We start from the raw sequence: 72,089 nt of genomic DNA, 5'->3' as shown, positions 1-72,089 counted from the left end.
AGTTAGTACTAGATTTAGTTGTTGTAGATGTTAATTTAGGGTTCATAGCTAGTACTAGATGTTGCTTAGTTAGTACTAGATTTTTAGTAGTAGTAGATGTTAATTACTAGTAGTGATGGTACTAGTTAAGTAGGCCAGTATGATTAATAGTTGTTGTAGTTGAACTACTTTAGTTGTAGTTGAACTAGTTTACTAAGTAAATTAATAAACTAGTTGAACTAGTTGAATTAATAGAACTAATGTATTTTTAGTAAGATAATTAATATAACTAGTTGAACTACTTTATTTTTAAAAAGAACTAGTTTTTCTCTATTTATAGTAAGTTTATATTTATTAAGAACTAGTTGTATTAATAAAACTAGTTGAACATCTCATATTTGTTGTTATTTTTTAGTTTAAGCAATTATTCGGGATGTATTAGTGATAACTTATATGGTTTCAGGTGACCACCGTCGTCCCCGTCACCGATCTCCTCCGACATCCCCGCCGTCGTCCCCGTCACCGACCCCCTCCGACATCCCCGCCGTCGTCCCAGTCACCGACCCCCTCCGACATCGAGGTGAGACCAGCCAAATATCCTTGTATATCTTGTGTTGTTGCTCAAATAGGATATGTGGTTGCCCAAGTGGCCGTTCATGTTCAGTTTACATCTCCGAGTGGCCTATGTTTTGCCGGAGTGTTGATTAATTTTCGTTCCGGCAAATTTCAGGCGCTCGATATGTCCTTTTTTAGCAAAGGTCATGCCGGATTTTTTCGTGAATTCTGGCATGACTTGTGCTAGAATATGTACAAGTTTAATCTTTGAATTATGAATGTAGGAAATGTCTCCCGGGGGAGTGTAGCTAGGGCCACGACGATCGAGGTATGTGCGACAGGTTTGTTCAGCTGGACGAAGATCGGCGCTTCAGGATTAAGCTCGAGGAGACCTTCGATTGTAAAACAGTACGCAACAACAACAAGTGTTTTTTTTGTAATTAAGCATGACTTCAACTATTTCAACGTCTAATTTTCATATTTTACAATTCGAATAGCCTATCCCATGCAATGCAAGACACTATGTCTTGGAGAGGATGGGTTTTGAAGACCATGAAAATTTCGAAACAAAGAAAATACACCTAAGGACCCATCATGATATGGATTTTGAAGTAAATTTGTGCAATGCTCAGAGCGTAACCCATTTTGGTTGCCAAAATTGGGAAGCACTTTGCAAAATGTATGGTTTTTATGAGGGTATGATTGTCACGATGGATCTTGGTGATCCTGACATCGAGCAAGACAATATGGACAATTGGTTCCTTGTTGATACGCTTCCGATTGTACCTCTATGTGAGTTTCTCAAACATAGTTATTAACTAATTTATATTGTTTATTTCAAAATAGTTGATAGCTTATTTCCATTGACAGCTTATTTTTATTCTTTAAAGACTGTGCGGAAGATGGTAGATAAAGCCCACTACACCGATGGCACCGAATTAACGTATAAGGAGAAAAATCATCTGATCGCATTTTGTACTCTTCTTGAGAATTACAATAACTATTATCGAACTCCTCCAAATTATGGTGAATACGTGCCACTAGTGCATGTGTTGAACCACGGTAACTTCTCTGGAGATACCCTGGTAAGATTTTTTACTATTACGACATCGGTGCATCTTTTGCATACTTCTAAAACTAGTACATCATTGCTAACTACGAAGTTATTATTATGTTTTTCAACAGAAACTCCCGATGGATTGTGTGCCTTATCTGATTTCTCTGAGTGGTCGCCTCTCAGTTCTGAACATACTGCCAGGTAAATCTAGGGAGCTCACCTGTGCATATCGGATTCCTAAAACCGGTGAACACATGATCATCAAAGAATGGAAGAAATGTATGGACATTTGCAAGGAGGTTCTCGGAAGTAACATTTAGCGAAAGGCAAGAATTGGAGACAGGCTAATCTCCATTCTCCATAATGGAGAGTCAGGGGCTATCTTGTTTTTTGCTATTTCACCTTAGAAAATGTAGTAGGTCTTAATCGAATGTAGTAGGTCCTATGAGGTACAATATGTTTATTATGTGGTAATGTGTTAGAGTTGATAATGAGGAGTACTTGTGATTACGACTAGTGACCAATTTGCTATGTGATGTCATTGATGAAAACGATGATCTTGAGGAGGTGTTATATGACAATGATGTATTATGATGATAAGTTGTTAATGATATGATGATGATGATGATATTATTATATCATTGGGTGAAAGAACCGCGGATTAGTTTCAAGTGGATGGACATCCACTTGAAACTAGTCCACGGTTCTTTCACCCCGTGATGTAATTACTCATTATGATGTAAAAACAATCTCTAAATTCCTGTTGTATGAAAACTTGTGTAAAGGTGTATGAATACAACATGGAACAAAAAAGAAACAAAATACTAAATAATAGTAGTAGCACGGGAAAGGAGAAGCGCTACTACTAATTACCAGTAGCGCTGTTCTGAAGAAGCGCTACTACTAAGTCAATTTAGCAGTAGCGTGGGTCCAGGCGCGCTATTGGTAAGCATTAGCTGTAGCGCCTTATCAGCAGCACTCCTGCCCGCGCTACTGATAGTCCTAAAACCCGCGCTGCTGCTAGGCTTTTCCCTAGTAGTGACGCTACGTACGCTTCGACCAGGTGGGTCCCGACTGTCAGGCACTTCCTTGCCTGCGAAGATGTAGCTGGTGGGTCCCAGCAGTCAGGGGGCGAATCGTTTTTTTGCCGGGACGCACTTCCTTGCGTGTGAAGATGTAGCTGGTGGGTCCCAGCAGTCAGGGGGGCGAATCGTTTTTTTGCCCGGACGCACTTCCTTGCGTGTGAAGGTGTCGCTGGTGGGTCCCAGCGGTCAGGGGGGCGAATCGTTTTGTTTTTTTGCCCGGACGCACTTCCTTGCGTGCGAAGATGTAGCTGGTGGGTCCCAGCAGTCAGGGGGAAACTTTTTTTCGTGAAATACAGTGGCCCGTCTGGTGGGTCCCAGCTGTCAGGTGGAGGAATCATTATTTTCCGCGTAATAAGGAGGCACTTCCTTGCTGCGGCCGTGGACCCAGCTGTCAGCCTCTCCACGTACAGTCCACGTCCGATGGAAGTCGTTCCTTGACCATGTTGACCACGTTGACCATGCCGCGCCAAGAGCACCAGGGCGATGGACGACGGCGAGGCCTAGGAAGGGGACGACGGGGAGCCGGGGAAGACGTGGTAGTGGAAGCCCGCGCGGAGAGGTGTACGAGGGTTCACTGGTTCGGCTGCGGTGTGAGGCTGCCGTCGCCGCAGGGCCTGGCCAGCGGTGGGAATAGTAGGGGGCGGTGAGGCCTCCGCAGCAGCACAACCGGCCACCGGAGACAGGAGCATGTAGCACGACCGGCGCTGCTTTGGGCGGCTGGAGAAAGAAGACCAGAGGTTGAAGAAGCACTACGGCCGTTGGATGGACATCGTACGGTCACTGGAGCTAGAATCGTTCATATGGACTAAAGTTGACAAAGGCCCCCATCCCAGTCAACTTAGTAGGCCCACAAGTCAGCCTCCCACCATGGTGGGTCCCAGGTAGCAGGGGGAGTATTCTTTTTTTTTGTGCGTAATAAGGAGGCACTTCCGGTGGGTCTGAGCTGACAGCGCGGGGAACGTTTTTTTCGCGAAATATGCTGGCTTGTCCAGTGGGTCCGAGCAGTCAGGGGGGAAATGTTTTTTTCGCAAAATAAGGTGGCCCGTCTGGTGGGTCCCTGCTGTCAGGTGGAGGAATAATTATTTTGCGAGTAATAAGGAGGCACTTCCTTGCGGCCGCCTGGACCCAGCTGTCAGCCTCTCCACGTGCAGTACTCTTCCGATGGAAGTCGGTCGTTGACCACATTGACAACACCGCGCCGAGAGCACCAGGGCGGTGGTCTGGATGACAGGGAGGCCTAGGAAGGGGACGACACGGAGCCGGGGAAGACGCAACAGTGGTAGACCGCGCAGAGAGGAGTACGAGGGTTCACTGGTGAGGCTGCGGTGTGAGGCTGCCGTCGCCGCAGAATAACAGGGGGTGTGGGTGAGTAGAGGGATGGCCTGGCCAGCGGTGGGAGTTGTACGGGGCGGTGAGGCCTCTGCGGCATCACAGCCGGCACGGGAGGCAGGAGCACGCGACACGACCGGCGCTGCTTTGGGCGGCAGGAGCAAGAAGACCAGAGGTTGAAGAAGCACTACGGCTGTTGGATGGACATCGTATGATCACTGCAGCTAGAATCGTTTATATTGAATAAGTTGACAAATCCCTTGGTAAGCGTCAACTTAGTAGGCCCACATCTCGGATTTGGCAGAGAACATATAGCCCATTTGCGATTCATAAGAATGTATAGCCCATTTTTCAATTCTAATGGAATTTACTACAGCCCATTCACAGTTTGTTAAAAGTACAACCCAACTTCTATCTAGGACAACGATTAATAATTTCAAACAACCGCTCAAAACAGAATTAAAAAAAAATTCTCACGTTTTGATGGTATCTGAAATATTTTTATCCGAAATTTCTAGTCAGGTTAAATATAATTTCAAAATAAAGTTGTATCACCTTAAAATCCAACGAAATATTGCGCGCGCAACAAGTAATGAAATTAAAATTTCCCAATTCCAAATATAATATATTTTTCAAACTAATTACATGTTTGGTGCATAGTAATTGCCTAGTTACTATAATTACATCCCATTTATTATTTCATAAAGTCCATTTTCTTGTTAAGCCTAATGCATACCTCATAGGAAAGTTGGCAGCCCAGCGGGGAGGATAACAAGTTGACCCGGATATTGTGTACAACTATCGGCCCAGTTGCATTGCTGATGTTGAAAAAAAAGGCCTGTGCAGTACAGTACAACCTAACATGGTTACTCATCCCACATTCAGCAACGGCGGAAAGGCCCAAACAAGGCTTCTGTACAACTTTTTGAAGTCACTGAGCTCAACTAATAACTTAAGAAAAAATTTAGATTATAGTGGAACCTAATTAAAAGCTGTCATGAGCAAATAAATAAATAACGGGACCCACTTGTGCATGTGTGAGCGCGCGCGCGTGTGTGTGTCTGTGTGTGTGTCTGTGTCTGTGTCTGTGTGTGTGTGTGTGAGAGAGATAGAGAGAGAGAGACCCATCGGTCGATGCTCGTAAATACATCTTTCAGCCATATGCATTGCTGATGCTCAGTAAAAACTTATATAGTTGACACAATCATATAGAACATCATAGCACACTGAACTTGCATACAAAAATTTCACGCAGGCCGCACAATCAGGATGGAAGCAGTGGATCGCTACGGGAAGGGTTATGTTGAAACCAACGAAGTCGTACATAATGGTTCATCGTCTTTATAAATGATGGGGAAATATCTTGAATGTTATGCAAAGAAAACAGACAGACAACACAATAAGTTCTGCTAGCACATTAAGTTGACGTACAACCCTTTCTAGAAAAAGTCCAGGTACAAAATTAGAACAGGGCACAATCAAATGTACTGGCATATCAGTGCTTCAGACCCATAGCTCGGATTTAACTAGTACTATCTGACAAGATTTAGTTGTTACATCAAATTAGAGCACATCTAGGCAGCCTGCCCTGCCTCTTCTCCTAAAGAAGCAGTGGCCTCCGCCGCACGATGGAGTAGGCCTTGTGCCATCCATCGTTCCGAGCAACACGGGGAAAGTCTGACGTTGACTCCTGTAATGGACGTCGTCGACGGACCCTGGTACCAGCGGCGGCGGCAGGAATTCGATTGATGGATTGACCACTTCTTTGACATGCACGAACACTCGATACAGGTACATCCCTAACGTGGTCCGCAGCGGCCTTGGTGGCGACGAATAGTACAACCCCGGTTCCTGCACCGGCATCTCAACCCCAATCACCTTCGGTATGGTGGACGACTTCTTCATCCATGCCATAACAGTCAGAGCCCAGCTGTCTGGAGGAACAAACATACTTAGGAGCTCACCTCCAAGGTCGTTGATAAGCTCGTTCATGGACTCGTTGTTCCAAGCACGTCGAGGCAAGCGGTGGAAGGTAAGCTTTGTTAATAACTCAAGCTCAGAGGGCATAGAGCCCCATCCTGGGTGCCACCGATCAAAGCTCACCAGCGCGCCATCGCAGAACAAACGCCGGGAAGATTCGAACACACGACTGCAGTCGAAAGTTGTCCGGAACGTGACAAAGAAATTAGCCGGTGGCGGACAGACTTCGATGAGCTAGTCACTTATTTGGATGCCGTGCGCAATGCCAAGAGCTTTGACAAGGTCATCCGTCGAGACGGGAGGCCGGTCGCCGTTGATGGTTACCATCAGCAGTTTGCCGGCAAACTGTTCGTCAAGCGCCGCCATGCCACTGTTGAGCGACAACACACAACGACCGAAGGCAGGACGGACCTCAGGATCTCCGGCTCGGAGGTCCGTGTTGACCGGCGACATGATAGTGCGCTTGAGTACATGGATTACAGGAGGGGGATTTGGGGGAACTGGATTAGGAATTGAGATTCCGGAGGTGGGGGAGGGGCGGGAGACAAGGGATGAAAAGGTAGCATGAATTTCGAGCACGCGCCAATATGCTCTCGGCGCGCAAGCGCACGAAAACACCGGTGGCGCCAATATGCCCGGCCTTTTTTTCAGGATCTTTTGAGAGCCTGGCCCGAGAGTCATAATTGACCTGTTTGGCATTGCGTTACTACTCGGCCCATATTCAACGACACCTCACTGGAGCAAGCAAGTGTACATCATCGAAAAGGCAGTGAGCTCAAATTATATAACTTGAAAAAAGGAGATATACTCTGAACACTAGAGAATGGTGATGCCCTCATTTAGCCCACCAGTAGTTCGAGACAATAAACAGTTCGAAACAATGATATATACAACATTCAAACACTGACTAGTGACTACTACTGACATAAACAGCAAGACATGATAGTTCATAAGAAGTCTTGCTACACCACCAAAACGTACCCATCTGCAGCGCTCAGACTCTCGTGATCCAGACGAGAATGACATTCTAAACAGAAGCAACTATTACATAGAAAGAGTGACATAGACGAGGATGACCAAATGACAAGGAATATGCATAACAAAAGAAAGAACTACCCATCTAGAACCAGCAGCAAAGACAACAAAGTCATTCGAAGAGATGATCCAACACCATCATAATTTGCAGCCGCGCTTCAGCGACCAGTGATCCGGAGACACCAGTACTCCACCCTTTCGATGCAACAGCCCGGTTACCTATCAACCTGAAGGCTTGAACCACATCACTGCCTATCGTAATTGAGACATCCAAGGATCAAAGTTAGTCCGGATGCCTTTGTCATTCTCACCTTCTTTTGGCTGCAGGCTATATCGTTGACAATCAGGGGAGTTTGCTCCCAAACTCCTAGGGCTCGCCGTGTAGACACAGTTTTCCATAGCAAACAGAGCCTCTCCGCCATCAAGGTCCTTGCCAACGGTGATCTCCTAGTTAATTGGATAATTGAGTCCAAGAAACAGAGAGTGTGAACCAAGGCTGTTTACCCGCCTCCAACTAAAAAATCCTAAAGGCCCCAACAAGTTGGTATCCTGCTCATAGACGTAACAACCATTGTCCATATACTCACGTATTACACGGTGCTTGTATACAGTGGAGGTTTTGCAATATAACTTTTCCAGCTCATGTGTCCGAATGATCATCAGTCTTTTGCCGTCGTCTGATCGAGCGAGTAACCAGTTGTGCTTCCCTGTTTTTGGCAAAGGTGGTGTAATTACAAAGGGCAGTAACTGTAGGGACACTGCATCATATCAAAAAGGACATGCGTTGTTAATGTAAGATCAGCATTGTTCAGAGTATGAGTTGGATAATGCAAGAAACAGCATTGATATGTCCTTGTTGGAACTCGGAGGAAAATACAGGGAAATGTATACTGGGTTCGAAAATATAGAAGTGCCATGCATGGTTATACTCATGTTATCTCGCAATCGATTCTTCACAGGAAACTACCATGTCATGCATGTTATGTAATCATGTTCTGTCCTCACAAACAAATTCTTCAAGGTAACTAACAGAACATGCATTGTTATATACTTGTGTTATGCGGGCAAAATAATTGTAGGGACATTATTCTAGGAATTGATTGCTGAAGGGCGAATATAGGTATGTACACATGGTAAGCATTGCAGGATTTCACTACTTCCAAATATAGAGTTCTCCATATGCACATTTACTTCCCTAATGTATGGTTAGATGAAACCAACAGTGTGGTGTGATACGTCTCCAACGTATCTATAATTTATGAAGTATTCATGCTATTATATTACCCATCTATGGTGTTTAATATGCATTTATATATCATTTTATATGAATTTTGGGACTAACCTATTGACCTAGAGCCTAGTGCCAATTTATGTTTTCTCCTTGTTTTTGTGTTTTACAGAAAAGGGATACCAAACGGAGTCCAAATGACGTGCCAATTTTTGCGGATTTTTTATGAACCAAAAGAAGACCACGGAGCATCGGAGTTGGGCCAGAAGAGCTCCGAGCTGCCCACGAGATAGGAGGACGCGCCCCTAGGGGGGGGGGCGCCCCCCTGTCTCGTGGGCGGCCCGGAGAACCCCCTGACGTGAAACCAACGCCAATAATTCCTATAAATACTGAAACTTTCGGGAATTAACCTAGATCAGAAGTTCCGCCGCCGCAAGCCTCTATAGCCACGAGAAATCAATCTAGGCCCTCTCTCGCACCCTGCCGGAGGGGTCCATCATCACCGGAGGCCATGGAGGAGGATCTCGGAGGGGCCGTCATCGCCATGAAGGCCAAGGACCAGAGGGGGAAAGCCATGGAGGAGGAAGCACAAGGGGGAGAACCTCTCCTCCTCTCTCTTGGTGGCACCGGTGTGCCATCGGGAGGGGAATCATCGCCGCGGCGATCGTCTTCATCAACATCACCATCATCATCACCATCCTCACCTCTTTTACGCGGTCCACTCTCCCGCACCCCGATGTAATCCCTACTTGAACATGGTGCTTTATGATACATATTATGATCCAATGATGTGTTGCCATCCTATGATGTTTTGAGTAGATATCTTTTGTCTTTTGGTTGATTGATGATCTAGATTGGTATGAGTTGTATGTTTCACTTTGATGTTGTCCTATGGTGCCCTCCGTGTCGCGCAAGCGTGAGGGATTCCCACTGTAGGGTGTTGCAATACGTTCATGATTCACTTATAGTGGGTTGGTGAGTGACGGAAACACAAACCCGAGTAAGAGGGGTTGTTGCGCATGGGAATAAAGAGGACTTGATGCGTTAATGCTATGGTTGGGTTTTACCTTAATGATCTTTAGTATTTGCGGACACTTGCTAGAGTTCGAATCATAAGTGCATATGATCCAAGTAGAGAAAGTATGTTAGCTTTTGGCTCTCCCTCATATGAAATTGCAATAGTGACCACCGGTCTTGTTAACAATTGCTTAGGACAATTCCGCACACCGATCCACCATTATTCCACACTCGCTATTTATATTATTTAGTAATATATTCTAACCTTATGATAACAGCACCTACTTTTATATTTTAGCTCTCCGGTGTCATATAAAGTTATCCTCTTGATACCCACAACACAGTTTATTTCTTGTTTCTAGTTGGAAGCAAACGTTCGGTGCACGTAGAGTCGTATCAGTGGCAGATAGGGCTTGAGAGAATATTGATCTTACCTTTAGCTCCTTGTGGGTTCGACACTCCATAGTTATCACTTCCACCTTTGGGAATTGCTACGATGATTCCCTGCACTTGGGGATTATCAAGCTCTTTTCTAGCGCCGTTGCCGGGGAGCAATAGCGTGTGGTTGATATTCTCGTGTGTGCTTGTTTGCTTTCTTTACTTAGTAGATTTTATTTTTCCTTTTTGTTCCTGTTTAGTTGTGGGTGAAACATACAAAAAAAATTAAAGAATGAAAATACCAAAAAAAATATTTACTTGCCTCTCATGCCTAAAAAGGTTTTTCAAAAAGAGAAGTGATTGGAAAGTTATGCATTGAAGAAGTGAGGGTCGACCTTGAGCACTTTTCGTTCATGCTCACGGAGACAATGTAGAATTTTTTCATGGAAGTTTCTCTGTAAATAATTATCCCCTTGTATATATCCATTGTATTATAAAAAATTTCTGCCAAGCTTTGGTTTTAGTATGATAAGATTGCTTGCTTACTATGTGCAGAACAAAAACAGAAACTTTTGCTGTAGTGCATGAATTTACAGTTTTTACTGGAAAGTCAAATGGACCTGAAACTTTTTGCACATTACTTCTGTACAAATGTTTCAAATTTTCAAATTTATTTCATAATTTGTAGAGTTACAGAAGTTTACTAAACTTCCATATTAATACAGACTGTCATGTTCTTAACAGATTCTGTTTTTCGTGTGTTGTTTGCTTATTTTGATGCATCTATGGCTAGTATCGGGGGGTATGAACCATAGAGAAGTTGGAATACAGTAGGTTTAACACCAATATAAACAAAGAATGAGTTAATTACAGTACCTTGGTAGTTTGCTTTATTACACTAACGGATCTCGCAAGTTTTTGTTTAAGTTTTTGTGAATGAAGTGTTTGAAGAACGAGGAGTTACCGATGTGAGAAGAATAAAGAGAGACAAGAGTTCAAGCTTGGGGATGCCCAAGGCACCCCAAGTAAATATTTCAAAGGATACTCAAGCATCTAAGCTTGGGGATGCCCCGGGTGGCATCCCATCTTTCTTCTTCAACAAATATGGGTATACCTTGGTTTTTGTTTTGTTCACATGATTTGTGTCCTTTGTGTTTGTATTTTTCTTTAAGAATCATGCTAGTATGAGCTAGCTCTTCATTGATTTACAGAATTATTCATGTGCCTCACCTATATCTTTTAAGTATGATCTTATAGAATTGCTCTTTGTGCTTCACTTAAATCGTTTGAGTATGGTTTTATAGAATGCTTCGTGTGCTTCACTTATATATTTTGAGCTTGTATGTTGGCTAGTCTATATTAATGGTAAAATGCTCCAGGAACTTCATTTATATCTTTTGGAGTATGAATAATACTATAGTTTAAAGTGGGTTTGGAAGAGTATCAGCTTTAGGAATTAGTCATCCCATTACCTTGGAGGGTGTTGAATCTCTGTACGATATTTATGAAAGTGGATTTGGAAGAGTGTCAACTTTAGTTAGTATTCCACTATTTCGGAAGAGGTTCCAATTGAGTATGAGAACAAATTTGTTATCATGTTGCTACTGAAAAAATTATTATGAGGGAGGAATATGTGCCTGTAGGAGTTGCAATAATATCAAGTTTCCTCTCTATGTGCTTAAAGTTTTGAAGTTATACTTGTTTTGCCTTCCTATGCTAGTTAATTCTTGTTCCTATAAATTGTGTGCTCACAAAATCCCTAGGCATAGGAAGTGGGTTAGATTTAAATATGCTAGTCATATTCTTCATGATGCTCTTTTTATGTTTCAACTCTTATCTTTTATGCGAGCATCATTGAAATCATATCATGCCTAGCTAAAAGGAATTAAAGAAAAGCGCTTGTTGGGAGACAACCCAATGTTTATCCTTACAGTTTTTGTGTGTCTGCATGATTAAGCTACTGTAGTAATCATGTTTTATAGCTTTTGTTTCAATAAAGTGCCAAGTAAGACCTTTGGGAAGACTTGGGTGAAAGTTAATGTGATCTTGCTGTAAAAAGCAGAAACTTTGCGCTCACAAGATTAGCTATAATTTTTTAAAGAAGAGTGCTTTTGAGTTGATTCCTTTTACATAAGATTAATAGACAAATTCCTCACGTCCACGAATTTATTTCATAATTTTTGGAGTAGAAGAAGTATGGTTATTGTTCAGATCATTACAGACTGTTCTGTTTCTGACAGATTCTGTTTTCATTGCATAGTTTGCTTGTTTCCTAGTTTCTATGGCTTATATTCCTCAATATAAATTGTCGAAATAATATGTTACAGTAGGCATTGTGTGAAAAAAATTATGAACCTTGTCTTTTTCAGTACCAAAGCGCATGGTTTACTCTTTATCATACTAACCTATCTCACGAAGTTTCGTTGAGTTTTGTGTGGTTGAAGTTTTCAAGTTTTGGGTAAAGATTCAATGGACTATGGAATAAGGAGTGGAAAGAGCCTAATCTTGGGGATGCCCAAGGCACCCCAAGGTAATATTCAAGGACAACCAAGAGCCTAAGCTTGGGGATGCCCCGGAAGGCATCCCCTCTTTCGTCTTCGTTCATCGGTAACTTTACTTGGAGCTATATTTTTATTCACCACATGATATGTGTTTTGCTTGGAGCGTCATTTTCTTTTTTTAGTATTTGCTTTCTGGTATTTAGATTAATGTTTTGCATCTTTATTTTCAATAAAAAAGTCAAGGATAGCCTTTGCCATGTTTATTTTGCTAGTATACATGTTGCTGTTTGAAAACAGAAAGTTTACCGCTGTTGCAAAAATTCCCTAGAAAATTCAGAGAACGGTATAATGTTGAATCTTTCTGCATATTAAGCTCTGATAAATTTATTACAGTTGGAATTTTAGGTCATAATTTTTGGATTTAGGGAACTATTGATACTCTTGCATTCTTTACAGACTGTACTGTTTTGGCAGATTGCTGTTATGGTTGCATTGTTTGCATATGTTTGCTTGTTTAATGATTCTATTTGAGGATAGGAGTATTAAATATGCAGTGACATTTATTATGCAATGATGAATAATAATTTAAGTGATTTGTTACAGTATAAAATGATAAGGTTTTGCATTGGTTTATACTAACCCATCTCACGAGTTCTTGTTGAGTTTGTTGTGAATGAAGCTTATGATAAAAAGAGAAACCGTGATATGAGAGGAATTAAGGAGACATAAAAGCTCAAGATTGGGGATGCCCAAGGCACCACAAGATAATATTTCAAGAATTATCAAGCATCTAAGCTTGGGGATGCCCCGGTAGGCATCCCACCTCTCTTGTTCAACAACTATCGGTTAGTATCGGTTGAGCCTAAGATTTTGCTTCTTCACATAAGTTGTGCTATCCTTGCAATGCCATTTTATTTAAATTTACTAGCTGTTTGAATAAAATCTTTGGATCTGAATTATTGAATAAAAAAAGGGGGAACCCTTCCATGGCTAGTTAATTATTTGACTACTCAGTGTCCTTCACTCATATCTTTTGGAGTAGTTTGTCATTTACTCATGTGCTTCATGTATATTCTTTGAGTAAATTGTTGAATAAGTTGAATGTCATAAATCTGAATTTTTTATATGTTTCATATGCTTATAACATGGTTAGTGATGACTTCACACATAGAAAGTATGAGGCATAAAAGTTGTTGAGAGTTGGCAAACGTAGTTTTCGTCATCGTTGCAATTAATAGGAAGTAATAAGGAAAGAGAGGTGCACATACAAATATATTATCTTGTACATCTTTTATGATTGTGAAGCACTCATTAAGTATGACATGCTAAAAGAGTTGACGTTGGACAAGGAAGACAACGTATTAGTTTATGTTTTTCGACATCTCAGTTAAAGTATATTGTCATTGACCTTCCAAACATGTTGAGCTTGCTTTTCCCCCTCATGCTAGCCAAAAATTCCTAGCACCAAGTAGAGATACTACTTGTGCTTCCAAATATCCTTAAACCCAGTTTTGCCATGATAGTCCACCATATCTACCTATGGATCGAGTAAGATCCTTCAAGTAAGTTGTCACCGGTGCAAGCAATAAAAATCGCTCTATAAATATGTATGACTTATTAGTGCAGAGAAAATAAGCTTTGTACGATCTTGTTGTGGAAGTAATAAAAGTGACGGACTGCATAATAAAGGTCCACATACAAGGGGCAATATAAAGTGACGTTCTTTTGCATTAAGATTTTGTGCATCAACTCTAAACGCGCATGACAACCTCTGCTTCCCTCTACGAAGGGCCTATCTTTTACTTTATGTTCTTACTTTATGCTTGAGTCAAGGTGATCCTCACCTTTCTCTTTTTCATTTTATCCTTTGGCAAGCTCCTCGTGTTTGAAAGATCATGATATATATATATATCCAATTGGATGTAAGTTAGCATGGGCTATTATTGTTGACTTCACCTGAAGGTGAATATGTTGGGAGGCAACACAATAAGCCCCTATCTTTCTCAGTGTCCGGCTGAACCTCCATAACCACAAGTATTGCGTGAGTGTTAGCAATTGTAGGAGACTATATGATAGTTGAGTATGTGGACTTGCTGAAAAGCTCTATTCTTGACTCTTTCTGATGATATGATAAATTGCAATTGCTTCAATGACTGAAATTATAGTTTGTTAGTTCGCAATGAAGTTTCTGAACCATACTTGACATTGTGAATAGATTGTTACTTGATCATGAAAAGTTTTATGAGATAAGCTACTATTATGACACATATTGATGCTAGAAAAGGTGATTGAAATTATCATTGATCAAACTTGTGCACCTACTAGCATTCACACTTCATAAATTATTTCTTTTATCATTTACCTACTCGAGGATGAGCAGGAATTAAGCTTGGGGATGCTGATACGTCTCCAACGTATCTATAATTTATGAAGTATTCATGCTATTATATTACCCATCTATGGTGTTTTATATGCATTTATATACCATTTTATATGATTTTTGGGACTAACCTATTGACCTAGAGCCCAGTGCCAGTTTCTGTTTTCTCCTTGTTTTTGTGTTTTACAAAAAAGGGATACCAAACGGAGTCCAATGATGTGCCAATTTTTGAGGATTTTTTATGGACCAAAAGAAGACCACGGAGCATCGGAGTTGGCCCAGAAGAGCTCTGGGCTGCCCACGAGATAGGAGGGTGCGCCCCTAGCGGGGGGCGCCCCCCTGTCTCGTGGACGGCCCGGAGACCCCTCTGACGTGAAACCAACGCCAATAATTACTATAAATACTGAAACTTTCGGGAATTAACCTAGATCGGAAGTTCCGCCGCCGCAAGCCTCTGTATCCATGAGAAATCAATCTAGGCCCTCTCTGGCACCCTGCCGAAGGGGGCCATCATCACCGGAGGCTATGGAGGAGGATCTCGGAGGGGCCATCATCGCCATGAAGGCCAAGGAACAGAGGGGGAAATCCATGGAGGAGGAAGCACAAGGGGGAGAACCTCTCCTCCTCTCTCTTGGTGGCACCGGAGTGCCATTGGGAGGGGAATCATCGCCGTGGTGATCGTCTTCATCAACATCACCATCATCATCACCATCCTCAGCTCTTTTACGCGGTCCACTCTCCCGCACCCTGCTGTAATCCCTACTTGAACATGGTTCTTTATGATACATATTATGATCCAATGATGTGTTGCCATCCTATGATGTTTTGAGTAGATATCTTTTGTCTTTGGGTTGATTGATGATCTAGATTTGTATGAGTTGTATGTTTCACTTTGATGCTGTCCTTTGGTGCCCTCCGTGTCGCGCAAGCATGAGGAATTCCTGCTGTAGGGTGTTGCAATACGTTCATGATTCGCTTATAGTGGGTTGGTGAGTGATGGAAACACAAACCCGAGTAAGAGGGGTTGTTGCGTATGGGAATAAAGAGGACTTGATGCGTTAATGCTATGGTCGGGTTTTACCTTAATGATCTTTAGTATTTGAGGACGCTTGCTAGAGTTCCAATCATAAGTGCATATGATCCAAGTAGAGAAAGTATGTTAGCTTTTGCCTCTCCCTCATATGACATTGCGATAGTGACTACCGGTCTTGTTAACAATTGCTTAGGATAATTCCGCACACCAATCCACCATTATTCCACACTCGCTATTTATATTATTTAGTAATATATTCTAACCTTATGATAACAGCACCTACTTTTATATTTTAGCTCTCTGGTATCATACAAAGTTATCCTCTTTATACCCACAACACAGTTTATTTCTTGTGTCTAGTTGGAAGCAAACGTTCGGTGCACGTAGAGTCTTATCAGTGGCAGATAGGGCTTGAGAGAATATTGATCTTACCTTTAGCTCCTTGTGGGTTCTACACTCCATACTTATCTCTTCCACCTTTGGGAATTGCTATATGATTCCCTGCACTTGGGGATTATCATCGTGCATGTTTCTACATCATGAAAATGAGGAAACTAACATGGCCATTGATACACACTCATATTTAGTAGTAGTATATAGATTACTGTAAAATAAGGATAATATCCATATATTCCTAACCGTTTGATTATTCAGGGTACAAATTGGCTGTAATGACATGGTTACAATCGCATGAATTAACTCATTCCAAATATAGCTGATTTACGGCGTCTCTAATATATTGCCATAGTTCTACTCAAATTCTGCTCAAACAGGGATATGCCAATCATCACAAAAAGTTCAAACAGTGTCATGGCGTCATCATTAACATGAGATGGAAACAACTTACACGCACCGTCCCAGCAATACGTGGTGGCATCTGCTTTGTCGATCGCGTAGATGATGCCATTGTGTTCAATAGCATCACAGAAGTGTGTATCAGCTTTGACGATGATCCACTGCAAGCCGAGTTGTCTCCAGCTAAAAAAGGCACCGGCATACAAATAGGCGAGTCCACGGTCGAACAAGGTAATTAGCTTGAAGTTTGCGTAATTCGCATGTCGTGTGGGTACTTGGCAGATTACAATCTTCTGCAAAACAAGATCCGTCCAACTGACATAGTAATCTACATGACTTGGACCGCGATGGTAATACTCTATATAATCCAACGAAGGAAGGATAATCTCATGGGAGGTCTGGAAGTTCACGATCACCAACTTTTTACTGTCTTCTCTGAAGGCAGCCATCCAGTGGGAGTTCATGCCGACCCAGTACATACCTGCCAAGAAGTTTCGGGAGATGGTGATCGGATCGATGTCGAGGGAAATGATGTACGGCGACACACTACATACCTGCAAAGAAGTTTCGGCTAATGGAGATCGGATTGAAGTCAAGGGGCATCATGCACGCCTCTGTATCATGGTGAGCCGATCTCGCAAGACCAGATAGCAGCAAGCAGGGTGTCTTGAAAAGCTTAGGCCTCGCTTCGACGATGGTCGTGTGCATGTCCCTCGAGCATGCAGCTAGCCGCAGGGCGGTCAACATATCCATACACGAACAATAGAGTTCGAGGATGTCACTAGGGAGATTTCTCCAATCGCGGCTCATATGGATGCTGCGCGGTCCGCGTTCGGCCATGGTGGAGTTTGGAAGGGGGCTTGATTTACGGGGGAGAAGGATGTCGGTGCTGGAGCGGCTAGCAAGGGAATAGTGGTACTGGGGGAGGTGAGTGAGGCGACGGTACACGGGGGCACAGTGAGATGGAGACGGAGACGGAGACGGAGAAGGAGATGGAGATGGAGTGGTGCTATGGGAGCGGAGAGGGAGACGAGGCGAGGCGCCAATGTGCTGTACAGTGGCGGTGATAGACTGCACAGTGCACAGGGTGAGGCTGACTTTGGTAACCCGAACACGCCGCCTCGCCTGGACTAGTGTCAGGCGCAGGGTGTTGTCACTTCACTATGAGGACCGGATGAATAGTATTTTGACCATCAAGTGTACCACAGTTGTACTACTACTACTACTAGTAGGAACATGAGTACTCCAGTATTGTATAGCGGAAATAGGTCTCTCGTGCTAACATGCTTGTACACTTCATCGTTCAGGTATCATCCATATTGAGAGCAGAACCAAATTCTCGTGCATGCCCAATCAACGCCCTACCGCGATGCATGCAGTGGTCGTTCTGGTGCATCAAGGACGGCATGCAGATCGTTCCACACTTGAGAAGAGGAAAAATGGAAAGGTAGAACGCGACAGCAGAGGAAGAGAACGCTGGCTAACGAGGCCGGGAGGGGATCGAGCAGGAAGTTAATGCTCCACGCCTAAAGGTTTTGGGAAAACCTGATTTTCATAAGGTGACTTATACTCACCTAAACGGGGGGAGTATTCCTTAACCAGAGAATGTTGTGTCTCCCACTCACGCGCTCAAAAAAAGCTACGACACATTTTTTATCTGTTTGCATAGGTCCCACCTATCAGGAAGGATGGGCACGTACACGAACTTTGTACGACTCCTCAGTCTACCTGCATAGCCTTTTCGTTTTGTCTACCTAGCCGTCTAATCAACTGCCTGCATGCCACTTCTCCCATTTACTTCTCCATCGGGAACCGATTCACCTCGGCTTCCCCTTCGTCTTCATTTGCATCCAAACCCCACTGTGTTCACATTGTTTTAACCTCTTTAAATAATCATATACTACTTCAGTTGGACTAGCCATCTAATCCTAACTCTCCAAACCATAGCCCTCCGTTCCAGCGGTCCCAAATGGCGAAAGAGATCGAGATGCAGGTTTTTAGCGTCCAACATGTCCTCGTCAAAGGCTCGATGCGCATAGTTGCCACCATCACCGTCAACCCAAGGGTTGTTCGGCAGTAGATCAACAATGTATCCAACTCCCTCGAAAAGGTAGAGACGAGTGTCATCGGTCTCGACGCAGAGTACACGGAGCGTGCCCCTGGAAAGATCCAGCGCACCGCCGTCCTTCAGCTGTGCCTCGAAGATGATGTTTTGGTGTACCACATCATACACTCGCCCTCCATACCAGGTGAGCTTAACGATTTCTTTTCTCGGGAGGACATATACTTCTATGGGGCAGCCATCGAATCGGACAAACAAAAGCTGGAGCCATACAACCTTGATTTGAAAAGCTTTGCTGACCTACAAACCAGAATCAAAATTCTTGTAGAAGATTGTGCTAAACAGACACTGTCGGTGTCAAAACCGGCGGATCTCGGGTAGGGGGTCCCGAACTATGCGTCTAGGCGGATGGTAACAGGAGACAAGGGACATGATTTTTTCACCCAGGTTCGGGCCCTCTCGATGGAGGTAAAACCCTACTCCTGCTTGATTAATATTGATGATATGGGTAGTACAAGAGTAGATCTACCACGAGATCAGAGAGGCTAAACCCTAGAAGCTAGCCTATGGTAAGATTGTTGTTCGTCCTACGGACTAAAACCCTTCGGTTTATATAGACACCGGAGAGGGCTAGGGTTACACAGAGTCGGTTACAATGGGAGGAGATCTACACATCCGTATCGCCAAGCTTGCCTTCCACGCCAAGGAAAGTCCCATCCGGACACGAGACGAAGTCTTCAATCTTGTATCTTCATAGTCCAGGAGTCCGGCCAAAGGTTATAGTCCGGTCATCCGAACACCCCCTAATCCAGGACTCCCTCAGTAGCCCCTGAACCAGGCTTCAATGACGATGAGTCCGGCGCGCAGGTTGTCTTCGGCATTGCAAGGGGGGTTCCTCCTCCGAATACTTCGTAGAAGATTTTGAACACAAGGATAGTGTTTGGCTCTGCAAAATAAGTTCCACATACCACCGTAGAGAGAATAATATTTGCACAAATCTAATCTGCTGACGTATTCCGCAGCATGACATCACGCCACGGCCAAGCCTTTATTCAAATCGTTTTACTGTCCCACCTCGGCGCGTTTAGCGAGGTGGTTTCCTTGGCACGTCTTGTCGAAGCGGAGATCGTGTCCCCTTATTCCGGGATTCTCTTCAATACAGGTGTGGATAACCCAACCGTGCCATTAATCATGGCTCTTGGGAGATAAGCGAGTTTTACCAGGCTGGCGGGGGCACATAGTTTCGTCCGCCCATATAAGGGGATAAGAATCAACCTTTTCCATCTACGCCTTCTTCCTCCTTTGCTTATCCATTTCCGCGCACTCGAGCTCCAGTGCCCAAGTTCGCACTTCCCACGTCAACCTTCTGCAACCATGTCTAGAGCGGGAGGCAGGTGGATGGCCTCCTCCGTCACGGAGGGGCACGTCAAAAAAGTTGCGGAAAGCCGGATACTTGTCCAACGACATTGCGCACCGGCTCCCAGATGAGGGGCAGCTCATGCCCACGCCCAGGCCCCATGAGAGGGTGGTGTTCCTCCCCCATTTCCTCGACGGACTGGGCTTCCCACTCCACCCATTTGTCCGGGGGCTCAAGTTCCACTACGGCCTGGATTTCCACGATCTGGCCCCGAACTTCATCCTCAACATCTCGGTGTTTATCGTCGTGTGCGAGGCCTTCCTCTGCATCAAGCCCCACTTCGGCTTATGGCTGAAGACCTTCAATGTCAAGCCGAAGGTAGTGGGCGGCCAGCAAGCGGAGTGCGGAGGCGCCATGGTGGGCAAGATGCCCAACGTCATATGGCTCGAGGGCTCCTTTGTGGAAACCATCAAAGGGTGGCGATCGGGGTGGTTCTACGTCACCGAGCCGCGTGACCCTGAATGGGCAGCGGCCCCCGAATTCCAATCTGGCATCCCCACACGGCTCACCTCCTGGAAAGAGACGGGCCTATCATGGGGTAATTCGGGAGAGCTGACCGGACTCCAAACCCGCGTCCAAAACCTGGTGGACAAGAAGGTTAAACTTGTCAACGTAGTCCAGGTCATGCTCTTCCGTCGGATCCTCCCGTGTCAACAACGGGCTTTTAACTTGTGGGAGTTCGACCCGGCCCAGCACCAAACTTTGTCCAGGCTCTTTGACACAATGCATGAGGATGTCTGGAAGGTGCTATTCAAGGGCGCCGAGGTTCCCCCTCCCATTACCGAGGATTGCCGATTCTGCACGAAGCGCCAAGCCAGCGTAGTAAGCTTGTTTTACCCTTTATAGGATACTTGTTTTTCATAGTTTGACTCTATGCGGGATCTAAGCTCCCGTTCCTTTGACAGGACTGGCAGAAGAAGTTCGGACGGATCGACTGTCTGGCTCCTTTGCTCGAAGGCCCAGCAGATGCCCGTTTGGCGAAGCTGCTGGTCCCGGCACCTTATGTGGTGCCGGAGAAGAAGGCTAAGAAGAAGACCACGGGAACTCGAAAGAGTTCCCGGCGCTTGGTGTTGTTGGATTCATCGTCCGATGACTCTGAAGCGCACTCCTCCCACGGAGACGAGGAGGAGGAAGAAGAGGCCTCTCCCACTCTAACGGGGGGAGGAAAGAAAAGGTAGGCCGCCCCAACTAGGGGGGCCAGAGGGTCCAAGAAGGGAAAGACCCTTCCTCCGGACTACTCCATCAACGCCGACGACGGCGGAGAGGAGTGGCCATCCAGGGCCAAGCCCCTGGCAAAATCGTAAGTATCCGGATACCAGAATAACTCATGGCGTTCCTTTTTTGCACAGTATCTTCTGACGCCGAATATAATCATGCAGTCCGCCCAAGGCCCGGCTCGGAGCTTCGTCGAGTGGCTCCCTGGATTCGTTGGATGTGAATAGTCTTCCACTCCTGACTGCTACCTCCCCTCGCCCTACGGACGATGCCGAGGTGGAGTCCCAAAAGGGGCCAAGCCAGGAGGAGGTGGTCCTAAAGGCGCCACAAGGTGACCTCCCGTACTCCAGGCGCAAAGGGGATGAAACCCCAAAGGGCTCTAAGTACGGCCCTGGGCCGGACACCGCACCGGAACCTTCAGTGGTTCTGGAGTCCGGCAGGCAGCCCCCTAGTAAGAAGGGCAAGCCTACGACGCTGGTGACCTCCGTCCAACCGGAGGCACCGGATAATTTGCTGGAGGTGCTTAACAGCGCCTCCAGAAGGCTCAGTCCGCCAAGAGCGGGCTGACGAAAGCCTGTGCCAGCCTTCTAACAGGCTTTGAGGTATGTATTTAAGACATGTAAAAATAGTACCGCATAGACAGTAGACCCAGATGCTCAGTTTGGTGTTCGGAAAGAAAAGCCGGACTGAGGATCTAAAAAGATATACGCAGGACTCTAACATAAGTATGTCAATATGGGAATGCAGGTTGCGCTGCTGACCTCTGCCGCATTGACTGCGGAGGTCGATGCATTGAAGCAGATCGAGCTTCGAGCGGTCCGAGAACGAGCTCGGCCTTGCCAAGAAGCAGCTCGAGGACAAGGAAGGTAAGTAGTACCTTATGTAAGTATATAAAAAGATCTGGCTGCAAATAATGACAGGACCAACGTGAGTATTACAGGGGCCACAACCGAGGTGGCGACCCTGAGGGAAGCGTTGTCCAAGGCCGAAGACAATGCGACCGTGGAGCGCACCGAGCGAGAAAAGCAGGAGGCGCGGGTGGCGGAGGTGCGGCAAGAGCTCCACGCTCTTGTGAACAAACACGAGAGTTTGGAGCTTGACTCAAAGACTCGAGAGTCCGAGCTTGCCTCGGCCCTTGAGAGCACCAAATCTACCAAGGCCGAAGCCCAAAAAGCCCTCCAAGAAATTGAGGCGATGAAGAAGATAGCGGCGGGTAAGGCATTCTTTATGCAAAGCAAGCACGTGAAAGTGAATTACTTGTTACTTACCCGAGTCCGGAGCTCTCCAGGAGCATTCGCAGATCTGCCCCGCAGTGTGTCCGACGCTGCCACATTCTACCGAGCCGAGGAAGGGAGCTCGACGGAGAAGGTGTTCTGGTCCCAGTATGTTGAGGCCGGACACCCGGTGCCCTTGAGAGACCAGCTGAAGCAGCTGGTCGAGCTCCATAAGGTAGTCGAACAGGCCATGAAGGGCCTTATAGGCCGGCTATGGCCTGGGGAGGTCATGTCTGGGAGCTACTTTGGGCTGGTGAGGCGGCTGGTGGATGCCTGTCCATGGCTTGAAATCATCAAGCGCTCCGTATGCATCGAAGGCGCCCGTAGGACCCTTGCCCGTGTTAAAGTACACTGGGCAAGATGGATGCTGAGAAGCTGGTGACAGATGGGCCACCGGAGGGGAAGGAGCATCGCAAGCCCGAGTTGTATTATGAGGGCATCCTGAAGGGTGCCTGCCTTGTGGCAAATGAGTGTTCCAAGGATGTAATTTTTGAGTAAACTCGCTCGTGTTATCCTGTGCGCTGAAAACTTGTTCATATCGCTAAGCAACGCTTTTTGAATTTAAAATATTACCTTCTGTGCGGCCGTTTATTAAATCTGAGAGATGCGAGTCGTCGGCTTCTACCCCCATGCCCCGAGTGCTGGGGTGTTCGGGATAAACCTGAGCGCTCTTGTTCCCATTCTTGGGTCCTTCGAGGGAGGCGCTCAGCACAACGAACAAGGCAATCAGACTATAATGCTTTATCACTCTCACTTAGCCATAGAATTCTATAATTTTAAATTTCGGCGAAGCCCCTAGTATTCGGAAGACCGAGTTTGGGGCGCTATCCATGCCTAGGCCGGACAAAGCCAGCTCCTCGCTCTAAGCGGCATAAGCCTTTAGGGACTCGAAACCTCTCGAACAGCAACAGGCTCTCGCCCTATCATGACGGTCAGTTTTAGGTTTCTCTACTGAGGTTCTTAACCCAGCTCAACCGGGGCACAATCGTAGTAGTTCTCCCAGCGCTACCTTAGCCGATATAATGGAACGTAAGGTACCAAAACATGGGAGCCGGGCAAACCCAACTATTGACCCAAGACATGATTCGGAGCCGATGCATATAATGCTATAAGTTCGGGGTGCCGCACTCGCGAGAGTGTTCGGACTTCTCACACCATATTCTGGGGTACTTAAGCCCCTGGTGTATTGGCCGTACCGAAGTGTATGGATGCATAATGTCATAACTCAACATATTTACATAAAAAATGAATGCAATAATAGACAAGAGCTATGTATTGTTTATTAAAAGGCTGCTGTGAAAGCAGAACGATACAAATAGTGCGATAAGCAAGAGATGGGATTATTTGACATGCCCCCCTTCATGGGAAAGCTGCGAGACTTTATGTAAGACACGTATTTAGCTCGTTATAGAGACCACCTGGACATTCGACGTACCTTGCTGCCTCCCTGGCTGTTGCATCGTGTGTTCGGCAATTATACTGCCGGACAGGCCCTCCTGGAGAGTGGAGTCCTGAAAGTAAGAAAAAAGAAATGACAAAATCGGGAGCCCCTAGTGTGGTTGAGCCGCATTTCGGGCGTGTCGTGGTTGTGCCCCTCCCCTTATGCCCATGGTATTTCTAGAGTGTAATTATGTATGTGTGGTACTGGTTTCGCAATTTCGCGAGGGCTGGGGATGGGGCCGCACTGCTACGCTTGCTCGGAACGTGCCAGGCGGTCTTATTGTAGGTTACTCCGGGCGCGCTTGACGGTGTCCGGACGTTTAATAGCCGGACTGGAGTATTGCCTTGAGAGGCTACTTTGTACTTCCCCGCGAGGGCCGCCATATGCTCCTCCGTTCGGAGAGAGCGTTCGGTGTTTCCATTGACCATAATGACTCGTCGAGGGCCTGGCATCTTGAGCTTGAGGTATGCATAGTGCGGCACCGCATTGAACTTTGCAAATGCGGTTCATCCGAGCAGCGTGTGATAGCCACTGCGGAACGGGACTATGTCGAAGATTACCTCCTCGCTTCGGAAATTATCCGGGGATCCGAAGACCACTTCGAGTGTAACTGAGCCTGTACAGTTGGCCTCTACACCTGGTATGACACCTTTAAAGGTCGTCTTTGTGGGTTTAATCCTTGAGGGATCTATGCCCATTTTTCGCACTATATCCTGATAAAGCAGGTTCAGGCTACTGCCGCCGTCCATAAGGACTCTACTAAGGTGAAATCCGTCAATTATTGGGTCTAGAACCAATGCGGTGAATCCGCCGTGGCGGATTCTAGTGGGGTGGTCCCTTCGATCAAAAGTGATCGGGCAGGAGGACTTGAACTTTGGGGCGACTGGCTCCAACGCATATACGTCCCTGAGTGCATGCTTCCGCTCCCTTTTGGGGATGTGGGTTGCGTATATCATGTTCACCGTCCGCAGTTGTGGGGGAAAGCCCTTCTGTCCCCTATTGTTCGCCGGCCGGGGCTCCTCCTCGTCATCGCTGTGCAGCCCCTTGTCTCTGTTTTCGGCACTTAAATTGCCTGCCTGCTTGAACACCCAACAATCCCTGTTGGAGTGATTGGCTGGTATTTCAGGGGTGCCGTGTATCTGGCACGAGCGATCGAGTATTCGGTCCAAACTGGACAGGCCCGAAGTATTTCTTTTCAATGGCTTTTTCCGTTGACCGGGTTTAGAGCCTCTGAATCCGGCATTAACTGTCGTATCCTCAGCATTGTCGCCGTTAATGTGGCGCTTGTGCTTGCTGTGACGCGACCAGCCATTGTTGTCCTTGGTATCCGAATTACCAGGGCTCTTGGTCATGTTATTACTATGAGCTAGCCAGCTGTCTTCTCCTGCGCAAAAGTGGGTCATGAGTGTTGTGAGGGCTGCCATGGATTTCGGCTTTTCCTGTCCTAGGTGCCGGGCAAGCCATTCGTCACAGATATTATGTTTGAAGGCTGCGAGGGCCTCTGCGTCTGGACATCGAGTATTTGATTTTCCTTGGTTAGGAACCGTGTCCAGAATTGTCTGGCTGATTCCTCTGGCTGCTGAATTATGTGGCTTAGCTCATCGGCGTCTGGTGGTCGCACATAGGTGCCCTGGAAATTGTCGAGGAATGCGGCTTCCAGGTCCTCCTAGCAACCAATTCACTCTGCTGGCAAGCTATTAAGCCAATGCCGAGCTGGTCCTTTAAGCTTGAGTGGGAGGTATTTGATAGCGTGTAGATCATCACCGCGTGCCATGTGGATATGAAGGAGATAATCCTCGATCCATACCGCAGGATCTGTTGCGCCATCGTATGATTCGATGTTTATGGGTTTAAAACTCTCGGGGATTTGATGATCCATTACTTCATCTCTGAAGCATAGTGGGTGTGCGGCACCTCTGTACTGGGCTAAATCACGACGTAGCTCAAATGAGCTTTGTCTGCTGTGTTCGGCCTGGCCGTATTTTCCATATCCGGCGTGACGGTTATCATCACGTGTCGTGGGGCGCCCACGCGATCCGTAGATCGATGTTGTTTGCCTTGCCTTGTCCTCCAATATGTCTTGCAGGTCTGGCGCCTTTCCCCGTGCCTTAGTATTTTTTGACCGACGCCGGGGTGCGGCTTGAGTGGATGGCCGAGAGGCCTCTCTGTCGCGGCCACGAGGTGGCCAGTCGGCCGCATCCTGCGCTGGTGATGTAGGTTTAGGTGCTTCCTCCTCTAATCGGGGTAGCAGCCTGCGCTTTGGGTAGCTCTTGGAGGGGCGTTCGAGTTCGTACTCTTCGACCGCAAGGACTTCAGTCCATCTGTCGGCTAGCAAGTCTTGGTAAGCTCCAAGCTGCTGCTGTTTTTTCTTGAGGCTGCTCGCCGTGGCCATAAGCCTGCGTTTGAAACGCTCTTGTTCAACGGGATCCTCGGGCACAACAAATTCGTCGTAGTCGAGGCTTGCCTCGCCTTCGGAGGGAGGCATGTAATTATCGTCCTCTACCTCTCTGTCTACCACTCTCTCATGAGGGCTGGCTTCTCCATCCTCCTGTGCTGAATCCTGCTGGAGGGGGTTGTCTTCGACGCTGTGCGGGGTGTTATTATCTCCTGTGCCGGAATCGCCGTTTTTGCTTTGGCGGGATTTAGAGCGGCGCCGCTGACGCCGGCGCTTAGGCTGCTTCTTGGAGGGGTCATCCTCCGTTGTTACATCGCCATTCCCTTCTTTTGGGGTGTCCACCATGTATATTCCGTATGATTAGGTGGCCTTCCAGTGCCCTATAGGCGCTGGTTCTTGGTCGTCTCCTGCATTGGCGTCGTACCGTCGATGTCTTCGGAGTCGAAGTCGAGCATGTCGGTTAAATCATCGAGAGTGGCTATGAAGTGGGTGGTGGGTGGGCTTTGAATTTCTTCGTCGTCCGCATCCTAACCTTGCTGACCATAGTCCGACCAGGGCTCTCCTGATAAAGAGAGAGACTTTAGTGAATTCAGAATGTCGCCGAAGGGCGAGTGCTGAAAGATGTCCGCGGCGGCGAACTCCATGATCGGCGCCCAATCGGGTTCGATCGGTAGGGGCGCGGATGGTTCGGAGTCCGGAAAGGAGTCCGACACCTTGGAGTCACGAGCTTCGCAAAGGACAAGGCTGGTATTCGGCTCGATCGCCGTAGAAATTGCAGCCCCCGAGGCGGTGTCCAACCACCCGCCCTTGATGGGCGTAGCCGGCTCCGAGCTAAGGGTCGGAGGGGACACTGGGACGGCCTCCTAGGCATTGTTCGGCGGCAGAGCTAGATCATGCCCATCATGACAGTGCGTCGCGCTCGGCTGTGGCTCGAACCCGTCGAAGATCAAGTCTCTACGGATGTGAGCCGTGTAGTTCAAACTTCCAAATCTGACCTGATGGCCAGGGGCGTAGCTTTCGATCTGCTCCAGATGGCCAAGCGAATTGGCCCGTAGTGCAAAGCCGCCGAATACGAAGATCTGTCTGGGGAGAAAAGTCTCACCCTGGACCGCATCGTTGTTGATGATCGGAGGAGCCATCGGGCCTAAAGATGACAACACAGTTCAACTCTCAACGAAAGCACCAATGTCGGTGTCAAAACTGGCGGATCTCAGGTAGGGGGTCCCGAACTGTGTGTCTAGGCGGATGGTAACAGGAGACAAGGGACACGATGTTTTTACCCAGGATCAGGCCCTCTCGATGGAGGTAAAACCCTACTCCTGCTTGATTAATATTGATGATATGGGTAGTACAAGAGTAGATCTACCACGAGATCAGAGAGGCTAAACCCTAGAAGCTAGCCTATGGTATCTTGTTCGTCCTACGGACTAAAACCCTCCGGTTTATATAGAGACCGGAGAGGGCTAGGGTTACACAGAGTCGGTTACAATGGGAGGAGATCTACACATCCGTATCGCCAAGCTTGCCTTCCACGCCAAGGAAAGTCCCATCCGGACACGGGACGAAGTCTTCAATCTTGTATCTTCATAGTCCAGGAGTCCGGCCAAAGGTTATAGTCCGGTCATCCGAACACCCCCTAATCCAGGACTCCCTGAGACACCATCCCTGTTCGACGTAGCAAATTTTGTGCTCGGTACAAATCTTCAGAAGGATGACAAGACGGTGGCATTAAGGTCGTCTGGATGGGAGAATTATCCCTTGACGTACGAGAGGATAAAATATGCTGCCCTCGATGCCTGTGTGAGTTTCGAGATAGCTGCAAGGTTCAAAGAGCTTGTTGTGAAGCCGTCTCCCATAGAGAATGAGAACAAGAAGAATAATAAGAATAATAATAATAATAATAAGAAGAAGAAGAAAACGCTGCACCAGCAGGAGGGCATTATGGATGGATGATCTATTTCCTCTCTTGTAAAAAAAATTATTCCCTCTTGGTGTATATTGATATATATTGACTATTTCGTTGGTGTGCATGTCTTTGGAACACAGTAGTAGCATGGGTCTGCTTGACTATAAGGAACTATTTATTCGCATATATAGCTTTCTCTGCTACTCCTTCCAGTGATCGGTATGCAGTGCATGTGTCCGTAGACATGACAACATGTCCATGGAAGTTCAACTACGGCGACCATCACGTTTCATCTCGCGATTCCCATGACGCCTCTCCAACCCACGGCACCACGCCCCCCGACGTGCGTGTGGGGAGTGGTTCTCTGGGTAATATTTCCCAGAAAATGGCCCTTGTGCTCATCAGCCCCAGGATTTCTGTTAGCTGATGAGGCACCAACTTGATACAGAAATTCCAAGCAAAATACAAAACTATGTGGTACAAGACCATTCTGGTCTATGAGTACAACAAATGGATTCTAGTGGTTGATGGCGGAAGCGGGTTGTAAATTATCAGTGTCTATGGGACTCCATTTCCCACGGGAACAGCTGACCAGGTTAATTCCTATCTTCGCGAGGGAATTACCACCGTGCTTAAGTTTCTGGCTGTCATCACGGTGGCTCCTCTTTGCACAATAGCCAGGGACAAGCCAGTGAGTACTTTGAATGTACTCGCAAACATTATGAACGCAGGAATAATATAACAATGATGTGCTGAAAATAATCTTATGCTCATGACGTCAGTCACAAAAGATAAATAAAATCTGATGCGTGCAAGCATGTTATTCATGAATATGCAACAACATAGTAGTATTAAAGTTAAGGAAATAAATATCAGGCATGCCACAGTCGGGCGTCTTAGCGACACCACATAAAGGGCTTTAAAAGAAATACCACAGTCGGGCGTCTGAGCGACACCAAAGAAAGGGCTTTAAAAGAAATGCCATAGTCGGGCGTCTGAGCGACACCAGAGAAAGGGCTTTAAAAGAAATGCCACAGTCGGGCGTCTGAGCCACACCACATAAAGGGCTTTAAAAGAAATGCCACAGTCGGGCGTCTGAGCGACACCACAGAAAGGGCTTTAAAAGAAATTCCACAGCCGGGCGTCTGAGCGACACCACAGAAAGGGCTTTAAAAGAAATGCCACAGTCGGGCGTCTGAGCGACACCACATAAAGGGCTTTTAAAAGAAATAATCATGGTAACTATCTCGGAGGTAGAACCATCCCAGGGATAATTGATAATACCAATAATATCATGGGTTAGTCCACAATAAAAATAATAATAATCATAATTATAACAAATCACAAGTCGTGATTCCTGTGTTGGTTTAACATTATCACCTCCGAAGACCGACACTAAGACCGACACTTGACCCGTCCCAGACTGTAGTCATTAACCATGGACACGGCTATTCGAATAGGTTTAATATCTGCAGAGGGTGTACTCTTTACCCACGAGTAACGGATTCCTTTAGTCCATCGGGACTAATTCCGTCTACGGTCTTTTAAATGAAAACGCACCAGACCTGCACACACCAGCTTAACTCATCGGTGTCTGGAATCACCCACGACACTCGTTAAGCAAAACTCTAAGTGGGGAGGCTACAACCTCGATTAGCATGGGATCACAAAACTAGGGAAGCTATCCCCTCGGCTACAACCGAAAACACCCATGCCCCCTGACCAGATGACTGGCTTTAATCCATGGCCGTGGTACCCTCATCCCGGCCCCTCTGTACGGTGTGTGCTAGAAAGGGGGTTGACAAATTACTGAACCGTACTCTACTTGTCGTAGAGACGAGTGGTAGTACGAAACAAGTATGGGGGTTACTAGAACAAGATTCGATCTACGGTGGACTCAGGAGGTTTATAATCTTCCCTGCATGATTAGCATAACGAAAATATTTCAACCAACAGAATCACCGTTCATTATACCCTACTATGCCATACCGGACATAACCGTCCCGACGGAGACCGGCGACAAACTCATACCTACCCAAGGCAGAAGTTTTCCCGGATTCCTTCCGGCATGCATGCAAGGCACATGAGGATGATTATCATCAAAAGTGTGTTCATTTCCAACAGCATGGAAACCACATATGTGCATTCATGCACATGATCATATCACATGAAATAACAAGTTCCCAAAATGAGGCAGTGTTATAAACGCGTCATCGAACGCACAAACATATTATGCCGGGGTTGGGAATGCTTGCCTTCAGGTCATGGGAAGGCAGGGTGCATTTCAAACTCTTGAAATACTTCTCCTCTCTTCAAAAATCCTATTTTGGAAAATATATGAATTAACACACAAAATAAAAACAGCACAAAAAGTTGTTTTGAAAAAGTTTCAAATAAATCTTAAAATAAACTAGACAACATTTGAGAGAGGTAGGAAAAAGAATTAAATTATTTGGAGTTATATTTAATAAGATACAGTCGGTCAAAGCTTGGTCAAAATCTGCTATTTAAAACAAAACAGAAAAGAAAACGTTTCGGCAGAATACGTCTTCGAAAAGGGGAGACGTACTTCGGGGTTTTGCGCTTCCACTTAAACACGGGGAGGCGGGGCTGGGTCTCTGACAGTGGGTCCAGGGGGCCCACTGGTCAGGTTTGACCAGTCTCCACTCCCTCCTCTTCTCTGCCCGAGCAGAGGCGGGGCGTCCGGCAATCGTCGCCGGCGAACGGCGGTTCTTCGCGGGCATCCGAGTGCAGGGATGGATCCGCCACTCCTAGGCGGTCCTTCCGGTGGTCGCAGGGTTGCCGGGGGTGGAGGGAGTCGCCGGCGGCGAGCTCCGCGGCGGAGGGGAGGCTTTGGTGGATTTGGGGATTCCGGCATTGTGGTTCCTAGCTGTGTCTGGGAGGCTAGGCAGCTCCGCGGGTCCAAGTGGAGTCGGACGGTGGCGTTTGGGAGGGCAGGGGAGGTCTTGGTGCGTCGGAACTGACCGGAGAGGTTGAAGACGACCTCCTCGCTTCGCTTGACGACTAAGGGGGTACGAGAAGGATGGCGTGAAGCTGCCTGGGTGCTCGGAGAAGTCCGGGGACCTCCCTTTATAGCACGCCCAAGTTGGTTCGCGGCGGCCGTTGATAAGCTCGCCGGGGAACCGTCCTACTGTACTGCAGGGCGACGTGGCGGTGGCTGGCCGGCTCCAGGAGCTACCGACGAACGCTACACTGTCAAAGGGGGCGAGATGGCGCGCTGTGGTGGTTTGGGCGGTGCTGCCCATGGCGGTGGCGGATGCGGACGCAGGCGTGCCACCAAGAAGCTTGCTGGCAACGTTGCAGGGTGCTAGGAGGCGGTCGGGGCTCTTGGCGCGACGTGGCGAGTGGGAAAGGATCAGGATGAGCTCGGGGAAGCTTATCCAGGTGCGCGCTGGCTCGGGCGCGAGCACGTGCAAAACGCGTGCTCTGCTCGCGCTCCGGGCGTGCACGGCGACTGCTCGACGAAATGCCAGGATGGCCAAAACTGCTAGAGAGCTAATGCAAATCCACATGCCTGGGCTAGAGATCGTTAGCAGGTTACTTGACAACTTGGTTTGGACAGATGGGAAAGTTCACAACACAAACTTATAATCATGCCAAATCTATTCATGCCCACAGGGTGTTTGACAAAATGCCTCAGGCACCTATGCATTTCTTGGAGTGGCCAAAACTTCCAAATCAGTGTCTCTTTAGATGCACAAGAGGGTGGTGAGGTTAGTTTGTGAAAAGCACAAACTTGCTAGTCCAAGTTTTGCAGAACCTCAATTCTGGACAGAACTTGTATGGCATTATATCATGAACCAAAAATGATCAAATGAGTGCATGCTCCTGGACTTAGGAGTTTAGCATGGAGGACTACAAGCTGGGGCAAGAATCAAGGGCCAAAGAGCAAGCGATAATATGGATGCTGTACAAACCATCATGTTGGACCAGAATGAAGATGAGGTTGATTCACTCAAAATTTTCATAGAACAGCCTTGGATTATTGCATATAATTGAAACATATGACACTACCAACATCCCATAATTTTGGTGGAAGCTAGAAAGAAATATTTAAAAGGGTTATAGTGCAAAATTGTCCACTGGACCAGAGAGGAAAAACATATGTAGCACTCAAAATATGCAATGGATGAACTATATTATTGCACAAAAGTGATTTAGAGGCATCACATGACATCTCCAAATTTTGGTTGGATATTTAGTTAAATCTATCCACTGGTTGTAGTACAAAAATAGCTCCAAAACTTTAAACAAGTCATTTTAATGAATAAAGCTCAGGGTGAAATAAATTAATATATAAATCTACTGATTTAGCATTGTTTAATGAGAGAGCATATAGGTCCTAAACATCTTGGAAGGAGCCATTAGGGAAAAACTCCTAAATATATAAGGAAGGCTCTGAAATCAACAGAAATTTTCCAGAGGGAAAAATTTAAAACTCCTAGCAAAATTTTAGTATTTTAAAACTTGATTAAACTTTTGGGGTGTTACAATTACTACCCCCCTTAAGAAAAATCTCGTCCTCGAGATTTGCTAAGGGTTGTAAAACAAAATAATTTTACTTAGTCAAATGATCATTTTACGAAAGCGGTAAAAACGGCTACAGTGAGAGGGCAATAAATGGTGAACAACTACAGTGTAGGATACTGGTGTTGTGTGGGGAAATTCCACGCTTCGGAAAAACGAGTAATTCCTACGCTAGATGCAGTGAATTTAAAATAAATTCTAAATTTTACAATACGCTGGTCGTACTCGAGAGTACAGTGCTCCCTTTGGCTGACAGGTGGGGCCAGGGCCCACTGTTAGTCTCTCCTTCTTCCTCTAGCTCTCTCTTCTTCCTCTCTCCCGTGTGCTTTCCCGGCTTTCTCCACCGGTGACGACTAGCGCATAGGGCACCTAGGGGGTACTGCGGCAGTGCGCGTCGTTCTTGCTGCCGGTGCAGTGTGCACTCACCTCACGGGCCAGTGTGCTGTCGGCACTGCTCGCGGATTCGCCTCCGAACACCGGCGATCGGGCGACGAGCGGCGCTGGTGGACTTCGCCCACCGTACACCGATCTCGAGCTATAAAATGACCGCGGTGCTCCTCCTTCTTCCTTGCACCTGGCCTTGTTTCTCCTCCTCCTTCTCCTCCATTTACTACTTGCCGGAGCTCGGGACGAGGCTCCAATGGCGGAGATGGTGCCGGACTGGTACGTGACCCTGGTGTGTGGAGGGCTGGCGGCAGTGCTGGGGCTCTCTATGCTCCTGTGCGCGATGATCCTTGATGATCGCCGTGACGCTGCCGCTTGGTTGCTGGCCCTCCGTGTTGGCGATGATCGCGAGGACTAGACGTAATGCCGGGTGTTAACTGTTGTCGGTGTGCCGGAGTTGATTAGTATCCGGATGATTATCCGCTAATCTGTCCCTTGGAGGCGGTGGTGTGCTTAGGGGGATGGTCATTGAGATGCAACATGGTTGCGTGTCTTTGTAAGAAGTGTAAGAGTCCGGGTGGTTGTGGGTCTACTGTCGTGGTGTTGCGTGAATACAAATAATTTATGCAGTGAGGGGATAAATGATGCAGCAACTCAGGAAGAAGAAATCTTATTCCAGGATTTTTCGCGGTTACACAAGTTACTCACGAAGAAAATTACTCATACCAGTAGAAACTAACTACTCGACTCGTCGCACAAATTCGAAGTACCATGCATAAGTTACAACGTAATATTAAATGCTGAACTAACAAACATAGCAGTGACGTCTAAAATGAAAACGGTAACTGGACGGGGTCTCGAGAAAATATCTCTTGTAATGGAATGCACTCCTCTTCTATCGGAGGCAGTGGATTGATCAGTCGATTTATGCGTCTCTCCGGTTCGGGCCTCAGTGGTCTGCCGATGGCTATCTGAGGATTCGAATCAGCGAGACTCTGGAGGTAATCCATCACTCGTCGGTTCAAATGCTCTTAAGCGATGATGTACTGGATAAGGCTGGCTAGTACTGGGTCTCTATCGATCCGCCCACCGGGAAAAGATGTTACTCCTCCGGGTGCTGCACGGCTCGGAAAATAATAATATCCTCGCTCGCGGGCATAGGGTACTGCGGATCAAAGGCCAGCAATTGCTTCTTTTGCAGCAGCTTCTATGGCCAGGCGTGGGGTTGGCATGGATTCCCCCACGAAGGAGACTTCTATTGGATCTTGGTTGGGGTCTACGGGAGGGATGTGTACTGCTGCCCAATATTCCGAGGTGGAAGAGGTGATTCTCGATTTGAACAGCTCGTACTGGGGTGGCTGGGTAGAACCCATGGTACTGCAGGTAAAGTCCCACAATATTTTGACAAAGCTACCCGGGGTTGCATCTGGGGTTCTCAGATAAATACTAGGGCTCGGCATGGCAAGATATGGTTATGAGAGTGGTGCACGAGGTGAGGGTTGCTGGGTAAGGTCACAAGGTGGCCTTCTTATATAGCATCTGGGCTGATTTATTTACCGTGGTAAAAGGTAATAAATAAGCCAGATCACCTCAAGAGTCGGGGTCCGTGTCAGAGATACACGTATCTCATAAAGAGACCTGTTACTGTGAGTGTCGTCGGGGTTGGTTTTGGTAGCTGTGCCCCGAAAATATGCAACTAGGCGCCGACAAAATACGCAAGGCTACTATTAAAACAGAGGCACAACGACAGGCTGCGTTTATTTACAAGGTCGTACGATTACAAAACGAGGATACACTAAGACTCAGTACTACTCATATGGCTTAGTCTACCTCATTTACGTCTAGACGGGCATGCCTGGTGGATGTCGAGGTTTCACCACGTGTCTCACTGCCGGGATTAGTCGGAGATGGTGGAGGAACTGCAGGGTCGGGGTAGTGATGATGACCATCGCGGGGATTGTTGGCCACAACCCCGTTGGAGTGTGTTTCCAAAAGTTGACGAAGCACTTCTGGGGTCATCAAAGTATCTCGGTTGGCGGCTGGAGCTGACCTCAGGGTCTCGATCGGGTGTCCGAACAATACGACTGGGTTATCGGTGTCGGGCTCGTCTTCTCTTCTTGCTGGGGCTCGACGAACCAGGTCTCCTCGAGCTGCGATCAGATCAATGGTGGTCTGATCGAACAATGCCTCTAGTGCACTTACATAGCGCACTAGGTGCAATAAGGCAGGATCCGTCTTGTGATCTCCGTTGGCAACTTGGGGTGGTCTACCGTACCCTTCAGGCCTGGGGTAGTAGTAGAACGAGCGACAGTTAACCCTGGGCGACAACTGCCGGAGTTGAACTATACCCTCTCGAGCAGCTAGCTGGATGGCTTGTGGCTCAAAGGAAGTTGTTCTTCCGGTGAACCTGTAGGGGCGTTCTGGCGACAGACCCCTACCGTAGATGTGCACAGTAGCCCAAAATTGACGGCTTTCACCGCCCATGGGTCCTTGGTACACGACATATTCCGGTGGCTCTTCTAACGCATAGGCACGACGGGTGAGGTTTGCGAGTATGGTCACAAAACCTCCAAGGTTGGTTGCTGTGGTCTCATTGTGCACTATGGGGCCTGGCATTATGGCTCGGTTTTGGGGTAGATAATGTGCTGTGCTGGGTTGGGGCTAGCGTGCCCTTTTTATAGAAAAGGGGACGGAGTCTTCCTTCGCACGCTTGGGAATGAGACATTTTAGCCATCGGTCACTGGCGTGTGATCGACAGGTTAGGTTGATAGGTTGGGCACCGACTGCCAAAAGTGTCGGGGTCACTGTATGGCTATCTTGCACGGGAAGCTTGGCTGGGGTTTGGTTAAGGTCTCATAGGTTGGTTTACCGAGGTTTATCGACCTGGCTAGGATACGATTAGCCAATGGTCAGCCTGGCTCTGATACCAAGTTTGTGGGGACCGGTTCTCCGGGTAATAATTCCCAGAAAATGGCCCTTGTGCTTATTAGCCCCAGGATTTTTGTTAGCTGATGAGGCACCAACTTGATACAGAAATTCCAAGCAAAATACAAAACTATGTGGTACAAGACAATTCTGGTCTTTGAATACAACAAATGGTTTCTAGTGGTTGATGGCGGAAGCGGGTTGTAAATCATCAGTGTCTATGGGACTCCATTTCCCACGGGAACAGCTGACCAGGTTAACTCCTATCTTCGCGAGGCAATTACCACCGTGCTTAAGTTTCGGGCTATCATCATGGTCGCTCCTCTTCGCGCAAGAGATCTGGCCAAGACAATAGCCAGGGACAAGCCAGTGAGTACTTTGAATGTACTCGCAAACATTATGAACGCAGGAATAATATAACAATGATGTGCTGAAAATAATCATATGCTCATGACATCAGTCACAAAAGATAAATAAACTCTGATGCGTGCAAGCATGTTATTCATGAATATGCAACAGCATAGTAGTATTAAAGTTAAGGAAATAAATATCAGGCATGCCACAGTCTGGGGTCTTAGCGACACCACATAAAGGGCTTTAAAAGAAATACCACAGTCGGGCATCTGAGCGACACCACAGAAAGGGCTTTAAAAGAAATACCACAGTCGGGCGTCTGAGCGACACCACAGAAAGGGCTTTAAAAGAAATGCCACAGTCGTGCGTCTGAGCGACACCACAGAAAGGGCTTTAAAAGAAATGCCACAGTCGGGCGTCTGAGCGACACCACAGAAAGGGATTTAAAAGAAATGCCACAGTCGGGTGTCTGAGCGACACCACATAAAGGGCTTTAAAAGAAATGCCACAGTCGGGCGTCTGAGCAACACCACATAAAGGGCTTTTAAAAGAAATAATCATGGTAACTATCCCGGAGGTACAACCATCCCAAGGAGAATTCATAATACCAATAATATCACGGGTTAGTCCATAATAAAAATAATAATAATCATAATTATAACAAATCACAAGTCGTGATTCCTGTCCTGGTTTAACATTGTCACCTCCGAAGACCGACTAAGACCGACACTTGACCCGTCCCAGACTGTAGGCCTTAACCATGGACACGGCTATTCGAATAGGTTTAATCTCTGCAGAGGGTGTACTCTTTACCCACGAGTAACGGATTCCTTTAGTCCATCGGGACTAATTCCGTCTACGGTCTTTTAAATGAAAACGCACCTGACCTGCACACACCAGCTTAACTTATCGGTGTCTGGAATCACCCACGACACTCGTTAAGCAAAACTCTAAGTGGGGAGGCTACAACCTCGATTAGCATGGGATCACAAAATTTATACCGCGCGCAAAACTGGGGAAGCTATCCCCTCGGCTACAACCGAAAACACCCATGCCCCCTGACCGGATGACTAGCTTTAATCCATGGCCGTGGTACTCTCATCTCGGCCCCTCTATACGGTGTGTGCTAGAAAGGGGGTTGACAAATTACTGAACCGTACTCTACTTGATTTAGAGACGAGTGGTAGTACGAAACAAGTATGGGGGTTACTTGAACAAGACTCGATCTACGGTCGACTCAGGAGGTTTATAATCTTCCCTACATGATTAGCATAACTAAAATATTTCAACCAACAGAATCACCGTTCATTATACCCTACTATGCCATACCGGACATAACCGTCCCGACGGAGACCGGCGACAAACTCATACCTACCCAAGGCAGAAGTTTTCCCGGATTCCTTCTTGCATGCATGCAAGGCACATGAGGATGATTATCATCACAAGTGTGTTCATTTCCAACAGCATGGAAACCACATATGTGCATTCATGCACATGATCATATCACAGGAAATAACAAGTTCCCAGAATGAGGCAGTGTTATAAACGCGTCATCGAACGCACAAACATATTATGCCAGGGTTCAGAATGCTTGCCTTCAGGTCATGGGAAGGCAGGGTGCATTTCAAACTCTTGAAATACTTCTCCTCTCTTCAAAAATCCTATTTTAGAAAATATATGAATTAACACACAAAATAAAAATAGCACAGAAAGTTGTTTTCAAATTTTTTCAAATAAATCTTAAAATAAACTAGACAATATTTGAGAGAGGTTGGAAAAAGAATTAAGTTATTTGGAGATATATTTAATAAGATACACTCGGTCAAAGCTTGGTCAAAATCTGCTATTTAAAACAAAACAGAAAAGAAAACGTTTCGGCAGAATACGTCTTCGAAAAGGGGAGACGTACTTCAGGGTTTTGCGCTTCCACTTAAACACGTGGAGGCGGGGCTGGGTCTCTGACAGTGGGTCCAGGGGGCCCACTGGTCAGGTTTGACCAGTCCCCACTCCCTCCTCTTCTCGGCCCGAGCAGAGGCGGGGCGTCCGGCGATCGTCGCCGGCGAACGGCGGTTCTTCGCGGGCATCCGAGTGCAGGGATGGATCCGCCACTCCTAGGCGGTCCTTCCGGTGGTCGCAGGGGGTTGCCGGGGGTGGAGGGAGTCGCCGACGGCGAGCTCCGCAGCGGAGGGGAGGCTTCGGTGGATTTGGGGGTTCCGGCCATGGTGGTTCCTAGCTGTGTCTGGGAGGCTAGGCAGCTCCGCGGGTCCAAGTGGAGTCGGACGGTGGCGTTTGGGAGGGCAGGGGAGGTCTTGGTGCGTCGGAACTGACCGGTACGAGGCGGTGGCTGAGCTGACCGGAGAGGTTGAAGACGACCTCCTCGCTTCGATTGACGACTAAGGGGGTACGAGAAGGACGGCGTGAAGCTGCCTGGGTGCTCGGAGGAGTCCGGGGACCTCCCTTTATAGCACGCCCAAGTTGGTTCGCGGCGGCCATGGATAAGCTCGCCGGGGAACCGTCCTACTGTACTGCAGGGCGACGTGGCGGTTGCTGGCCGGCTCCAGGAGCTACCGACGAACGCTACACTGTCAAAGGGGGCGAGATGGCGCGCTGTGGTGGTTTGGGCGGTGCTTCCCATGGCGGTGGCGGATGCGGACGCAGGCGTGCCGCCAAGAAGCTTGCTGGCAACGTTGCAGGGTGCTAGGAGGCGGTCGGGGCTCTTGGCGCGACGTGGCGAGTGGGAAAGGATCAGGATGAGCTCGGGGAAGCTTATCCAGGTGCGCGCTGGCTCGGGCGCGAGCACGTGCAAAACGCGTGCTCTGCTCGCGCTCCGAGCGTGCACGGCGACTGCTCGACGAAATGCCAGGATGGCCAAAACTGCTAGAGAGCTAATGCAAATCCACATGCCTGGGCTAGAGATCGTTAGCAGGTTACTTGACAACTTGGTTTGGACAGATGGGAAAGTTCACAACACAAACTTATAATCATGCCAAATCTATTCATGCCCACAGGGTGTTTGACAAAATGCCTCAGGCACCTATGCATTTCTTGGAGTGGCCAAAACTTCCAAATCAATGTCTCTTTAGATGCACAAGAGGGTGGTGAGGTTAGTTTGTGAAAAGCACAAACTTGCTAGTCCAAGTTTTGCAGAACCTCAATTCTGGACAGAACTTGTATGGCATTATATCATGAACCAAAAATGATCAAATGAGTGCATGCTCCTGGACTTAGGGGTTTAGCATGGAGGACTACAAGCTGGGGCAAGAATCAAGGGCCAAAGAGCAAGTGATAATATGGATGTTGTACAAACCATCATGTTGGACCAGAATGAAGATGAGGTTGATTCACTCAAAATTTTCAAAGAACAGCATTGGATTATTGCATATAATTAAAACATATGACACTACCAACATCCCATAATTTTGGTGGAAGCTAGAAAGAAATATTTAAAAGGGTTATAGTGCAAAATTGTCCACTGGACCAGAGAGGAAAAACTTGTGTAGCACTCAAAATATGCAATGGATGAACTATATTATTGCACAAAAGTGATTTAGAGGCATCACATGACATCTCCAAATTTTGGTTGGATTTTTAGTTAAATCTATCCACTGGTTGTAGTACAAAAATAGCTCCAAAACTTTAAACAAGTCATTTTAATGAATAAAGCTCAGGGTGAAATAAATTAATTTATAAATCTACTGATTTATCATTGTTTAATGAGAGAGCATATAGGTCCTAAACATCTTGGAAGGATCCACTAGGGAAAAACTCCTAAATATATAAGGAAGGCTCTGAAATCAACAGAAATATTCTAGAGGGAAAATTTTAAAACTCCTAGCAAAATTTTAGTATTTTTGAAACTTGATTAAACTTTTGGGGTGTTACAGTGCGCCTCACCCCTCTCGGCCGCACCGCCCCTCTGGCTTTGTGTGCATGACATGTGGGCCACCTAAAATGCGGCGAGCATCAAGTTTGTACCACAGCCACCCACGATTCTCACGACGCCGTTCGAACCCATGAAACCACACGTCCCCCGACCTGCGGCTCACCCCTCTTGGCCCCACTGCCCCTCTGCCTTCGGGAGCATTACATGTGGACCAGTCACCTATCGGGTCCACATGTTATTGACTCAAAGGTAGGTGTAGTAAGGCACTGAAGCTCAGTCCCAACGGCCCTGAGAGGGAAATGTAACTCCTGCGCCAGGGCTTGTGGTGCTCCCGCAGCATGAACTCGTGCCAAACTCGAGATTTGTTTCTTTACTATACATGCATGCAACGATTTAATGGACATTTTAATCTCAACATGTGATGGGGAGCTGTAAATTTGAATTTGAAACTTATAAAACGAAAAGATTCAAAACAAATAAACTGGGAGAGAGGGAGTATATCGTAGGATGTGTCCCATACAAAATAAGTCCCCTGGTTTGTCACCGCGAAGATGCGGTTAGAAAGGAGCACATCGTCTTCCTACTCGTACGGCAACAAATCGGCCGCAGACTGCATGGTCCGCCTTTGACCGCCATGTGCAAGGTTGTGCTATCTTTTATTCAATCTCACCGTGGTTCCATCGTACCAATTCATGCGGTGGCCCGTTGCATGGCTGATCCCAATGTTGGACATAGGTTCTACGGGAACGGTGTCACCGTTGTAAATGTTGTGCAAATTGATGTTGGTACCCTACCATACATATGCAAGCCAATCTCCACTCGCACCGAGCCTAGCCTGTGAAACAGTGTACAGGGGGAGAATTAGGAAATGGACACGGAAGTAGTCTTTAGAATGCATTTACTATGTGATCAAACTCATCTTACCTGCTCATCGGAGGAAATCCGAGTGCCCCTCAACATCGGCATCTCAAGGGGCGTCAACTTGCAACTACGGCCACACCGCACTAGAGAGACCCCCAAGGAAACATCCTCATGTGTTCCACGGAACATCAAGATGCATTTGTATGGGTAGTTTATCTTGTGAGAGAAAAGGATGAACGAGGGAAGGCCTCTAGAGATAGAGATGGACACTACTACTACCAATGTGCTGGCCCGTGCGTTGCAATGGATCCAAACTAGTAGAATAATACTTGTTCACGTGCTTGAAATATAAACACTCTAGTTTTGATATACATGTGTCAGCAGACACGACAGCTTGTCCATGGAAGTTGAACCACGGTGACCATCATGTTTCTTGTTTCTACCACTGCCACACCCACACGCGATTCCCACGATGCCGCTCCAACCCACGGTACGACGTCCCCCGATGTGGACATGGATCGTCTGACGTGGCTAGCACTGCCTTGCCCTGCCTTTCCTTCGCTGACAGGTGGGACCCGCGCTTATGGGTCCCACATGTCAGTGACAGAATGGTAGGATTGTTCATGCCCCTCATCCCTCTCGGCCCCACCGCTCCTCTGCCTTTGTGTGTATGACATGCGGGCCAGCTGAACTGCGGCGACCATCTCCTTTCTACCACAGACACACCCGATTAGACGCGGCTTGCCTATTCCGCTGCTGTGCTCCAATTCGTACTCCTGCACCATCGAATTTTCATCCAGCGGCTGTGACACATTTTCATCCGTACTCCAGCCGGTTCATCTCAAACGAGTGAGCCGCGAACCATGCCACCACCATGAGAATGACATGTGGGCCAGCCGCATTTAAGGTACGCATGTCATTGGCTCATAGGTCGGGCACTAAGCCACTGAAGTTCGGTCCCGTGGGCCCCGAGAGGGAAATATAACTCCTGTGGCAAGCCTTGTGGTGCTCCCGCAGTACGAGCTCGTGCCAAAACTGGAATTTGTTTCTTACTACTACCAATTAGTACTAGTAAGGTACACGTGCATTGCACACATGAGATTCTGGTGGTTTGTGCATTATGCTTCTACATGTGGAGTTTTCTGGATTCTAACATGTGGCAAAATCTGGTGGAATGTAAGGTTAGACAAGTTTGATTAACTTAGGTGAGTGTTTGGTTCAAGCCACACCTTAGGCAAGCCACACTAAGGCCCCACATGACATACACACAAAAAATGTGGAAAGATTCCCTTAGGCTTGCCAACTTGTGGCTCTCATTTTGAAGAACTAATAACTTTGCCTAAGCTTAGTTGTGGCAAAGTTAGTCATGAATTAAGTTCAAATATGGAGTCTTCTAGATTATACATGTGGCAGAATCTGGTGGATGATATCCAACGGCCAGTAGTGCTCGGATTTGCCATCATTGTACCGTCGGATTGGCTTCATCCAACGACCAACTTTCAAAGTTTTTCACACACTATATAGGGGGTATAGATATAGATGTGTCGGTCCGTTGCAATGAATCCAAAGTATATCTATTTAGTGGAGTGCACTCTAAACACATTATCTATTTATTTTTCTCTAACCTTCCGTAGCCATGCAACCAAGCTACATAAGCTTCATGGGTGCCCCCCACATCATATTATTCATACTACGTTGATTGAAAAAAAGATAAATCACCCAAAACAAGATATTCCCGTTTTTTGTTCCTACGATGTTGTGTCGTGCACGTATCTACTAGTAGTTGTATAGTGGTAGTACTAGTAATATAGTATTAGTAGTAAAACTTGGTAGTACTAGTAGGAGTAGTACTAGTACGGAATGCTCCTACTCTATCAATGAGCCCCGTCTGAGACAAAATTTCTTGGCTTCCGTGCTACAACTAGATCTTCCCCTTGTTTCTGTTTTCCAACCCGGCGGCGGGCGGGGTGTTGGTTTGCTCAACGGCGGTCCCACATGAAAGTGAAAATGCTAGGCACGCAACACGCCTTCCCTAACCTATGTGTCGTGCCGGACGGGCCGTGTTGTACTCCCGATTCCTGGGCGTGTGGGGGTGCGACGCGAATGCGGCAGTCCTTTTCCTTTTACTAGCAATGTGCCCGTGCGTTGCGACGGATCCAAAGTAGTAGAATAGTAGTATTTTTCACAAACTTTGAAGAAATCACTATTGTTTTGATATACTCCTAATATATTACTCCCTCCATACCTAAATATTTGTCTTTTCTGAGATTTCAAATGGACTATCACATACGGATTATATAGACATATTCTAGTGTTTCTAGTAAGATGCCCGCGCGTTGCACGAAGTTGATGGGAAAGGTAAGCACAACTTATAAATTGACGGATGGAGTACTAGTTATAGTGATGCATATAATTAAGCAAAGGGATCGCACATGTTGGTATTGACTGGAACGAGAATGCAATAGCACAATTGAAAGCACAAGTGCTCCCTAGGTGGTTTTGGTAAATAATGTCAACATTTCTCTTGTTGGACTAATACTTTTGTCTAGTATATTTCAGACAAGTTCAACATTGGAGTGGCATGGACTAAAGGATGTGGGAACTCCTTCAAAATGCTAAGGACAAAGTATTGGCTCAAGCTTCAAGCTCAAGACTCTTTATTTTACATTTTAGTGATCCAAGATCACATTTAGTCTATAGGAAAAGCCAATACTATCATGGAGGGATGAGGTGTTGCTTAATGAGCCTCTTGCTTCATGTGCTTAGTGATATGCTCCAAAACCCCTCAACCACTTTCTCACATCCACATATGTCCTAAACCTAAAACGAAAATCGGCTACACCGATTCTTTCTATCCGGCGCCACCGAGTTTGGATGTCTTAGCCACTGCCACAAACCCTAGGCAAATCGGTCCTACCGATAGGGATCTCGGTCTCACCGAGATGGGATTGTAATCTCTCTCTGTATGTCCATTATCAAAATCGGTCTTACCAAGTTTGAGCAATCGGTACTACCGAGATTACAATGCAAACTCTCTGGTTAACTTGTTACCAAAATCGGTCCCACCGAGTTTCAGTAATCAGTCCCATCGAGTTTGCCTGAACAACTCTCTGGTTAGCTAATTACCAAAATCGGTCTCACCGAGTTTGTGTAATTGGTCTCACTGAGATTACGTTATGCCCTAACCCTAACCATATCGGTCCTACCGAGTTGCATTTCGGTCCCACCGAAAATCCTAACGGTCACTAAATTTGCTAAATCGGTCCGACCGAGTTTGCTGATTCGGTCCCACCAAGTTTGGTAAATTGTGTGTAACGGTTAGATTTTGTGTGGAGGCTATATATACCCCTCCACCTCCTCTTCATTCGTGGAGAGAGCCATCAGACTAAACCTACACTTCCAACTTACCATTTCTGAGAAAGAACCACCTACTCATGTGTTGAGGCCAAGATATTCCATTCCTACAATATGAATCTTGATCTCTAGCCTTCCCCAAGTTGCTTTCCACTCAAATCTTCTTTCCACCAGATATAAAATCCTATGAGAGAGAGTTGAGTGTTGGGGAGACTATCATTTGAAGCACAAGAGCAAGGAGTTCATCATTAACGCACCATTTGTTACTTCTTGGAGAGTGGTGTCTCCCAGATTGGCTAGGTGTCACTTGGGAGCCTCCTACAAGATTGTGGAGTTGAACTAATGAGTTTGTAAGGGCAAGGAGATCGCCTACTTCGTGAAGATCTACCGCTAGTGAGGCAAGTCCTTCGTGGGCGACGGCCATGGTGGGATAGACAAGGTTGCTTTTTCGTGGAACCTTCTTGGATGGAGCCCTCCGTGGACTCGCGCAGCCGTTACCCTTTGTGGGTTAACGTCTCCATCAACGTGGATGTACGATAGCACCACCTATCGGAACCACGCCAAAAACATCCATGTCTCCAATTGCGTTTGAATCCTCCAAAACCCTTCCCTTTACATTCTTGCAAGTTGCATGCTTTACTCTCCGCTGCTCATATACTCTTTGCATGCTTTCTTGCTATGTGTTGTGAATGTTAAACTTGTGCCTAAACTCCACTTAAACTTAAATTTGCTAAAAACTGCAACTTTGGTACTTAGTGTCTAATCACCCCCCCTCTAGACACCTCTTCACAAGGTCCTACAAGTGGTATCAGAGCATTTGTCTCCATTGCCTTGGTTTAATCACCATTGGAGGAAGATGGATGAGTCTACTTTGGGGAGTCTTAGACATAGAGTGCCTATTCTTGATGGAGAGTATTTTCATGAGTGCAAAAATGAGATGCTTGTAATTTTCAATCAATATCATTTGAACAAGTACATTGCTAGTCCTTGTGCACCTCATGTTGATCCTATGCATCCTACCCATGATGAGTCAATTGACATGGTTAGGAATCTTAGAACTGTTAATCTTATCACTAGAGGATTGCCTAGAAACTTGATTATAAAACTGCCTACTCTTGAGTGTGCCTACACTATATGGAAATTTCTTAAGGAACGATTTCCAGATTATTCTTTGAAAAATCTTGACGAAATTCTCCATAAGTCTATTGCTTTGCGTAGATGAATACTAGTGATCCTATGTTTGGTGATTGTCTATTTGAGATTACGAGCCTCATGCGCGCCAAAGGAAATGTTGGTATTATTAGTGATATTATTTCCAAAGCTATAAAAATTGATAGACAAGATCATTGTCAAACTCACTCTAACGAATCACCCTCTCTAGGATTTGATCCACCACATGACGATGTTGAACATGGATACTATGACGAGGATGATGAAAGTGACTTCGATCTTGATGATGCAATGAGACACTTTGGTCTTATGGCAAATCTTCGGGGATATGTGTCAGGAGGAAAGGAATGGGTTCTTGATAGTGGATGTACCGATCACATGACCGGAGATAAAGACATGTTTCGTGAGCTTGCTGATAATGATAGTCCTCGAAAGTATGTCACTTTCGGTGAAAACTCAAAGGGTAAGGTGGTTGGCCTCGGTAAGGTGGCCATATCACATGATAGGTCCATACAAAATGTTATGCTCGTTGAATCTCTTGGATACAACTTACTTTCAGTATCTAGACTTGCTGACTTTGGTTTCAATGTCTTATTTACTGAAGTTGATTGCCAAGTGTTTCGTCGAGACAACCATAAAATGGTCTTTACTGGTATACGTAGAGGTGATCTTTACATTGTTGATGGAAATTCTTTTGGTCTAGTCATAGTTGATGATTTTTCATGATTTACGTGGGTGTTCTTTCTCGATGATAAATCGCAGGTCCAAAATATCTTCAATAACTTCGCTAGGAAGGCCCAAAATCAATTTGAAGTGAAGATCAAGAAGGTTCGCAGTGACAACGGAACGGAGTTCAAGAACTCAAATGTGGACACCTTTCTTGACGAAGAAGGGATTTCACACGAGTTCTCGGCTACGTACACACCTCAACAAAATGGAGTTGTTGAGAGGAAGAAACGGACGCTCATCGAAATGGCGAGAACGATGCTTGATGAGTACAAGACGCCGAAGCACTTTTGGGCAGAAGCAGTTGAGACAGCTTGTCATGCAACAAATCGCTTGTATCTTCACAAGCTACTCGGCAAGACGGCATACGAGCTCCTCACCGGTAAAACACCCCAAGTTGGATACTTTCGAGTATTCGGCTCAAAGTGCTACATTCTTGATAAGCATCGTCGTTCTTAATTTGCTCCTGAGTCTCATGAAGGTTTCCTACTAGGTTATGGCTCAAACTCTCACACATACCGTTTCTACAACAATTTCACCCGAAAGGTTGAAAAGACGGTAGATGTGAAGTTTGATGAATGTCACGGCTCGCAAGTAGAGCAATTGCCAATTGATGTAGGAGACAAAGATCCTTCGGAAGCAATCCAAGACTTGTCTATTGGCAAGGTTCGTCCAACGGAGGTGAAGGAGAGTATCTCGTCCGTCCAAGTGGAAGCTTCTACTTCACAACAAGGTGAACCAAGAGTTGATACGGAAGCATCCACAAGTGGGACACACCAAGATGAAGAAAACGAGGAAGTGCATCGAGAACATCAACAACCTCCTTCTTCACCATGACAAGAGAACGACAATGCCAACAATGAAGAAGATCAAGTAGAAGAAGAAGAAGATGAAGAAGAAGTTCAACCAAGAACCAAGCAAAAGCTTTCACGAGTTCGAGCAAGAATTGCTAAAGACCATCATGTTGAGCAAATCTACAATGATATTCAAACCGGGAGAATCACTCGCTCTAAAACTCGTTTAGCTAACTTTTGTGAAAACTATTCTTTCATCTCTAGCATTGAACCTATGAAGGTCAAAGAAGCATTGGAAGATCCGGATTGGATAAAAGCTATGCATGAAGAGCTATACAACTTTGAGAGAAACCAAGTTTGGACATTGGTTGAGAAGCCCGACAACAAACACAACATCATCTGTACCAAATGGTAGTTTCGCAACAAGCAAGATGAAGATGGACAAGTAGTTCGCAACAAAGCACGTCTCGTCACCCAAGGCTACATACAAGTCGAAGGTATGGACTATGGTGAGACTTATGCTCCTATTGCTAGACTTGAGTCTATTCGCATCTTACTTGCCTATGATAATCACCATGATATCACATTGTACCAAATGGACATTAAAAGCGCCTTTTTAAATGGTGAAATAGAGGAGGAAGTTTATGTTAAACAATCTCCCGGCTTTGTCAATCCTAAGAAACCAAATCATGTTTACAAACTTCACAAAGCTCTTTATGGTCTTAAACAAGCTCCTAGAGCTTGGTACAAATGCTTAACTGAGTTTCTTCTTGGAAAGGGATTTGAAATTGGGAAAATTGACTCTACTCTTTTCACTAAAAGGGTTAATGGAGAATTATTTGTATGCCAAATTTATGTTGATGATATCATATTTGGATCAACTAACCCTCATTTTAGTGAGAAGTTTGGAAAGCTAATGTCGGAGAAGTTTGCGATGTCAATGATGAGTGAACTCAAATTCTTTCTTGGGTTGCAAATCAAGCAAACTAAGGAAGGTACTTTTGTCTCTCAAACGAAGTACACTAAGGACTTATTCAAGAAGTTCAATATGCAAGAATGCAAAGGTATGACTACACCCATGCCTACTAGTGGACATCTTGATTTGACCAAAGATGGTGAACCGGTTGATCAAAAGGTTTATCGCTCTATGATTGGTTCATTGTTATATCTATGTGCTTCACGTCCCGATATTATGCTAAGTGTGTGCATGTGTGCAAGATATTAAGCTGCTCCTAAAGAATGTCATCTTAAGGCTGTGAATAGGATAGTGAGATACTTAATACATACACCAAATTTTGGCATTTGGTATCCTAAGAGGGCCTCTTTCGATCTTGTTGGCTACTCCAACTCGGACTATGCCGGAGACAAGGTTGATAGAAAGTCCACTTTGGGTACTTGTCAATTTCTTGCTAGATCTCTTGTGTCTTGGTCCTCCAAAAAACAAAACTCGGTATCCTTATCCACCGCCGAAGCGGAGTACATTGGCGCTGGTTCATGTTGTGCTCAATTACTTTGGATGACCCAAACTATTAAAGATTATGGGATATATTTGAAACATGTTCCATTGCTTTGTGACAATGAAAGTGCTATCAAAATTGGACATAATCCTGTGCAACATTCTCGAACTAAGCATATTGAAGTTCGTCCTCATTTCATTCGAGATCATGTTGCTAAGGGTGACATTATTCATAAGCATGTTTGCACCGAAAAGCAATTAGCGGATATATTCACTAAACCTCTTGATGATAAAGTGTTTTGCAGGTTTAGAGGAGAATTGAACATCATTGATGCTTCAAACTTGGAGTAGAAACTCCATTGGATACATGCAAGACATGAGCTTATGACTAATCCTTGATATTTCTCTTATGATGAAAATCTTATGTGTTGGATATATTTGCATCTTGCATCTTATCTAACCCATGTAGGTACTTGGTTGAATAAAATTCCATGAGATTGTAACCTACTCACATCTTGAGCAATCTCTGCATCACGAAGTCTCTATACAAAGGTGGTTGAAGACAGGGAAGCACAAAACCATTCAAACATATCCTTTGACAAATTCTATGTTGAGCTTCATGATTGTCATTTTTGAATACACAAGTGCTCTTCCTTGCAAGAACTAACTCATGTAGGTACATGGACTCAAATTCCAAGTGGTGCTCTCAACTCTTGATGAGCTACATCAACCTTGAGCAACCCACACAAGTTCAACTACATGATCAACACCACCAACCAAGGTATGTTATTCCATCTTAGAGAAGCTTTACTCCGAGTCATGAGCTAAAGCAACTCGACAAGATGTGAATACATCAAGATGCTTAAACGAAAAATGGTAACCCCATTTTGAGCTTAAACGATGAGTATGACCTATGATCAAGTGATCTCACTTGACTCCTAAGTCAATATACTCTAACATAGGTGACTTTGTCGCCGACCATCTCTAGATGAAGTTCTCTTGTGTTCGTCTTTGTGTTTTTGCATTTGTCTCTAGATGTCCTTCTTTTCTTTTTTGTCTGCTCTACATTTTATGCATCAATTCATTGCATATCAATTAGTATATTCCTTGCAAATCTTTGTGAGATCTTTCTAGTCTAGTGAGCTGAGGTGACAAGTGTTTTCTCTATCATGAACTTACACCGATTTGTAACTTTTGGTCCAACCAAAAACTTTCGGTACCACCGAAGCATACCACTCGGTGCCACCGATTTCACAACAGGAAAAACGGTTTGCCACTTATTCTGTGATTCTTCTGATCCAGCTCCACTCAATGAATCTTGTCCTCTAACAAGCATCACATTTTTATCAAGTGCTTTATGTTGTGACTCAAGGATCAAACCCATTGACGACAAATATCAGAGGGGGAGAGAGAAATCACATTTTTATCGAGCCCTTCTTGGAAATTGACGTCAAAGGGGGAGAGAGAGATCACATCAAAGCTTATCATTTTAGAGAGAGTATCACCTTCTCGGGGAGAGAGAGATCCTTCAGGGAGAGAGAGAGAGATCTCCAGGGGGAGAGAATACTAGTAGAAAGTATTTCTCAAGGATCCTAGATGCTTGGTGTTCAAGACGAGAGATGCCACATGTCTTCTTGAGGGGAAAGACATGTTCATATGTGCTTTTTTGCATTAGTTTGCATTAGCTCTGTTCATTTATATCTTTCAGTTCTGATTTTCTATTCCCTATCTTCTCCCAGTATCCCATGCTAGATTCAGGGGGAGCAAGACATCCAAGGGAAAGAAATCATTCAAATTCATTGCATATCTTTACTCTTGGGGACATGTCTAATCAAATGTGGTACTTAGTACTCACTCTCTACATGTCATCCTAGTCTTGGTATTCTTGTGGTTTCTTCTGTTTGCTCTGGCTAGTAGATGTATATGTGTTATCTAACCTTGTTTACACAGGTTCATTCCATCCTAGGCCTACTCAAGACTACAAGGTAAGTATATGCATCACAATCATGTGTATGAGGAATTCTTGCTGATGTACATACTGTTTGCAAGAAGGACTCATGGGCATGAAGGTATTTCCTTTAATACTTTTTGCTCTGATGCATATGGCCAAGATACATGTAACACATTGCCTGCTCTATCATGGTTATGCTCTCACATACTTCTATATGTCATATTCACATGATTGCATACATGTAGGGGGAGCCTATGCTTGTTACATGTCTTTCCAAAGCTTTACTTGCTATTCTTTATATCCTTATCTAAAGCTTTGATGTATGTTGTCATCAATTACCAAATTGGGGAGATTGAAAGCACAAGTGCTCCCTAGGTGGTTTTGGTAATTAATGTGAACATATCTCTTGTTGGACTAATACTTTTGTCTAGTATATTTCAGACAAGTTCAACATTGTAGTGGCATGGACTAAAGGATGTGGGAACTCCTTCAAAATGCTAAGGACAAAGGATTGGCTCAAGCTTCAAGCTCAAGACTCTTCATTTTACATTTTAGTGATCCAAGATCACATTTAGTCTATAGGAAAAGCCAATACTATCAAGGAGGGATGAGGTGTTGCTTAATGAGCCTCTTGCTTCATGTGCTTAGTGATATGCTCCAAAAACCCTCAACCAGTTTCTCACATCCACATATGTCCTAAACCTAAAACTAAAATCGGCTACACCGATTCTTTCTATCCGGCGCCACCGAGTTTGGATGTCTTAGCCACTGCCCCAAACCCTAGGCAAATCGGTCCTACCGATAGGGATCTCGGTCTCACCGAGATGGGATTGTAATCTCTCTGTGTATGTCCATTATCAAAATCGGTCTTACCGAGTTTGAGAAATCGGTACTACCGAGATTACAATGCAAACTCTCTGGTTAACTTGTTACCAAAATCGGTCCCACCGAGGTTGAGTAATCAGTCCCACCGAGTTTGCCTGACCAACTCTCTGGTTAGCTAATTACCAAAATCGGTCTCACCGAGTTTGTGTAATCGGTCTCACCGAGATTACATTATGCCCTAACCCTAACCATATCGGTCCTACCGAGTTGCATTTCGGTCCCACCGAAAATCCTAACAGTCACTAAATTTGCTAAATCGGTTCGACCGAGTTTGTTGATTCGGTCCCACCGAGTTTGGTAAATTGTGTGTAACGGTTAGATTTTGTGTGGAGGCTATATATACCCCTCCACCTCCTCTTCATTCGTGGAGAGAGCCATTAGAGTAAACCTACACTTCCAACTTACCATTTATGAGAAAGAACCTCCTACTCATGTGTTGAGGCCAAGATATTTCATTCCTACCATATGAATCTTGATCTCTAGCCTTCCCCAAGTTGCTTTCCACTCAAATCTTCTTTCCACCAGATCCAAAATCCTATGACAGAGAGTTGAGTGTTGGGGAGACTATCATTTGAAGCACAAGAGCAAGGAGTTCATCATCAATGCACCATTTGTTACTTCTTGGAGAGTGGTGTCTCCTAGATTGGCTAGGTGTCACTTGGGAGCCTCCGACAAGATTGTGGAGTTGAACCAAGGAGTTTGTAAGGGCAAGGAGATCCTCTACTTCGTGAAGATCTACCGCTAGTGAGGCAAGTCCTTCGTGGGCGACGACCATGGTGGGATAGACAAGGTTGCTTCTTCATGGAGCCTTCTTGGGTGGAGCCCTCCATGGACTCGCGCAACCGTTACCCTTCGTGGGTTGAACTCTCCATCAACGTGGATGTACGATAGCACCACCTATCGGAACCACGCCAAAAACATCTGTGTCTCCAATTGCGTTTGAATCCTCCAAAACCCTTCCCTTTACATTCTTGCAAGTTGCATGCTTTACTTTCCACTGCTCATATACTCTTTGCATGCTTTCTTGCTATGTGTTGCGAATGTTAAACTTGTGCCTAAACTCCACTTAAACTTAAATTTGCTAAAAACTGCAACTTTGGTACTTAGTGTCTAATCACCACCCTGTAGACACCTCTTCTCAAGGTCCTACAACAATAAGAATTAAGGCCACGATGATGTGATCGCAGTGGTGGTTACAGAAGGCAAGAAGAAAGATGGATCCATGAACGTACGACCTCCTCCTCCTCAATTTAGTGCGTCGGGCCACCAACCGACAGCTAAGGAGTGGCGACTTTTGTGGCGAGGTCGAGGTGCTTCTCCACAAAGGCATTCCAAGGTTTCCAGCCGGTTGAGGAAGGCCAACGTCGTAGCGTCCTCACTGGCCTTGTAGATACCTATGTACACGATTTGCTCGTACGCGTGGATGTGTAGGTCGAAGAATTCTTGCAGGGCGAGGTGCCTCGCGGCGAGCGTGATCTATAGGTGGACATTCTTCATGGCGTGGGCGGGCACGCAGGGCCACCCGTGCTTTAAAGAGGTTCCGGCCATGGAGGCCGATTAGGGTGGCAGGCAATGAGGAGCCCGGGCGCGTGGGCTGGAGGTGTACGGTGATGTCGTCCGCGAGCTTCTTGAGGATGGTGAACTTGTTGCTGGTGGCAACGATCATCTGGTCCAACTGAGAGTCGTAGTTGGCGTCGACGGCGGCCATCCACCAGCCGGTCTCCAACACCGTCTGGAGACGATCCTCGGTGCGATGCCGCAGGCCGGCGTCGTGGACCATCTGGCGCAGCCGCTGGCCACTCACGCGCATCGCTGCCATGGGTCTGGAGCAAGCTCTTTTGCGCTTAGTGTAGGTGCTTAGGCAAATGCTTAGGTGCGTACAATGTGGTAGATGCATTGGAATGGAGGGGCGCCTTTATATGAGGGCAATGAGGGCAAACTGCGTTGCATTCACATCGTGCAGCCTCTTTTCCCGGACCTCCTCCCATTACTTCCCTCATGCATTAATTGAAGGAGGATGCATTGGCCGTTCAACATATCGGGAACCGCTACTCCCTCCCTCGTCTGCATTAAAGCCGTATGGGGAACTGCGCCGCCCGCTGTCAAATCGAATACTCCCTCCGTCTACTACCTCCGTCCTGGTTTATTAGTCCCCTATGTAGTTTGGGCTAAATTTTGACCAAAGATTTAACTGACAAAATGTTAGTGCATGTTAACAAAAATTATAACGCTGGGTTCATATTCGAACATAGTTTTCAAATATATAATTTTTTGTGACATGCATGAGCATTTTGTTAGTTAAATTTATGGTCAAAATTTTGCAGAGATTACAATGAGGACCAATAAACCAGGGCGGAGGTAGTAGGTGAGTATTAAGTCATCTTACGAAAACTAAATACTCCTACTAGTAAACAGATAGGCGTGGTGCATTCACTCTCACGTTGTTTCTTATTTTTTGACATAAATAGAGGAATTAACCAAGAAGATATGTGGGGCTTGTATGCATATGATACTAGTGTATGATACTACATCCGTAATGCATGGTATCATATATTGGTATCATATAGGACTACATTTATTGCCATGCATGACACAAAGTAGTATATGATACTCAAGCTCCTCTTTCCTCATTTAATTCAATGACACCTCATCAAAATTGCTTAGTTGGCATGCATGATACTACCTATGATACTCCCATTACGACCAGCCTTAGTATAATGTAGTACTTTATTTATTGCCATGTACATGACACATAGTTCACGAGCGCTCTCTATATGTACCACCTTTTTTTTAATTTCAAGTTTTGCTCCATGGCACAATCCATCGATACTACTACTGTACAAAAGTTGAGTATATACATTTTTAAAAGGCTAGAGGGCGGGGCAGTCTAGCTTGGTCGGTTTCAGGAGAGGTGAGGGCCTTCGTGATTTGACGGCTCAATAATGCTGTCAAATCGAATAGTACTGCGCCGCCCGCTGCACGCCCGGCGCCTCCATTAAATCCCTCCGTTAAACCCGCATGCAAACCGAGAATCCTACTCCGGCCACACGTCCGTTCATGAGCGGGCCGGAATTAAACGCAACACTGGCCGAGATCCTCCCGCCCGCCCTCAGTTTAAACGAGGCCAGATGCCGGCCAAGCTCCTACCGTCCGCCCTCTATTTACACGAGGCCAGACAAACAGCGGGCAAGAATCGCACCCCTCCGCCGCTCCCCCATCTCCTTCGTCACCATTTTCTCCACCCTTCTGAAGGCTTCCTATGAGCCGTTCTTCGGCATATTACCCGGCTGGGTGGCCCGCCGAGCCCTCCGGATGGCTTGCTATGAGCCGGCTCGTTGCTTCACCAACCTCGCTTGGCCCGACGGAGCCAGTTTCCTCCCCAAGCAGGCGCGTGGTTCAGCAACTCACCGCTCCAGTTCAGCTCGAAGAGGAGTGGCGAGTTGCTCCACGCCGTCACGGCGACGAGTACGCCGGTACGGGCGCCGTGGCTGCCGCGTCGTACCGCGCCACCAGTGTCGGCGGTGGCCGCGCCTCCCGTGTCTATGGGCGCGCCTCCCGTGCCTGCGGCAGCGCCATGAAGGCAGAGACAGAAGTTGGCGGCGTGGAGAGCGACGAGTCGGTGGCCAGCTTCTCCGTGTCCGCCGCCATCATCGAGGAGAAGTATAACACGGGAGGCCGCCGCCACTTGGGACCCATGAAGGCCACCGCCGAGGCGACGACCGCGGATTCAGGTGGTTTCTTTGCTGCTTCGTCTCTTCCGGGGACCTTCGTCGATCCCGCAAGTGTCTGACGTACATGAGGAAGACAAAGGGATCCGCAGGCGGCCATTTAGAACTAAAATAAGTCTAGATATATCCATTTCTAGGACAAGTATTTCCGGACGGAGGGAGTATTAATTATACAACAGAGCCGGATCGGCACCTCTTAGTTCATGTAAATGTAATGAAATCCATCATGTTTATATGAAGATCTGGCTTTTTTATACGAAATCCTTCATGCTTATATGAAATCAGTCTATCTTTGCATGAATTTCATCTGGTTGGTTAGAGCTGCAAAAATGTATGCTGCTGGCATTTGATGTCGTCCTCTACGGAAGGAAGCGGGAGGAAATTTGCCGGCTGCCGTTGGAGATGCTCTTTATGCTGGATATAATAGAGTGACATCCAATCCATTTGAGTTAATTGCCTGTATGATTGTCCCTCTATAAAAAGTTAATTGCATGTACAGTGTACACGTGACTTGCAGGGTGGCTACAGCTTCATACAGAAAGTTAAAAAGAAACAAGTCCATCCTTATTATTCTAAGTACTCTGCAGGTTCCACTGTCAGTACAGTAGCGAAAGAAGTATATATTAAATAAGTAGAGTAATATATAATTTGAACTCATGTCATCGCGTTGCGAGCATCCGGCGCTAACCAGCCCAGCACATTTTTGTTCTAGACCATGCTGGAGATATATCTCCATGTCTACTCTTATATATACTCCATTCGTTCCTAAATATTTGTCTTTTTCAGATTTCAAATGGACTACCACATACGGAATTGTATGTAGACATATTTTAGAGTGTAGCTTCACTCATTTTGCTACGTATGTATTTTCAGGAAGGGGTCAGATTTATCCTTGATTTATTTATGAGGTATCCAGATGGCACTGCACGGCCAAGAAAAGAGGGTACAATCAAAATTATGGACTACTTTTTTGAGTATGTTGGTAAGGTCCGGTCATAGTCACTTGTTGAAATCTCTAAAAAGACAAATACTCCCTCTGTCCGGAAATACTTGTCATCAAAATGGATAAAAGGAAATGTATCTAGACGTATTTTAGTTTTAGATACATCTATTTTTATCCATTTTGATGACAAGTATTTTCGGACGGAGGGAGTAGAAAACAGAGTTGGTGATGATGGTGTGCGTGCCATCCTGCAATATAGGCCGTCGGATTTATATCTAACGGATAGGAAAGAAACTATGGTAATTTTGGAAAAAGATACCCACACATCTCTCCACGTTCGCAAATAAGGCCTTCCCTCGTTTAGCCTTTTCTCTCACAAGATAAACTACTCATACAAATGCATCTTGATGTTCCGTGCAACGCACGGGCAGCTAGCTAATTTCTTTTAACAGGAGACAAGGGACATGATGTTTTCACCCAGGTTCGGGCCCTCTCGATGGAGGTAAAACCCTACTCCTGCTTGATTAATATTGATGATATGGGTAGTACAAGAGTAGATCTACCACGAGATCAGAGAGGCTAAACCCTAGAAGCTAGCCTATGGTATGATTGTTGTTCGTCCTACGGACTAAAACCCTTCGGTTTATATAGACACCGGAGAGGGCTAGGGTTACACAGAGTCGGTTACAATGGGAGGAGATCTACACATCCGTATCGCCAAGCTTGCCTTCCACGCCAAGGAAAGTCCCATCCGGACACGGGACAAAGTCTTCAATCTTGTATCTTCATAGTCCAGGAGTCCGGCCAAAGGTTATAGTCCGGTCATCCGAACACCCCCTAATCCAGGACTCCCTCAGTAGCCCCTGAACCAGGCTTCAATGACGATGAGTCCGGCGCGCAGGTTGTCTTCGGCATTGCAAGGGGGGTTCCTCATCCGAATACTTCGTAGAAGATTTTGAACACAAGGATAGTGTTTGGCTCTGCAAAATAAGTTCCACATACCACCGTAGAGAGAATAATATTTGCACAAATCTAATCTGCTGACGTATTCCGCAGCATGACATCACGCCACGGCCAAACCTTTATTCGAATCGTTTTACTGTCCCACCTCGGCGCGTTTAGCGAGGTGGTTTCCTTGGCACGTCTTGTCGAAGCGGAGATCGTGTCCCCTTATTCCGGGATTCTCTTCAATACGGGTGTGGATAACCCAACCGTGCCATTAATCATGGCTCTTGGGAGATAAGCGAGTTTTACCAGGCTGGCGGGGGCACATAGTTTCGTCCGCCCATATAAGGGGATAAGAATCCACCTTTTCCATCTACGCCTTCTTCCTCCTTTGCTTATCCATTTCCGCGCACTCGAGCTCCAGTGCCCAAGTCCGCACTTCCCACGTCAACCTTCTGCAGCCATGTCTAGAGCGGGAGGCAGGTGGATGTCCTCCTCCGTCACGGAGGGGCACGTCAAAAAAGTTGCGGAAAGCCGGATACTTGTCCAACGACATTGCGCACCGGCTCCCAGATGAGGGGCAGCTCATCCCCACGCCCAGGCCCCATGAGAGGGTGGTGTTCCTCCCCCATTTCCTCGACGGACTGGGCTTCCCACTCCACCCATTTGTCCGGGGGCTCAAGTTCCACTACGGCCTGGATTTCCACGATCTGGCCCCGAACTTCATCCTCAACATCTCGGTGTTTATCGTCGTGTGCGAGGCCTTCCTCCGCATCAAGCCCCACTTCGGCTTATGGCTGAAGACCTTCAATGTCAAGCCGAAGGTAGTGGGCGGCCAGCAAGCGGAGTGCGGAGGCGCCATGGTGGGCAAGATGCCCAACGTCATATGGCTCGAGGGCTCCTTTGTGGAAACCATCAAAGGGTGGCGATCGGGGTGGTTCTACGTCACCGAGCCGTGTGACCCTGAATGGGCAGCGGCCCCCGAATTCCAATCTGGCATCCCCACACGGCTCACCTCCTGGAAAGAGACGGGCCTGTCATGGGGTAATTCGGGAGAGCTGACCGGACTCCAAACCCGCGTCCAAAACCTGGTGGACAAGAAGGTTAAACTTGTCAACGTAGTCCAGGTCATGCTCTTCCGTCGGATCCTCCCGTGTCAACAACGGGCTTTTAACTTGTGGGAGTTTGACCCGGCCCAGCACCAAACTTTGTCCAGGCTCTTTGACACAATGCATGAGGATGTCTGGAAGGTGCTATTCAAGTGCGCCGAGGTTCCCCCTCCCATTACCGAGGATTGCCGATTCTGCACGAAGCGCCAAGCTAGCGTAGTAAGCTTGTTTTACCCTTTATAGGATACTTGTTTTTCATAGTTTGACTCTATGCGGGATCTAAGCTCCCGTTCCTTTGACAGGACTGGCAGAAGAAGTTCGGACGGATCGACTGTCCGGCTCCTTTGCTCGAAGGCCCAGCAGATGCCCGCTTGGCGAAGCTGCTGGTCCCGGCACCTTATGTGGTGCCGGAGAAGAAGGCTAAGAAGAAGACCACGGGAACTCGAAAGAGTTCCCGGCGCTTGGTGTTGTTGGATTCATCGTCCGATGACTCTGAAGCGCACTCCTCCCACGGAGACGAGGAGGAGGAAGAAGAGGCCTCTCCCACTCTAACGGGGGGAGGAAAGAAAAGGTAGGCCGCCCCAACTAGGGGGGCCAGAGGGTCCAAGAAGGGAAAGACCCTTCCTCCGGACTACTCCATCAACGCCGACGACGGCGGAGAGGAGTGGCCATCCAGGGCCAAGCCCCTGGCAAAATCGTAAGTATCCGAATACCAGAATAACTCATGGTGTTCCTTTTTTGCACAGTATCTTTTGACGCCGAATATAATCATGCAGTCCGCCCAAGGCCCGGCTCGAAGCTTCGTCGAGCGGCTCCCTGGATTCGTTGGATGTGAATAGTCTTCCACTCCCGACTGCTACCTCCCCTCGCCCTACGGACGATGCCGAGGTGGAGTCCCAAAAGGGGCCAGGCCAGGAGGAGGTGGTCCTAAAGGCGCCACAAGGTGACCTCCCGTACTCCAGGCGCAAAGGGGATGAAACCCCAAAGGGCTCTAAGTACGGCCCTGGGCCGGACACCGCACCGGAACCTTCAGTGGTTCTGGAGTCCGGCAGGCAGCCCCCTAGTAAGAAGGGCAAGCCTACGACGCTGGTGACCTCCGTCCAACCGGAGGCACCGGATAGTTTGCTGGAGGTGCTTAACAGCGCCTCCAGAAGGTTCAGTCCGCCAAGAGCGGGCTGACGAAAGCCTGTGCCAGCCTTCTAACAGGCTTTGAGGTATGTATTTAAGACATGTAAAAATAGTACCGCATAGACAGTAGACCCAGATGCTCAGTTTGGTGTTCGGAAAGAAAAGCCGGACCGAGGATCTAAAAAGATATACGCAGGACTCTAACATAAGTATGTCAATATGGGAATGCAGGTTGCGCTGCTGACCTCTGCCGCATTGACTGCGGAGGTCGATGCATTGAAGCAGATCGAGCCTCGAGCGGTCCGAGAACGAGCTCGGCCTTGCCAAGAAGCAGCTCGAGGACAAGGAAGGTAAGTAGTACCTTATGTAAGTATATAAAAAGATCTGGCTGCAAATAATGACAGGACCAACGTGAGTATTACAGGGGCCACAACCGAGGTGGCGACCCTGAGGGAAGCGTTGTCCAAGGCCGAAGACAATGCGACCGTGGAGCGCACCGAGCGAGAAAAGTAGGAGGCGCGGGTGGCGGAGGTGCGGCAAGAGCTCCACGCTCTTGTGAACAAACACGAGAGTTTGGAGCTTGACTCAAAGACTCGAGAGTCCGAGCTTGCCTCGGCCCTTGAGAGCACCAAATCTACCAAGGCCGAAGCCCAAAAAGCCCTCCAAGAAATTGAGGCGATGAAGAAGATAGCGACGGGTAAGGCATTCTTTATGCAAAGCAAGCACGTGAAAGTGAATTACTTGTTACTTACCCGAGTCCGGAGCTCTCCAGGAGCATTCGCAGATCTGCCCCGCAGTTTGTCCGACGCTGCCACATTCTACCGAGCCGAGGAAGGGAGCTCGACGGAGAAGGTGTTCTGGTCCCAGTATGTTGAGGCCGGACACCCGGTGCCCTTGAGAGACCAGCTGAAGCAGCTGGTCGAGCTCCATAAGGTAGTCGAACAGGCCACGAAGGGCCTTATAGGCCGGCTATGGCCTGGGGAGGTCATGCCTGGGAGCTACTTTGGGCTGGTGAGGCGGCTGGTGGATGACTGTCCATGGCTTGAAATCATCAAGCGCTCCATATGCATCGAAGGCGCCCGTAGGACCCTTGCCCGTGTTAAAGTACACTGGGCAAGATGGATGCTGAGAAGCTGGTGACAGATGGGCCACCGGAGGGGAAGGAGCATCGCAAGCCCGAGTTGTATTATGAGGGCGTCCTGAAGGGTGCCTGCCTTGTGGCGAATGAGTGTTCCAAGGATGTAATTTTTGAGTAAACTCGCTCGTGTTATCCTGTGCGCTGAAAACTTGTTCATATGCGCTAAGCAACGCTTTTTGAATTTAAAATATTACCTTCTGTGCGGCCGTTTATTAAATCTGAGAGATGCGAGTCGTCGGCTTCTACCCCCATGCCCCGAGTGCTGGGGTGTTCGGGATAAACCTTAGCGCTCTTGTTCCCATTCTTGGGTCCTTCGAGGGAGGCGCTCAGCACAACGAACAAGGCAATCAGACTATAATGCTTTATCACTCTCACTTAGCCATAGAATTCTATAATTTTAAATTTCGGCGAAGCCCCTAGTATTCGGAAGACCGAGTTCGGGGCGCTATCCATGCCTAGGCCGGACAAAGCCAGCTCCTCGCTCTAAGCGGCATAAGCCTTTAGGGACTCGAAACCTCTCGAACAGCAACAGGCTCTCGCCCTATCATGACGGTCAGTTTTAGGTTTCTCTACTGAGGTTCTTAACCCAGCTCAACCGGGGCACAATCGTAGTAGTTCTCCCAGCGCTACCTTAGCCGATATAACGGAACGTAAGGTACCAAAACATGGGAGCCGGGCAAACCCAACTATTGACCCAAGACATGATTCAGAGCCGATGCATATAATGCTATAAGTTCGGGGTGCCGCACTCGCGAGAGTGTTCGGACTTCTCACACCATATTCTGGGGTACTTAAGCCCCTGGTGTATTGGCCGTACCGAAGTGTACGGTTGCATAATGTCATAACTCAACATATTTACATAAAAAATGAATGCAATAATAGACAAGAGCTATGTATTGTTTATTAAAAGGCTGCTGTGAAAGCAGAACGATACAAATAGTGCGATAAGCAAGAGATGGGATTATTTGACATGCCCCCCTCCATGGGAAAGCTGCGAGACTTTATGTAAGACACGTATTTAGCTCGTTATAGAGACCACCTGGACATTCGACGTACCTTGCTTCCTCCCTGGCTGTTGCATCGTGTGTTCGGCGATTATACTGCCGGACAGGCCCTCCTGGAGAGTGGAGTCCTGAAAGTAAGAAAAAAGAAATGACAAAATCGGGAGCCCCTAGTGCGGTTGAGCCGCATTTCGGGCGTGCCGTGGTTGTGCCCGTCCCCTTATGCCCATGGTATTTCTAGAGCGTAATTATGTATGTGTGGTACTGGTTTCATAATTTCGCGAGGGCTGGGGATGGGGCCGCACTGCTACGCTTGCTCGGAACGTGCCAGGCGGTCTTATTGTAGGTTACTCCGGGCGCGCTTGACGGTGTCCGGACGTTTAATAGCCGGACTGGAGTATTGCCTTGAGAGGCTACTTTGTACTTCCCCGCGAGGGCCGCCATATGCTCCTCCGTTCGGAGAGAGCGTTCGGTGTTTCCATTGACCATAATGACTCGTCGAGGGCCTGGCATCTTGAGCTTGAGGTATGCATAGTGCGGCACCGCATTGAACTTTGCAAATGCGGTTCATCCGAGCAGCGTGTGATAGCCACTGCGGAACGGGACTATGTCGAAGATTAACTCCTCGCTTCGGAAATTATCCGGGGATCCGAAGACCACTTCGAGTGTAACTGAGCCTGTACAGTTGGCCTCTACACCTGGTATGACACCTTTAAAGGTCGTCTTTGTGGGTTTAATCCTTGAGGGATCTATGCCCATTTTACGCACTATATCCTGATAAAGCAGGTTCAGGCTACTGCCGCCGTCCATAAGGACTCTACTGAGGTGAAATCCGTCAATTATTGGGTCTAGAACCAATGCGGTGAATCCGCCGTGGCGGATTCTAGTGGGGTGGTCCCTTCGATCAAAAGTGATCGGGCAGGAGGACCACGGGTTGAACTTTGGGGCGACTGGCTCCAACGCATATACGTCCCTCAGTGCATGCTTCCGCTCCCTTTTGGGGATGTGGGTTGCGATATCATGTTCACCGTCCGCACTTGTGGGGGAAAGCCCTTCTGTCCCCTATTGTTCGCCGGCCGGGGCTCCTCCTCGTCATCGCTGTGCAGCCCCTTGTCTCTGTTTTCGGCACTTAAATTGCCTACCTGCTTGAACACCCAACAATCCCTGTTGGAGTGATTGGCTGGTATTTCAGGGGTGCCGTGTATCTGGCACGAGCGATCGAGTATTCGGTCCAAACTGGACAGGCCCGAAGTATTTCTTTTCAATGGCTTTTTCCGTTGACCGGGTTTAGAGCCTCTGAATCCGGCATTAACTGTCGTATCCTCAGCATTGTCGCCGTTAATGTGGCGCTTGTGCTTGTTGTGACGCGACCAGCCATTGTTGTCCTTGGTATCCGTATTACCAGGGCTCTTGGTCATGTTATTACTATGAGCTAGCCAGCTGTCTTCTCCCGCGCAAAAGTGGGTCATGAGTGTTGTGAGGGCTGCCATGGATTTCGGCTTTTCCTGTCCTAGGTGCCGGGCAAGCCATTCGTCACAGATATTATGTTTGAAGGCTGCGAGGGCCTCTGCGTCTGGACAGTCGAGTATTTGATTTTCCTTGGTTAGGAACCGTGTCCAAAATTGTCTGGCCGATTCCTCTGGCTGCTGAATTATGTGGCTTAGCTCATCGGCGTCTGGTGGTCGCACATAGGTGCCCTGGAAATTGTCGAGGAATGCGGCTTCCAGGTCCTCCTAGCAACCAATTCACTCTGCTGGCAAGCTGTTAAGCCAATGCCGAGCTGGTCCTTTAAGCTTGAGTGGGAGGTATTTGATAGCGTGTAGATCATCACCGCGGGCCATGTGGATATGAAGGAGATAATCCTCGATCCATACCGCAGGATCTGTTGCGCCATCGTATGATTCGATGTTTATGGGTTTAAAACTCTCGGGGATTTGATGATCCATTACTTCATCTGTGAAGCATAGTGGGTGTGCGGCGCCTCTGTACTGGGCTAAATCACGACGTAGCTCAAATGAGCTTTGTCTGCTGTGTTCGGCCTGGCCGTATTTTCCATATCCGGCGTGACGGTTATCATCACGTGTCGTGGGGCGCCCACGCGATCCGTAGATCGATGTTGTTTGCCTTGCCTTGTCCTCCAATATGTCTCGCAGGTCTGGCGCCTTTCCCCGCGCCTTAGTATTTTTTGACCGACGCCGGGGTGCGGCTTGAGTGGATGGCCGAGACGCCTCTCTGTCGCGGCCACGAGGTGGCCGGTCGGCCGCATCCTGCGCTGGTGATGTAGGTTTAGGTGCTTCCTCCTCTAATCGGGGTAGCAGCCTGCGCTTAGGGTAGCTCTTGGAGGGGCGTTCGAGTTCGTACTCTTCGGCCGCAAGGACTTCAGTCCATCTGTCGGCTAGCAAGTCTTGGTAAGCTCCAAGCTGCTGCTGTTTTTTCTTGAGGCTGCTCGCCGTGGCCATAAGCCTGCGTTTGAAACGCTCTTGTTCAACGGGATCCTCGGGCACAACAAATTCGTCGTAGTCGAGGCTTGCCTCGCCTTCGGAGGGAGGCATGTAATTATCGTCCTCTACCTCTCTGTCTACCACTCTCTCATGAGGGCTGGCTTCTCCATCCTCCTGTGCTGAATCCTGCTGGAGGGGGTTGTCTTCGACGCTGTGCGGGGTGTTATTATCTCCCGTGCCGGAATCGCCGTTTTTGCTTTGGCGGGATTTAGAGCGGCGCCGCTGACGCCGGCGCTTAGGCTGCTTCTTGGAGGGGTCATCCTCCGTTGTTACATCGCCATTCCTTTCTTTTGGGGTGTCCACCATGTATATTCCGTATGATGAGGTGGCCTTCCAGTGCCCTATAGGCGCTGGTTCTTGGTCGTCTCCTGCATTGGCGTCGTACTGTCGATGTCTTCGGAGTCGAAGTCGAGCATGTCAGTTAAATCATCGAGAGTGGCTATGAAGTGGGTGGTGGGTGGGCTTTGAATTTCTTCGTCGTCCGCATCCTAACCTTGCTGACCATAGTCCGGCCAGGGCTCTCCTGATAAAGAGAGAGACTTTAGTGAATTCAGAATGTCGCCGAAGGGCGAGTGCTGAAAGATGTCCGCGGCGGCGAACTCCATGATCGGCGCCCAATCGGGTTCGATCGGTAGGGGCGCGGATGGTTCGGAGTCCGGAAAGGAGTCCGACACCTTTGAGTCACGAGCTTCGCAAAGGACAAGGCTGGTATTCGGCTCGATCGCCGTAGAAATTGCAGCCCCCGAGGCGGTGTCCAACCACCCGCCCTTGATGGGCGTAGCCGGCTCCGAGCTAAGGGTCGGAGGGGACACTGGGACAGCCTCCTAGGCACTGTTCGGCGGCAGAGCTAGATCATGCCCATCATGACAGTGCGTCGCGCTCGACTGTGGCTCGAACCCGTCGAAGATCAAGTCTCTACGGATGTGAGCCGTGTAGTTCAAACTTCCAAATCTGACCTGATGGCCAGGGGCGTAGCTTTCGATCTGCTCCAGATGGCCAAGCGAATTGGCCCGTAGTGCAAAGCCGCCGAATACGAAGATCTGTCTGGGGAGAAAAGTCTCACCCTGGACCGCATTGTTGTTGATGATCGGAGGAGCCATCGGGCCTAAAGATGACAACACAGTTCAACTCTCAACGAAAGCACCAATGTCGGTGTCAAAACCGGCGGATCTCGGGTAGGGGGTCCCGAACTGTGTGTCTAGGCGGATAGTAACAGGAGACAAGGGACACGATGTTTTTACCCAGGATCAGGCCCTCTCGATGGAGGTAAAACCCTACTCCTGCTTGATTAATATTGATGATATGGGTAGTACAAGAGTAGATCTACCACGAGATCAGAGACGCTAAACCCTAGAAGCTAGCCTATGGTATCTTGTTCGTCCTACGGACTAAAACCCTCCGGTTTATATAGAGACCGGAGAGGGCTAGGGTTACACAGAGTCGGTTACAATGGGAGGAGATCTACACATCCGTATCGCCAAGCTTGCCTTCCACGCCAAGGAAAGTCCCATCCGGACACGGGACGAAGTCTTCAATCTTGTATCTTCATAGTCCAGGAGTCCGACCAAAGGTTATAGTCCGGTCATCCGAACACCCCCTAATCCAGGACTCCCTGAGACACCATCCCTGTTCGACATAGCAAATTTTGTGCTCGGTACAAATCTTTAGAAGGGTGACAAGACGGTGGCATTAAGGTCGTCTGGATGGGAGAATTATCCCTTGACGTACGAGAGGATAAAATATGCTGCCCTCGATGCCTGTGTGAGTTTCGAGATAGCTGCAAGGTTCAAAGAGCTTGTTGTGAAGCCGTCTCCCATAGAGAATGAGAACAAGAAGAATAATAAGAATAATAATAATAATAATAATAAGAAGAAGAAAACGCTGCACCAGCAGGAGGGCATTATGGATGGATGATCTATTTCCTCTCTTGTAAAAAAATTATTCCCTCTTGGTGTATATTGATATATATTGACTATTTCGTTGGTGTGCATGTCTTTGGAACACAGTAGTAGCATGGGTCTGCTTGACTATAAGGAACTATTTATTCGCATATATAGCTTTCTCTGCTACTCCTTCCAGTGATCGGTATGCAGTGCATGTGTCCGTAGACATGACAACTTGTCCATGGAAGTTCAACTACGGCGACCATCACGTTTCATCTCGCGATTCCCATGACGCCTCTCCAACCCACGGCACCACGCCCCCTGACGTGCGTGTGGGGAGTGGTTCTCTGGGTAATATTTCCCAGAAAATGGCCCTTGTGCTCATCAGCCCCAGGATTTCTGTTAGCTGATGAGGCACCAACTTGATACAGAAATTCCAAGCAAAATACAAAACTATGTGGTACAAGACCATTCTGGTATATGAGTACAACAAATGGATTCTAGTGGTTGATGGCGGAAGCGGGTTGTAAATTATCAGTGTCTATGGGACTCCATTTCCCACGGGAACAGCTGACCAGGTTAATTCCTATCTTCGCGAGGCAATTACCACCGTGCTTAAGTTTCGGGCTGTCATCACGGTGGCTCCTCTTTGCACAATAGCCAGGGACAAGCCAGTGAGTACTTTGAATGTACTCGCAAACATTATGAACGCAGGAACAATATAACAATGATGTGCTGAAAATAATCTTATGCTCATGACGTCAGTCACAAAAGATAAATAAAATCTGATGCGTGCAAGCATGTTATTCATGAATATGCAACAACATAGTAGTATTAAAGTTAAGGAAATAAATATCAGGCATGCCACAGTCGGGCGTCTTAGCGACACCACATAAAGGGCTTTAAAAGAAATACCACAGTCGGGCGTCTGAGCGACACCAAAGAAAGGGATTTAAAAGAAATGCCATAGTCGGGCGTCTGAGCGACACCAGAGAAAGGGCTTTAAAAGAAATGCCACAGTCGGGCGTCTGAGCGACACCACATAAAGGGCTTTAAAAGAAATGCCACAGTCGGGCGTCTGAGCGACACCACAGAAAGGGCTTTAAAAGAAATGCCACAGTCGGGCGTCTGAGCGACACCACATAAAGGGCTTTTAAAAGAAATAATCATGGTAACTATCCCGGAGGTACAACCATCCCAGGGATAATTGATAATACCAATAATATCACGGGTTAGTCCATAATAAAAATAATAATAATCATAATTATAACAAATCACAAGTCGTGATTCCTGTCCTGGTTTAACATTGTCACGTCCGAAGACCGACTAAGACCGACACTTGACCCGTCCCAGACTGTAGGCCTTAACCATGGACACGGCTATTCGAATAGGTTTAATCTCTGCAGAGGGTGTACTCTTTACCCACGAGTAACGGATTCCTTTAGTCCATCGGGACTAATTCCGTCTACGGTCTTTTAAATGAAAACGCACCTGACCTGCACACACCAGCTTAACTTATCGGTGTCTGGAATCACCCATGACACTCGTTAAGCAAAACTCTAAGTGGGGAGGCTACAACCTCGATTAGCATGGGATCACAAAATTTATACCGCACGCAAAACTGGGGAAGCTATCCCCTCGGCTACAACCGAAAACACCCATGCCCCCTGACCGGATGACTGGCTTTAATCCATGGCCGTGGTACTCTCATCTCGGCCCCTCTATACGGTGTGTGCTAGAAAGGGGGTTGACAAATTACTGAACTGTACTCTACTTGATTTAGAGACGAGTGGTAGTACGAAACAAGTATGGGGGTTACTTGAACAAGACTCGATCTACGGTCGACTCAGGAGGTTTATAATCTTCCCTGCATGATTAGCATAACGAAAATATTTCAACCAACAGAATCACCGTTCATTATACCCTACTATGCCATACCGGACATAACCGCCCCGACGGAGACCGGCGACAAACTCATACCTACCCAAGGCAGAAGTTTTCCCGGATTCCTTCTTGCATGCATGCAAGGCACATGAGGATGATTATCATCACAAGTGTGTTCATTTCCAACAGCATGGAAACCACATATGTGCATTCATGCACATGATCATATCACAGGAAATAACAAGTTCCCAGAATGAGGCAGTGTTATAAACGCGTCATCGAACGCACAAACATATTATGCCGGGGTTCAGAATGCTTGCCTTCAGGTCATGGGAAGGCAGGGTGCATTTCAAACTCTTGAAATACTTCTCCTCTCTTCAAAAATCCTATTTTAGAAAATATATGAATTAACACACAAAATAAAAATAGCACAGAAAGTTGTTTTGAAATTTTTTCAAATAAATCTTAAAATAAACTAGACAATATTTGAGAGAGGTAGGAAAAAGAATTAAGTTATTTGGAGATATATTTAATAAGATACAGTCGGTCAAAGCTTGGTCAAAATCTGCTATTTAAAACAAAACAGAAAAGAAAACGTTTCGGCAGAATACGTCTTCGAAAAGGGGAGACGTACTTCAGGGTTTTGCGCTTCCACTTAAACACGTGGAGGCGGGGCTGGGTCTCTGACAGTGGGTCCAGGGGGCCCACTGGTCAGGTTTGACCAGTCCCCACTCCCTCCTCTTCTCGGCCCGAGCAGAGGCGGGGCGTCCGGCGATCGTCGCCGGCGAACGGCGGTTCTTCGCGGGCATCCAAGTGCAGGGATGGATCCGCCACTCCTAGGCGGTCCTTCCGGTGGTCGCAGGGTTGCCGGGGGAGGAGGGAGTCGCCGGCGGCGAGCTCCGCAGCGGAGGGGAGGCTTCGGTGGATTTGGGGGTTCCGGCCATGGTGGTTCCTAGCTGTGTCTGGGAGGCTAGGCAGCTCCGCGGGTCCAAGTGGAGTCGGACGGTGGTGTTTGGGAGGGCAGGGGAGGTCTTGGTGCGTCGGAACTGACCGGGACGAGGCGGTGGCTGAGCTGACCGGAGAGGTTGAAGACGACCTCCTCGCTTCGATTGACGACTAAGGGGGTACGAGAAGGACGGCGTGAAGCTGCCTGGGTGCTCGGAGGAGTCCGGGGACCTCCCTTTATAGCACGCCCAAGTTGGTTCACGGCGGCCGTGGATAAGCTCATCGGGGAACCGTCCTACTGTACTGCAGGGCGACGTGGCGGTGGCTGGCCGGCTCCAGGAGCTACCGACGAACGCTACACTGTCAAAGGGGGCGAGCTGGCGTGCTGTGGTGGTTTGGGCGGTGCTGCCCATGGCGGTGGCGGATGCGGACGCAGGCGTGCCGCCAAGAAGCTTGCTGGCAATGTTGCAGGGTGCTAGGAGGCGGTCAGGGCTCTTGGCGCGACGTGGCGAGTGGGAAAGGATCAGGATGAGCTCGGGGAAGCTTATCCAGGTGCGCGCTGGCTCGGGCGCGAGCACATGCAAAACGCGTGCTCTGCTCGCGCTCCGGGCATGCACGGCGACTGCTCGACGAAATGCCAGGATGGCCAAAACTGCTAGAGAGCTAATGCAAATCCACATGCCTGGGCTAGAGATCGTTAGCAGGTTACTTGACAACTTGGTTTGGACAGATGGGAAAGTTCACAACACAAACTTATAATCATGCCAAATCTATTCATGCCCACAGGGTGTTTGACAAAATGCCTCAGGCACCTATGCATTTCTTGGAGTGGCCAAAACTTCCAAATCAGTGTCTCTTTAGATGCACAAGAGGGTGGTGAGGTTAGTTTGTGAAAAGCACAAACTTGCTCAAACTTGTATGGCATTATATCATGAAACAAAAATGATCAAATGAGTGCATGCTCCTGGACTTAGGGGTTTAGCATGGAGGACTACAAGCTGGGGCAAGAATCAAGGGCCAAAGAGCAAGTGATAATATGGATGCTGTACAAACCATCATGTTGGACCAGAATGAAGATGAGGTTGATTCACTCAAAATTTTCAAAGAACAGCATTGGATTATTGCATATAATTAAAACATATGACACTACCAACATCCCATAATTTTGGTGGAAGCTAGAAAGAAATATTTAAAAGGGTTATAGTGCAAAATTGTCCACTGGACCAGAGAGGAAAAACTTGTGTAGCACTCAAAATATGCAATGGATGAACTATATTATTGCACAAAAGTGATTTAGAGGCATCACATGACATCTCCAAATTTTGGTTGGATTTTTAGTTAAATCTATCCACTGGTTGTAGTACAAAAATAGCTCCAAAAGGGTTATAAAGCTCAGGGTGAAATAAATTAATTTATAAATCTACTGATTTAGCATTGTTTAATGAGAGAGCATATAGGTCCTAAACATCTTGGAAGGATCCACTAGGGAAAAACTCCTAAATATATAAGGAAGGCTCTGAAATCAACAGAAATATTCTAGAGGGAAAATTTTAAAACTCCTAGCAAAATTTTAGTATTTTTAAAACTTGATTAAACTTTTGGGGTGTTACAGTGCGCCTCACCCCTCTCGGCCGCACCGCCCCTCTGGCTTTGTGTGCATGACATGTGGGCCACCTAAAATGCGGCGAGCATCAAGTTTGTACCACAGCCACCCACGATTCTCACGACGCCGTTCGAACCCATGAAACCACACGTCCCCCGACCTGCGGCTCACCCCTCTTGGCCCCACTGCCCCTCTGCCTTCGGGAGCATTACATGTGGACCAGTCACCTATCGGGTCCACATGTTATTGACTCAAAGGTAGGTGTAGTAAGGCACTGAAGCTCAGTCCCAACGGCCCTGAGAGGGAAATGTAACTCCTGCGCCAGGGCTTGTGGTGCTCCCGCAGCATGAACTCGTGCCAAACTCGAGATTTGTTTCTTTACAATACATGCATGCAACGATTTAATGGACATTTTAATCTCAACATGTGATGGGGAGCTGTAAATTTGAATTTGAAACTTATAAAACGAAAAGATTCAAAACAAATAAACTGGGAGAGAGGGAGTATATCGTAGGATGTGTCCCATACAAAATAAGTCCCCTGGTTTGTCACCGCGAAGATGCGGTTAGAAAGGAGCACAGCGTCTTCCTACTCGTACGGCAACAAATCGGCCGCAGACTGCATGGTCCGCCTTTGACCGCCATGTGCAAGGTTGTGCTATCTTTTATTCAATCTCACCGTGGTTCCATCGTACCAATTCATGCGGTGGCCCGTTGCATGGCTGATCCCAATGTTGGACATAGGTTCTACGGGAACGGTGTCACCGTTGTAAATGTTGTGCAAATTGATGTTGGTACCCTACCATACATATGCAAGCCAATCTCCACTCGCACCGAGCCTAGCCTGTGAAATAGTGTACAGGGGGAGAATTAGGAAATGGACACGGAAGTAGTCTTTAGAATGCATTTACTATGTGATCAAACTCATCTTACCTGCTCATCGGAGGAAATCCGAGTGCCCCTCAACATCGGCATCTCAAGGGGCGTCAACTTGCAACTACGGCCACACCGCACTGGAGAGACCCCCAAGGAAACATCCTCATGTGTTCCACGGAACATCAAGATGCATTTGTATGGGTAGTTTATCTTGTGAGAGAAAAGGATGAACGAGGGAAGGCCTCTAGAGATAGAGATGGACACTACTACTACCAATGTGCTGGCCCGTGCGTTGCAATGGATCCAAACTAGTAGAATAATACTTGTTCACGTGCTTGAAATATAAACACTCTAGTTTTGATATACATGTGTCAGCAGACACGACAGCTTGTCCATGGAAGTTGAACCACGGTGACCATCATGTTTCTTGTTTCTACCACTGCCACACCCACACGCGATTCCCACGATGCCGCTCCAACCCACGGTACGACGTCCCCCGATGTGGACATGGATCCTCTGACATGGCTAGCACTGCCTTGCCCTGCCTTTCCTTCGCTGACAGGTGGGACCCGCGCTTATGGGTCCCACATGTCAGTGACAGAATGGTAGGATTGTTCATGCCCCTCATCCCTCTCGGCCCCACCGCTCCTCTGCCTTTGTGTGTATGACATGCGGGCCAGCTGAACTGCGGCGACCATCTCCTTTCTACCACAGACACACCCGATTAGACATGGTTTGCCTATTCCGCTGCTGTGCTCCCATTCGTACTCCCGCACCATCGAATTTTCATCCAGCGGCTGTGACACATTTTCATCCGTACTCCAGCCGGTTCATCTCAAACGAGTGAGCCGCGAACCATGCCACCACCATGAGAATGACATGTGGGCCAGCCGCATTTAAGGTACGCATGTCATTGGCTCATAGGTCGGGCACTAAGCCACTGAAGTTCGGTCCCGTGGGCCCCGAGAGGGAAATATAACTCCTATGGCAAGCCTTGTGGTGCTCCCGCAGTACGAGCTCGTGCCAAAACTGGAATTTGTTTCTTACTACTAC

This window comes from Triticum dicoccoides, chromosome 1B (assembly GCF_002162155.2).
Source record: "Triticum dicoccoides isolate Atlit2015 ecotype Zavitan chromosome 1B, WEW_v2.0, whole genome shotgun sequence".
NCBI lineage: Eukaryota > Viridiplantae > Streptophyta > Magnoliopsida > Poales > Poaceae > Triticum > Triticum dicoccoides.
The sequence above is the reverse complement of the archived record's forward strand: the minus strand, read 5'-3'. Positions refer to the sequence as shown.